The 71615-nt window shown below is 47.2% G+C and overlaps 3 protein-coding genes and 1 pseudogene across 8 annotated transcripts in view; 1 reads left to right on the top strand and 3 right to left on the bottom strand.

Annotated features, from left to right (window-relative positions):
• Positions 1–7354: 7354 nt before the first annotated feature.
• On the bottom strand, positions 7355–11229 carry LOC112891802 (LRR receptor-like serine/threonine-protein kinase FEI 2). Its single transcript, XM_025958763.1, has 4 exons — positions 10626–11229; positions 9725–9985; positions 8704–9612; positions 7355–8141 (listed from the first exon to the last, which is right to left on the bottom strand). The coding sequence occupies exons 1-4, from the start codon at positions 11050–11052 to the stop codon at positions 7681–7683; spliced, it is 2058 nt and encodes a 685-aa protein (XP_025814548.1). The 5' UTR covers positions 11053–11229; the 3' UTR covers positions 7355–7680.
• A 15080-nt stretch (positions 11230–26309) lies between these two features.
• Positions 26310–58328, bottom strand: LOC112892522 (annotated as a pseudogene).
• A 2582-nt stretch (positions 58329–60910) lies between these two features.
• On the bottom strand, positions 60911–64806 carry LOC112891646 (DNA repair protein RAD51 homolog 3). 3 transcript variants are annotated; one of them, XM_025958552.1, is made up of 9 exons: positions 64622–64806; positions 63959–64081; positions 63586–63619; positions 63448–63518; positions 63278–63367; positions 63141–63142; positions 62796–62927; positions 62628–62694; positions 60911–61337 (listed from the first exon to the last, which is right to left on the bottom strand). In XM_025958552.1, exons 1-9 carry the CDS (start codon positions 64710–64712, stop codon positions 61159–61161), a joined length of 789 nt encoding a protein of 262 aa, XP_025814337.1. In that variant the 5' UTR covers positions 64713–64806; the 3' UTR covers positions 60911–61158. The 3 variants fall into 3 exon arrangements, with proteins under 3 accessions (XP_025814337.1, XP_025814336.1, XP_025814338.1); XM_025958551.1 differs by having other exon boundaries at positions 63141–63367; XM_025958553.1 differs by lacking the exon at positions 63141–63142 and having other exon boundaries at positions 62796–62881.
• A 6625-nt stretch (positions 64807–71431) lies between these two features.
• Positions 71432–71615, top strand: part of LOC112894676 (chromatin modification-related protein EAF1 B-like) — a 14699-nt gene continuing 14515 nt past the window's right edge. For all 4 annotated transcript variants that reach the window (XM_025962453.1, XM_025962455.1, XM_025962454.1 and 1 more), the window contains exon 1: positions 71432–71615. This exon is cut by the window's right edge. The gene's annotated coding sequence lies outside the window, so the exon portion shown is untranslated.

Genomic DNA, 71615 nt, shown 5'->3' with positions numbered 1-71615 from the left:
ATGGGGTGAGTACAAACGTACTCAGCAAGTCCAATCACACCCACGGAGGGGTATAACAGAAATTAATGCACAGGACAATCCAAGGATAAGGTTACGGTTCTTTTGCGGGAAACTCTGTTGTATGCAAGGGTTTGTTTTAAAGGCATTTTTAAAACGAGTTTCCTTGTACCAAGGAGCACACGGTGTTGATCCACACAGGATCCAAGTTTTAAGCTGCTACCGGACTCCCCGTCCGTCGTAGCACACGGCACAACTGCCGGACACTTTCCAAATAACTCACACCAGCCCAACCATTCCCAGAGATAAACACTAATTATGTGACCACACCGTAACTTGCCCAGTACCGTGGGCACGGCTATTCGAATAGATTTTAACTCTGCAGAGGTGTGCAACTTTACCCACAGGTGGGGTACCACAACACGAACACCTTAGTGCCGGTGCAGATCCCAACAAAGCCATTACCCACCTTAGCTAGGCCTGACTAGCCATCTCGGGATCCATCAAGGGGTCATTCGACCTATCTCCGAGGTTTAACCGGGGCATAAGTCACACAGATCTTATCCCTTCTCCTTGATCACCCGTTGCTCTCAGCTCACCTGATGGCTATCAGACTAACTAGTGGGATTTATGCTAAGCCGTTGCCCATACAACGGTCAAGTGGTTCGCACGGCAAGAAGCTAGGTGAGATGTCACATCAACTCGGTCCTTAGGGGTGACAGGATGGATATCTCCCTTCCTCGCTCTACCACACAGGTACGAGCACACCAACGGCAATTCACACAGAAATGCCATCCATCCCGTCCGACTCGTCTTTCAAACCACATTTTACCCCTTTCCCACACACACGCATTCTCTTTATAAAACCGGGTGGTCAAGGTATGGTCATCACAAACAAGGGTGGCTATCCTACCATGTTTTCATCAAGCAAAACCATGCAATTTTATAAAACAGGCCACTGGGTTGTGTTTATAAAAACTAGGACAGAAACATGCATCAAAGGGCGGAATTGAACTTGCCATCGTCAAGTCCTTGCGGGAAGTCCTGGTCGAAGCACTGTCCCTCGGGTTCGGGGTCGCGGAACTGGTCCTCGTTCACTTGGTCACAGTCGGGACCTTCCTCGTTCACTCCGTGTCCCATGACGCAAACAAACAAACACACAATCAAGCACAAAAACTAAAAGCTTTTATCGCTGAGCTTGAATCGGAAATAATTCAGTTACGGAGGTAGGGGTAATATTTTTGGGTGATTTCTTAATGGCACGGTTAAAACTATACTAGAAAGGGCGTGGTAAAGTTTCGGGTCGATCGGAGGTTGTTTTGCACATAAAATGACGAGTTAAAGGTGGTTTCAGGGGGTTAAACGGGGTCCAGGGGCTTGTTTGTAAATATCTAAAGGGGCAGGGGCTTATTTATAAATCCTAGAAATACCCTAAGCATGCTAAAAGGTGTCAAATATATCTAGGTTTATGTACCGAGGGGTTTGATTTGAATTAACGGAAAGAGTAGGGCTACTTTTGCAAAAGGGGATAGATAAAGGGGTTTCTTTGGAGAGAAACAGAGAAGGGGAGGGGGCTTTGGGTAAAATCGCCCCTTTTCTTCCTCCTCTTGCCAGTAGGGAACAGAGGAGGGAAGGGGGGTACGGCGCCGGCCAATCCTCGGCGGCCGAGGCCCGGGCGGCTCGGGGTGGAGGGGGAGAAGGGAGAGGGGAATGAGGGGGGCCCATTCCCGGCCTCACCTCGGGCGGGGGCGGTGTGAGGTGGCCGGCCGACGGGAGGGGGGCGGCGGCGGCTCGGAAGCACGGCGGGGCGGTGAGGGAAGCTTGGGAAGGGAGCTGGGAGGTGATGGCGCGGTTGTGGAGGTGCCGAGGTGCGGGGGAGGGCTATTTATAGGCCGGGGGAAGGGCGGTGGAGGGGGTCTCGGCCGGCGGCTCCGCGGGCGCCATTAATGGCGATTTGTCCGTTCGCCCGTGTCGCGACACGGGGTGCAGTGCGTGTCCAGGACGGCGGCGGTGTGCGGCAGCAACGGGCGGCGCGTCGGGGCGGGCGTGGCAGCGGCAGGCGGCGCGGCACGCGCAGGAACAGGGCGCGCTCGTGCGCGCGGGGCGCGGTGGGGAGCAGCGGCGGGCGGCACGGCCGCGTTCCGGGGGCGGGGACGCGCGTGCGCGAGCGGCGCGGTACGGTGCGGGCCAGGGCGAGGGCGCGGGCGACGGGCGGCGCGGCGCGGCGCACGGCCACGCGCCGCGCGCGCGCGACGTGACACGGCCGGCAGGGGCTTGCGCGCGGCGCGGCAGGGGTGCGCGGCGCGGACGGGGCTGGCGCACGGGCACACGCGCAGGGGGAAGGGGCTGGCGCGTGCGTGCGCGAGGGGGAAGGAGAGGCGGCGTGGCTGGTGCGGCGAGGTGCAGCCAGGGCCGGCGGTGCTCAGGAGCAGGAGGAGGGGAGGAGAGAAGGGGGAAGGAAGGAGGAGAAGGAAAGAAGAAACAGGAAAAAAAAGGGAAAAGCAAGGAAAGAAAGAAAGGGAAAAGAGATTGGGGAAAGGAAAAGAAAAGAGAAGAAAAGAGAGGAAATGGGAGAGAGAAAAAAGGAGAAAGAGAGAGGGGGGGGGGCGTGTCGGCGCCGGTCGCGGCGACGTCCGTGGCCGGTCGGCCACGCGCGCGCGGGATTCGCGCGCTGCGCGAGAAAAGGATTGCGCCGGCGCTAATCGCGGCGGATGAACGCGCGCAGGCGGCAGGCCTCCGAGCGGCGCGGGATAGGACAGCGATAGGGTTTTAGTGTCGGTTAGAAGGGGTTAGGGCTAGGATTTCGACAACGAGTGGTTTTTAATTGAAACACTCTAGCGCGTGGTTTACTTGGGTAAATTTTCAGGGCGTTACAGAAACACCGCTTTTCATTTTTCCTTTTGAGGGATAATTTTTTTATAATACGGTTTGCTGCATCACTCTTAGCCCCTGCACACATGCTCGATAACATGATTAGATATATATATATATGCTTTGTCATCTACCACCAAAACCCACTAAGGGGCCTAGATATCTTTCACCCGTACTAACACGTTTCCTCTTTATTTTCGTAATTACCAAACCCACTATACTGTTTTGATCATATCTCATTCATCCTAACTCCGATTGACCCGATTCTTCTTCCTAAATTCATGTAAAATCAAAATCTATCAAATGAAACCAATGTTTGTATGATGTGCTGATGTTTGTTTGTATGTTTGAATGATTGTTGTCTGCACATTGCGAATCGAAAATAGAACCCGTGCATGAAGGAAACCCGGAGGAACCGAACAACCCGGAGTTCAACGCAGAGGACTCCTACGCCAGAGAAGGTAAGTTTCATTGACCCCTGCTTGATCATATTGCACCTATTATAATGAACTACCCGTTACGGCCTTTAGTATAGGTTATTTTATATGATACCGATATTGTGCCGAGTGAATGAGATGAACCTTGTCACTACCTTGATAGCATATTGTTATGATGTCTTGCATAATGATATAGTGTATATGATAGCACATTGGAAGCACGGGTTTTACCCTAAGTTACCGTGGGGTTGAATAACCAGCGGCTGGATACAGGTTTACTGTTTTGAAGTTGAAGAGTCGTCACAGGGAATATTCGAAAGATGAGGGGTCATTTGGTGGATTTTTAGATAAATTACTTGATTAACTATTTTTTCAGGGTTAATTATCCCGAAAAAAGGGTTTTTCGACTAATTTATCTAACTTCTATCTTCTGTACCATCACACCAATTATTTCCCAAGGGGATATTTTTTCACTACATGCCACGACCATTCGATCCTTTTTTCCAAACTTGAGAGATTTGGATTCAAGACTCGGGGGCTGCGGGATACGTGGCATCGACTACTTATTTTTCGAATATATTTGAAGAGTAAGCAAGGAAGATTCAAGACTAATGTGACCCTCACCCTTATTCTTCGATTCAACCTAAGGCTCGGGGGCTACTCCATATGGAGTGATTTTCCATCGCACCCCATACCAAAGAAGTAATTCGTAGCATGAGCACCTCATAGCTTCGATGAAGCCAAGGAAGAACTCGAAGAAGAACTTCAAGATGGAGTTTCAAAAGAAGCCAAAGACTACTTCGGAAGTACTCGAGGAGCCTGCAGTACTCAGCTACGAAGAGCTCGGGAGCTTGTCAGACCCGGGACTACGGGACTGTGTACATAACATAGTTCATACAGGAATAGGGGATAGGAGATGTCTTATACCTTATCTGTGTTGTACTCTACTCGCATGCGAAGTAGAACTAGTCGATACAGAAGGAAGCTACTCGAGTTGTACTCGAGTACGATTCCTAAGCTGGTGTCGGATTAGGATTCATGTAACCCTATCCTCCCAGATATATAAGGGCGGGTAGGGACCCCCTCAAAATACATCAACATCTAAGGCAATACAAACCATCAAACAGGACGTAGGGTATTACGCACATCGCGGGCCGAACCTATCTAAACCTTGTGTTGCTTGCACCTTCGAGTTTCTGATCTTGGTGACACCCTACCTAAAACTCACCACTTCGGGTATATCCCTCGGTGGGCAGGCGGTAAAACAAGTGTTTACCTTGTAGACCGTGCCAAGAGGAAGAACTACTCCAGGAATGACGGTGAACTGCCGATCCTAGAGTGAGTACCAATGTACCACCTAGCAAGTCCTAGGAGGAGGATTTGTGAACCACCCACACCTCCAACGTCTCCCCATGAAGCTAGATCTGACGAAGGTGAAGACCCCGCGAAGCAGGTGTTAGGAAAGGATAGTCAGGCTGATGTCCTAGCCAACCCGTAGAAGTCACGCGGAGGAGTTATGCACGTTGTATCTTGTGTTTGCTTGCTTGAATGAATGAATGCATGTGTTGTGTTGTTTGATGCTTGCTTGTTGTGCTTTGAGTGTGGTCTATAATAATAATAATAATAATAATAATAATAATAATAATAATAATAATAATAATAATAATAATAATAATAATAATAATAATAATAATAATAATAATAATAATAATAATAATAATAATCGACCCTTAGAAGCCACCTAAAACCCGCTTGTGTTTGACCACAGATGTCCTGCCGATCGAGCAGCGTCCGGAGAGACAAGCTCTTAGGGATGAGGACGAGGTCAACCAAGCCGCGAGAGCAAGAGCCATGGTAGATGGCAACCAGGACCATGTGGAAGAAAATGAACCTGTGCTACCACCACCTCCAGTAGCCCCTGATCTAACTGCCATTCTGGATCATCAGACTCGACTTCTCGAGCTGCCATTCTGGATCGTCAGACTCGACTTCTCGAGATACTGGCAAGTGCCCTTTTTTAGATATCGTGCTTCACCATATATTTTGCTTTCTCAACTTCAGCACCTGCACACATGCTAGATAAACGCGATTAAACGTACATATATTTTGTCATCTAAAACCAAAACCCACTTAGAGGTCTGGATATCTGTGATCTGTCTCTACAAATCGATTTCCAGGGACGAGTCATGCTATGACCCGTTCCTAAAAATCAATTTTCAAAAAATAAAAAAATAAAAAAAATTGAAAACATCAAAATAAAAAAAATCCCAGCCAGCGCCACAAGCCCCTCTACGTACAATTTTTTTTATAAAATACGCACACTTTTATTAACCGGGGTTTGAACCGCTTACCTTAAGCCTCGCGCGTACCCTTTTCTCCACAACATCACTTCTGACTCTATTGGGTATGCTATTCTTTTGTATTAACTCTGAAATCAATTTGTAGGAGCAGGTGACGGCATCACCCGACCCTAGAAATTCATTTCGAGGGTGCCGGTGACGCCATCAACCGCCCCTAAAAATATTTTTCTATTTGATTCTAAAAATTAGTTTAAATTTTAAAATATAGAAAAACAAATAAAAAAGATGAAACTCTGCACTATGGTTATTGTGAACTATAGATATAGAAAAAAAAAATCCAAATATATTTCAGTGTAAGTATGATTTGAATTGCATGAGATACTATACAGTTATAGCCATGTGTAGGGCACAACTATTAAATGATCTTATGACGCTAAAGGTCGTAAATGAATAATGTATAAATTTATAAAATTTTAAAAGTTTAGATCTTACCGGTAAAACTTTGATATGGAGGCTACTCTACATCCGAGATTGTTTGAAAAAAAATTAAAACTCATAGATTTTCAAATTAGAGAACTTATAATAATTTTTTGAAAATTAAATGATCTTAAATGAAAATGTTATCAACTACAAGTTTTAGGTCTCGTCAACCTCTATAATTTTGATTTTGATATAAAGTTTGACCTCATCCTAAATTTTTTGTTGCGATCATTTTTAGGGGCGGGTCGCCATCATCCACCCCTAAATTTGCATTTTTAGAGGTGGGTGACGCCATCACCCGCCTCTAGAAATGGCCACCTTTTACAGGGATAGATGGAGGCATCATCCGCCCCTAGAAATGCTATTTTTAGGGGTGTGTGATGGCGTCACCCACCACTGGAAATGGTGGTCATTTCCATGAGTGGATCGGTTGTTACATGCTCCTTTGTAGAAACCGATTACCTTTTGAGCCGCCTCAAAAAATGGAGTGTTACTATAAATCTTTTTTTAGCAATTAGGTAACTGATATATGACAGTTTGAGTGAGTTTGATACTTTGATCTATTGTAAATGCTTAACTAATAGTAGTATTTAAATCTAGAGTGAAAAGGGTGTCATATACTCATATATCCATTGGTGAGTTTCTGCTCCATTAACCGGGCTCATACACCGCTACAATCTAGGCTTTTTTGTATAGACCTGCGGCTAACATATGACCCTTTCCTAAGTGCTAAATACTCCACTCCAAAAAACCTAACCCACTATCATACAAAAATAAGCACACACAGTCACAGTAATTCAGCCTCACCTTGGGTTTTGCTCTTTTGGATCAGCTGCGCTCTTCTTCTTATTCAGCTGTACTATAATTTTATATTGCTTGGTAGAGTCTATTTTGTCCGGCCCCTCAGCCTCTAGCGCATGCAACAAGCCCAGGACCACCTCCTGCGCCTTTTTCACGGCATGTGAGATTTCACCAGCCAGTTGACAGCCCTGTGTGTGCGCGATCACAAGCCAGGACCAAACACGAGCAAAGAACAAGACAACACAACAATCTATAGCTCACATGCCTTCCAGGACCCTTGGCTCCTGCTGCCGGAATGGCGCCAGCCACCTCTCCCCCGGAGATCCAGCCAAACCGGCGCACAGGGACAGGTTGCTGGTACACTAGGAGTCACAAGGGCTCAGCAAAAGGTGCTGCAGGGAATGGCTGCATTCACATTGATTCACCAGCCAGTCTACCAGACTACTGACTACCACCATGTCATGTAAAGAAAGATAGGAGCACATCCAAGTCACCAGCGTGCAGCGAATGCACGCTTTCCGGGGCGGCGGTAATACAATGAGACATCATTAGCGTACAAGATCGACCTCATGATCCTAGGCATGTGCTTCCTAAGATCAGCGATTACTGATTAGTGCCTGCTAGTAGCTAGCTCAGACGCTTTTCTAAGATCAGTGATTACTGACTAGTGATCCTAGACAAGTAGTAGTAGCTAGGTTACACACGGGCGCCCATACACGGCTCACTGTCAGGCATGTGACTCTTGCATGAACACTTGTTACAGCGGATGAATGTGTACGCATCCATCAGATTCATCAGACGGTGCCCAGTTCTTGGAGCAGCTCGGCCATCGTCGGCCGCTGGTCCGGGTCCTCCCCGGTGCAGGCCACGGCGATCTCCGCCAGCTTGGCGGCCTCGGCCGCCGAGTAGCTCCCCTGCAGGTTGCCGTCGACGAGCTCCCCGACGTCGCCGGGCGGCTGCGCCGCCACCGCCACCTTCCGCTTGCCCGCGAGCACCTGGAGCACGATGACCCCGAACGCGTAGACGTCGCTCTTCTCGGAGAACCGGCCCACGGTGGTGTACTCCGGCGCGAGGTACCCCATGGCGGCGCTGGCCTTGAGCGTCGAGAAGACGAGGTCGTCGACGAGGAGCTTGTGCAGGCCGCACCCGGAGATGAGCGGCCGGTAGGTGTAGTCCAGCAGGACCTTGTCCGCCGAGATGTTCTGGTGGACGAGCGCCGGCTTGCTTGGCCCCGCGCTGTGCAGGTACTCAATCCCTGCGATACAAAAAGTTTGGCAAAATTTCAGTTGATTTGCGAGTGCCAAAATTCACCTGTTGTCTTTTTCACACTGCTGGTAACAGCAAGTATAGTGAGACGATTGCTAAAGACCTACAAAAGCTTGGACATGTCACGCGGAGCAGAGCTTTTTCAGAACGGACAAAGGCCCTGGATGTGACTATTGGTGCGTCCCGGCCGGTTCACAGGTTTCTGCGCAACATGTGAGCAACCAGCACAGCACCGATGGATGGATCCATGTACTATCTTCCATCCGGTGATGGCAAGAATCAACGTGCCCATGCATGACACGCGATCTTGGCAAATTTTCAAAGTCGTTGCCAAATGTCGCATGCATGCCATGTGTTGTTCAGGCAGATCAAGATGACAACTAGCCACCACCAGGAGACGGTTTCTGGATTGCTGTTGCTGCTGTATGTTTTGTGCGTGTGAACTAGTATGAAAGGGTGTGAATGCAGAGAAGATTTGGTCATCAGCAGGCCACTAGTGGAAGATCAGTGATGACACCAACTGACGGCTAGAGAGTGACGGTCCACTATACCTCTGGCGATGCCCTTGATGATGGAGATCCTCGTGGACCACTCGAGGACACGGTGGCCGCCGCCGGCGGTGCTGTCGGCGTCGACGTCGAGGAACTGCGACAGGCTGCCATTGGGCACGAAGTCGTAGACGAGGAAGCACTCCCCGCGCGCCCTGGAGCAGCAGAACCCCCGCAGCGCGACCACGTTGTCGTGCCGGAGCTCGGCGAGCAGCTTGAGCCCCTGGAGGAACTCGGCCTCCTCCTGCCGGCAGCACGTCTTGCCCAGCCGCTTCACGGCGACGGGGGTGCCGTCGCGCAGCGTGCCCCTGTACGTGGCCGCCAGCCCGCCGGCCTTCTTCCCGCGCCGCCCGAGGAGGTTGAGCTCCGAGAAGTAGCGCGTCGCGGACTCCACCTCCTCCGTGCTGATCCGTAGGCTCTGGGCCAGCACGTCCTGTGAGGAGAACCCGAGCCCCGCGGCGCCGCCCCGCGCGTCGGCGAGCGGGTCCCAGGCGTTCGAGTACTCGAGGCTCGCCAGCGCCGACGACGCGCTCTTGCGGGCCGACGACCCCTTCGCCGTGGCTGCCTCGGTGCTGCAGCGGCCGCCGGCGACCGTGGGCGGCGAGCCCCCCGCGACCCTCTGCATGCGCCACCGGCGCCACGAGAGCGCGAGCAGGCCGGCCGCCGTGGCCGCGAGGAGGGCCACGGCGACGACGACCACGGCCGCGAGCGCCTTGGTCGACGGCGCGCGCCCGTGGCCGCCGCCGCCGTCGGGGGCCGTGACCTGCGGCGCGATGCCGGCGCTGAACGGCTGCGGCCGGTCGGGGTCGATGAGGTCCGCCGGGGTGCACGGGCGGAGCGCGGGCAGCCCGGCGCCGCACAGGTCGGTGTTGTTCCCATACTGGAAGCCGGCCTGCAACCTAGCCGCCAGTTCTTGGGACGACGAACAACCAGAAAACCAATCAGCATTATCTCAATCATCAAGAACAATAGCTAAGGTCGCGCGGATGAACGAATTGATGTGAGGAAGAAAAGGAGGATTTACCGGCGGGGACGCTGCCGGTGAGGGAGTTGTTCCTGACGTCGAGCGCTACGAGGCGGGGCAGCTGCGCGAGCCTGACGGGGATGGAGCCGAAGAGGTTGTTGAAGCTGAGGTCGAGGCGCGCGAGCAGCGGGAGGCCGCCGAGGCTGGCCGGGATGGCGCCGGAGAGGCGGTTGGACTGCAGGGCCAGGACGGTGAGCCTGGTGAGGTTGCCGAGCTGCGTGGGGATGCTCCCGGTGAGCTGGTTGTAGCAGAGCTGCACCACTGCACGGGCAGGCACATCAATCAACATCATCATCATCAGCGGCGGCGGCGGCAGAGAAGCATTGAATCAGAAATTCAGAATCAGCCCGGAGATGCGAGGACCAGTGCAAGCTACTCCGTAGAAGCATTTGGTAGGAGTACCATGGACATGTTAGAACAGAGCAGCATCTTAATAGCCCATCCGACTGGGAGTACTAATTTGGCATGAGCAGAGGCAGGGCAGAGCATGGGAGTACCAAACTGGGAAACGACCCAAGGAGGAACCAAGTAAATCTGGAACGAAAGGTTGGGTGGTATTATCAGCCAAGGAGTGTTGCAATCTGCCCAACAAGAGCTGCTTGATTGAGACTTCTGACGACAAAATCCAACGGATATACAGGTAGCGGTAGGTAAAGCAGCACCCATTTTTGATTTGGTGTCAAGAAACGCCAAGCAAGTCGACGACCGGAACAAATAAAAAACACATGAGGCGAATCAATCATCGATCCGAGCCATGCCAATTGCCAATGCAGCAGCTCGCCCCAGAGTCCACGGCGCCGCCACATGCATGCGATGCGAGCGCGGGTCAGCGAGCGCGAGCAGGGCGGGGGAGGTTCCGAGAGATCTCGAACGCATCTGAGAGTGAGAGAGCTAGCCGTACCTTGCAGGGACGCCATGGCGCCGAGCTCCGGCGGTATGGGCCCGGAGAGGTTGTTGACGTTGAGGTAGAGGTCGGTGAGGCCCTGGAGCGCCGCGAGCTCCCGCGGGACGCCGCCCCGGAGCGCGTTATAGTGGAGGTAGAGCCCCGTGAGCGCGCGGAGGCCCGCGACGGCGGGCGGGAGCGTGCCGGCGAGCCCCTTCCCCTGCAGCGAGACGTTGGCGACGGCGCCGCGCGCGTCGCAGGCGACGCCCTCGAACCCGCCCCCGCAGGGGTCCCGGCCGGGCGCCCACGACGGGAGCAGGCGGCCCGTCGGGTCCAGCGCGGCGCCCAGCGCCAGCAGCGCGCGCGCCTCGCCCTCGTCCGCCGCGCGCGCCGCGCCCAGGGCGAGGAGGAGGAAGGCGAGCGCGGCGAGGCGGGCGGAGGCCATTGCCCCCCGCTGCGCGCGCGCGCGCGCGCCGGTGCTGGGAGCCTGGGAGTGGGAGCTCGGGAGTCGGGAGAGGCCGGCGGGCGACGCGGCTCCCGGTGCTGGTGCGCGAGGAGAGGGGGAAGGAGACTGGACTGGGGCGTGGGCGCGTGCAGGGGTGAGGGGTTCGAGGATGGAATAGGCGCGGGCGAGCCGAGTGGCCGGCCGGGTGGTAGTGGTAATAACGTGGAGGCTCCCGAGAGCAGCGGCCGGGTCGGGTCAGGCGCTCGGCTCTGACGAGCAGGCCCGAGCTGTCAGTGGCCGCGAGGCCACTTGGCGTCCGATCCGTAGGGCACGAACAAGTTGCGTACGTGACGAGGAGCAGCACGCACACCGTAGTAGAGACGTGGGCCCTGCGTCTGACCGGTGTACGTAACAACGAGGCGCCGTGGCCGGTCAACTGCATGCGTCGATCGGGTCCGGTCCGTGTACGAACTGCTGCAGCCCGGGTCGACAGGTGCGTCGTGGTGCACGACGAATGGAAACCGGAACGCGACCGTGTGATTTCGAAGAAAGATGATGCTGCGATCGCCGCCGCGCCAAACTTTTGTTTCGTTGCCTGCCCTTGCGTTCGTTGTCTGGAGTCTGGACCGTTCGGCGAAGGGGTATTGATGAGGAGCCGGGCGTCACGCTGCTCTGAGACTGCTGGTGGGGCCGGCCGACAGTGTGAAGGCCGCCGCAGGGGGAATCTAATCATCGTCCGCGGGAGTACATCAGCACTGCTCAGTGTACTGTGCTCCCGTTGACGATTGCAGCACTATTCATGCACCAGTAGAGATCATACGTGCATACTATACGAGCTCCAATTTTTTTTTATCTGTCACTTTGGTCAGCTATGGCACGGTTAACCCATACACGTCTTTGACCATTAATATTTTTCCGAAAAAATAATACTTTGCTGTTATTGAAAATAAAAGGCTGTTAAAAGCTTTTTCATGGAAAAAATATTTATGTGGCGTAGCATGCACGCCTTTCAAAATCCACAAAGTTCATACAAACGCTGCAGGCCAGGCGAGGCCAGCCTGGAGCTTTTGACGCTGCAACTCACCCCAGCAGCTTCCGTTGCAAAGGGGACGTTCGTTCCCTGTTCTGCCAGCCGTGGAACCAGATGCCATATGCAAAGGAGACGTCCTTGATCAAACAAATCAATGGTAAATCATTTGAAAATTGATGGACTAAGCTCTAGTTTTAGCAATTTTATATTTGCTTATGGCCTCAGACCGGATCCACACTTGGTTCCGGCTCCGGCTGCTCCCCGTTCGCTTGCTGCCGCTGCTTCTTGTCCAATTTTTGAATTCTTTCTTCTTCGACTTTCGAATCCTGATTAGATGTACATTACAAGTATTTTAAACATTAAAGCACAGACATGATCGCGTGGAGGGAAAGAGAGAGGATTAAGATTTGCATTGAGTCTCGCGGTTATGTCACAGCGAGATTTAACTACTGCTCGACGGACATCGGTGATGAGAGTAGTATTAAGCTAATAAGCCTTCTTTTGGGTAGTGTTCTTCCGTTTGGACGACAAATAAAGCATGCAGCAAAAGGTACATACTTAGGGCAGCAGTGTGTCGTGCTTCCTCGATCGCCATGGCAGTCTCTACTCCTAGTAAACTTACCTTGCTTTGGCATCTTGTCGGTGTGAGAGGTGATTATGTTTTACCGTACGGCAGATCATCAAGATTTAAGAGTCGTACTGCACCTCTATATGCATAATTATGTAAGGCGTGCACGCGCGTCGGATGGTTCAGGTATGAGTAATGTGGCGTAGGTTCGGGCAGCAAGCGAGATCTGTGCAATGTGATGTGCAACGGCCTGGAATCCTGAGTAGTTAGTGTTGGGAACTTGGGCCAGAGGGAGCGAGGTGGCAATTCACCAACTAATTCCTTATCTTGTGTTGAAAATTCAGGAGAACTATATCAGCAGAAAAGTAGCAAAATGATAAATATCAAATGCACAAAAAGACAACGATTTACAAGAAAAATCTACTCAATGTGAGAGGTAAGAATCCAAGGGGACCAACCCAGACTTCCACTATAATCAACAACCGGCTAAAAAAGCGTTCTCTGCTACCTCTAGACTATTACAACAACATTAACTGTTTATCTGATGCCTAATCCAGTCAAGCACGTTTGAGCCTAGACAGATCACTAACTTGAGGGCAATAGAGCCACCAAACCTAGACAGATTTGCTTTCCTTTCTTCTTCCTCTCTTCTCACGTGTTGTGGTATTCGCATTGTGTTCTCCTCCACCTCTCTACTCTACACACACACAAACAGAGCAGAAGTCAAAGAGGCTAGAGTTTTTTGTGCTTGTCACTCCCCTCCATCTCATGGAGAGTGATCTCAACCATGGATTTAAGCACCATATCTACAGTTCACAAGCACTTGATTTGTGGGTTGGTTTGTTGCACTTTGCTGATCTCCAAATCATTCTTGGTATGCAGTGATAGCTCAACACGGTTAGTGTGTACAATAACGAAGGACTCCCTCCATTTCAATTTGTAGGTCGTTTTGGTCAATCTAGATTGATAGATTTTGCTATGCATCTAGATATGCATTGTGTCTACATACATAGAAAATTTTATGTATCTTGATTTGCCAAAATGACCTACAATTTGAAATGGAAGGAGTATTAAAATATAAAATATTAACTTATAGACCACATAAATATCATAATCAAATGGTTATGATTTATATGCATGCAGATTTTTTCATAAAAATAAAAAATTGTTGATTTTTAGCCTTCCTCGTGTGGATTAATATATGCGGAGACTCAGCGAGGCATTGGCTAGCTAGACCTCTCTCTCGCAAGTCGTAATGACAAACAACACTCGCGCAATAGGTTCTCACTGCTACAAAATGATTTGTACAGATGCTTCATTTTTTCCAAGGGCGGCCTAAAAGATAACCCGCTTTTACAAATGGAGGGGGGCAGTATAACAATTCATCCATCCGTGGAAGTACATTTTTAGGGAGGGGTGATGGCGTCACCTGTCCCTGAAAATGACAACCACTTTTAGAGGCAGGTGATGTTTTCAAGGGCGGGTGATGGCGTCACCCCGCCCCTAAAAATGCATTTCTAGGGGCGGATGATGGTGTCACTCGCTCCTAAAATAGTCCCACGCAAAAAAAATTCATAACCTTTTCATATGATCTTGAATGAAGTCAAACTTTATACCAAAATTGTAGAGATTGACGAGATCTACAATTTTGTAGTTAATAACTTTTTTATTTAAGGTCATTTAATAGTCCAAAAAGTTATTCTAATTTATCCAATATCTATGACTATATAGTATTTCATACAACTCAAGTTATATTTTGAGGTTTCCATAATCTTAACCTTTATATACACTAGAATATTTTTTTCTTTTTTATTTTGTTGTTTTTATTTTTTTATTTTTTATTTTTTAAAAATTGATTTGTAGAGGCGGGTCATGCTCTAAATATAGCATTTCTAACTGCAAGTAGTAAGGGCGCATAAAAACATATTTTTAGATACTCGTCCCTAAAAACTGTTTCTGTAGTAATATCTGGTGATCAATGTACAAATCATAATATAATGTGATCACGGGCGTCAACGGAGGCTGTCTATCCTCCGTGGAAAATTGGAAACTCAGTGTCACGCATACGGGACAACACGGACCTACTAATAACTTTGTTTGTGAACAGCATTAACTAGATTAGGCGGCATTAGCACGTGAAATGGTGCGGATTTTCAAGCCTCCGACGACCTTTTTCTGCCAAGACTTTCTTGCAGTCCGACAGAGATATATAAATAAAATCCTTGCTGGACACGTCCTCCCACCCCAAGAGAGTCAATGCCAAACCTGCCAAACTTCTTGCTAGCTTAATCTAGCACAGTTGACGCTCGAATTGAACTCGCTTTGTGTATCGGACGAGCTTATATAGTTTATTAATTAATTCACTGATGCTCGTAGCTTTTTGCTTAAATTGAGAGCCCCGATAACCGGCTTCTAATAATTCCGTGCCGACTGAGAGTAAAATGCTCAGGGCCTGTTGGTACGGTGTAGTTTTTACAGGTTTATTTACCGAGCCACCCGTGGGACACCACAAGTCCACAACTCATGGTGATCACTCGTATTCACCATGGTGAACCACGCACCGGCTGCAGTCTCTGTGTGTGTGATGAGGCGCCAAGCCTCGCCGTCAGAGAGCACCGATCATATGCATCACTTTGAGCCAGCGGTTGCATCGGCTTCTTGGCGGGCGCTCAGCTCGTCCATTCTCTTGTTCGAGGTCCCGGACCCACGGACGGCGGTGGGTCGACTAGCTTCACTCGTGTCCTCCATCCTCGGACCAACATGCATGGCAACATCTATAGATACCCACGACCAAATGCTAAGTGTTAGTTTGATTTCAACCCGGATCGGTCCAACGACCGATCCGGATTTGGTTACGCGCCCCGATCGGGGGCGCACCGCCAACCCAATGGCGGGTGGGCCCCCGTCGCGCAGCGCCACAATAAAAGAAGGGTGGGGGCCGGGGGCATGGACGACGAAGTTCGCCGTGTGCCCACGAACTCACCTAAAACCCTAACTGATCCGATCGCAAAGGGTGGGCGCTGAAGCGACGGGAAGTGCCATCGCTGCCGCCTCTGCACCCACGCCGGCGCCTCTGCATCCTCACCGTCGGCACCGCTCGACCTCGCCGCTCCTCGTTCGCCCTCGTCCACGACTCCGGCACGACTTCCTCAACCCCATGGCCAACACCAGCGAAGCCGGTTCGTCCACGGGGGGTACGGCTCTCTGTCTCTCTCTCTCGATTCCTATCTAGATTAGTCAAGCATTGTTGTCTAGTTAGTAATTACCGAGCTAATACATGATTAGAAGATCCTAATTAATATAACAATGGTATCAGTTTAGCCTATCTAATCTTGGTTAGTCTCGGGTAAGAAGAAGGAAAGCAATTAGAAGGAGGGGATTACCAATTAATCCGAAAGAAATTGCAAGGGAAGGAGCAAAAGCAAGACTCAAACCCCTCGGGTGAAAGCCACCTTGCAGCCCGATTCAAACCCCAGCTGCTAACCCTAACCCTAAGCCTAGATCCATCCCCAATCAAGCAAGAAAGAAGAGGGAGGACGATTCCTACCTGATCATAGTCACCGGGAGCTCCCACTCCACGGGCAAGAGTCGCCGCCTCCACTGCAGCTCCGGGATTCAACCCGAGCCGCATCATCCCGAGCCTCTCGAGCCCCTGTCCTTCACCGTGCCTAGAGCACGGGCGAGCTGACCACCGAGGGCCCACTCGACGGCGGCGCGCTCACACACAGGCGAGCGCGCTCGCCGGCGAGGAGGCCCGCGGCGGCGCCGTCGCCATCGGTCGCCGTCGCGAGGAAGAGGAAAGGGGAGTGGCCGGGAGGCGCGGGCGAAGGGGAGGAGAAATGGCTAGGGTTTTCGGGGGAGGACGCCGCGCGGGGTTTTGTTCGGGCCGCAACGCGCGGACAGCCGTCCGATGCGATCCGACGGCTGCAGGTCGATCCGAGGGGCGCGGGCCTCTTTAGGCCCAGGCGGGAAGCAGCTTTCCCGGCCCAGGCCCAGGTTGCGGCCTGGAGCGCGGGGAAGCGCCCGCGAGCGCGCGTTGACCGTGCTGGGCCGGGGCGCGTTGGGCCGTTTTGGGCCCAATTTTGGCGTATTGGGTCAGTTGCACAGTAAGGCTTTTTGTTATTTTCTCAGAAACGCTTTTAATCACTTAATGCATGATTTAATCTCTATTTTAATTTCACCAACGTGATAATTTCTATAGAGAGAAAGAAGTAAGAATATTTCTGAAAGTTAGAACTATTTATTTCCGCTGCCAATTTAATTAAGTTATATCCTTTAATTATTTTAGACCCAACGAGATATTATAATTAAAGGAGTCAGTTTTTTTTTCAGTTTTTTTCTTCAGTTATAATATTGTTATTTTCTGACCAACGTTGATAATAGCAATATTACAATTTCGAGTCAGTTTTCAGTTTTCTATAGTTATAATATTGTTATTTTCTGACCAACGTTGATAATAGCAGTATTATAATCTTTTAAGTAAGTTTTCCATGCATTTGCTCTAATTCTGCCCAACGGTGTTTTAGAATTAATGCAGCTAGTTAATTGTATATCTTAATATTGACCAACGTTAAATTGAGATATGCAATTATTATTTTATAAAAAGCAGTTCTCACCCTTCTTGATTTAAAATTTCAGGATCTAATGCCATGACCTTCATTAATGCTATACCGCCGTTGGATGGTTCCAACTACGGGATGTGGGCACAGAAGCTAGAAGTGGCTCTCGCATTGTCAGATATCGATTTCGCCATCACCTCACCGTTTCCCGTTTGTCCTGCGGAACTGGTGAGGGACCCGGAAGAGACGACTGCCGCTTGGCAGGCCCGTCAGAGAGAACATGCAAGTGTTCAAATGAAATTTGATCTTGAGAAAGCAAAATGGATCTCTTCCAACAGAAAGTGTTTGATGGTTATCAAAAGTTCCATCATAGACAGTATCAGGGGAGCAATCCCAGATTGCCCCACCGCAGTTGAGTACTTAAAGAAAGTGGAGAGTCAATTTGTTGGCTCTTCAAAAGCTTATGCTCAGACTCTGATTCAGAGGTTAGTTAATGATAAGTACACTGGCGGTGGTGTGAGAGAGCACATACTGAAAATGAGCAATATGGCATCTAAGCTAAAACCTATGGACATGGAGCTTCCTCACGCTTTTGTTGTCCATTTGGTTTTGGCTTCTCTGCCGAAAGAGTTTGAGACGTTTGTTGTTAACTACAACATCAGCCCAGAGACATGGGACTTAGAGAAGCTCATTGCGATGTGTGTGCAAGAAGAGGAAAGGCTCAAAGCCTCGCATGGTGACACGCTCAACTATGTTAGGCACAACAAAAGAAACAACTCTTCAGATAAAAACACGAGGCCACAAGGGAAACCTCAGTTCAAACGAGGTTTCACTTCTTCTTCTTCTTCTTCTTCCACTCACCCGGGCAAGGGTGCGAAGAAAGATCAACCACATATTGAAAAGGATCAATGCATGTGGTGTCACAAGACAGGACACTACAAGAAAGATTGCCCAGATTTTCTACGGCATTTAATTAAGAAAGGTGAGGATGTTATCACATTTATCGATGAGACCCTGTACGTAAGTTATTCTAAATCTACTTGGTGGATTGACTCAGGTGCAACTGTTCATGTTGCTAATTCTTTGCAGGGTACAAGTACAAAGACGATGCTACAAAGAGGGGATAGATGGCTGAAAGTCGCCAATGGAGTTAGAGCCGACGTTGAAGCAGTTTGTCAACTCACGTTAGAATTAGAGAACGGCTTTAAACTCCAGTTACATAATGTTCTTTATGTACCCTCTTTGTCTAGGAATTTAATTTCAGTATCATGTTTGGCAGATGATGGTTATAAGTGCCATTTTGGCAAGGAACAATGTGAGATTTTATTTGAAAGTCAGTGTATTGGTCTTGCCATCCGACAAGACAAACTTTATATGTTGCCTATGCATGAGACTGTGAATTCTGTTAGCAATACCACGAATATTGAACGCACGTCTAACGACGCAAGTCATAAGCGCAAACGATGCGACAATGAAAATTCAGCGAAATTATGGCACTGCCGTTTAGGCCATATTTCGAGGGGGAGAATTGAGAGATTAATTAAAGAAAATATCCTCCATCCGTTAGATTTTTCAAATGAAGAATATTGCATCGATTGCATAAAAGGAAAGTACGTTAAGAAAATAAAGAAAGTAGCTAAACGCAGTTCAGGGGTTTTGGAGATAGTGCACACAGATATCTGTGGTCCATTTCCCATAAAGTCCGTGGATGGTTATGATTCGTTCATAACGTTTACGGATGACTATTCACGTTATGGATATATTTATCCAATTAAAGAAAGATCGGAAGCGTTAGATAAATTTAAGATTTTTAAGGCTGAAGTAGAGAATCAGCAAAATCTTAAAATAAAAAATAGTAAGATCTGATCGTGGAGGTGAGTACTACGGTCGTCACACCCCGTATGGCCAAGTTCCTGGACCTTTTGCAAGGTTTCTACAGAAAAATGGAATAGTAGCCCAGTACTCTACACCGGGCGAGCCTCAGCAAAATGGAGTCGCTGAAAGACGTAACCGTACCTTAATGGATATGGTGAGAAGTATGCTTAGCTACTCCACGTTACCGATTAATTTGTGGATGGAGGCGTTAAAAAACCGCCATTCATATTCTTAATCGCGTACCGAGTAAGTCGGTGCCCAAAACACCGTACGAGTTATGGACAGGGAGAAAACCCACACTAAACTATTTACATGTGTGGGGCTGTCCAGCTGAGGCGAAAGTATTTAATCCAAACATCGGAAAGTTAGACCCTAAGACAGTAAGTTGCCATTTCATTGGCTATCCGGAAAAGTCGAAGGGTTACCGTTTCTACTGTCCTAACGGATATACAAAGTTCGTAGAAACGAGACACGCTGTCTTTTTGGAGGATCAGATGATGAGGGGGAGCACGGTGGCTCGGAAGATTGATCTTGAAGAGAAGCGGGTCTTCGTACCTACTCCGATGATCCAAGATCCTTTTTTCGTGTTGCCTGTTGCTGCTTCACCTACGGTGTCAGCACCTGATGCTAGTTTTTCACCAGTTGCTGCGTCACCTACGGTGCCAGCACCTGCTGTTAGTTCTCCAGCTGCGGCGACGAGTCAGAACGAGGAACCTGTCCTTCAGGATCCGATAGAACCGATAGCCGCGCATCAGGGGGAGCAACAGCAGCCCCAAGAGGAAGAAGTGCCGATAGCTGAGGCACCGAGAAGATCTCAAAGAATAAGAAAGCCCGCTATTTCGAGTGATTATCAAATCTATAATAGCGAGGAAATTCAGATGGAGGGTGACCCCACTTCGTTTGAAGAAGCCATGAGAAGCGTTCATTCGTCTGAGTGGTTGGAAGCCATGAAAGACGAAATGAAATCGATGAGCACCAACGAGGTTTGGGATTTAGAAGAAATTCCTAAAGGAGCCAAAACAGTGGGCTGCAAATGGGTCTACAAGACTAAATGTGACTCCAAAGGGAATATAGAAAGATATAAAGCACGACTTGTGGCGAAAGGTTTCACGCAAAGAGAAGGGATAGATTATAATGAAACATTTTCTCCTGTTTCATGCAAGGATTCCTTCAGAATTATAATGGCGTTAGTGGCACATTATAATTTAGAATTACATCAGATGGATGTAAAGACGGCGTTCCTCAATGGGGATCTTTATGAGAGCGTTTACATGGCACAGCCGAAAGGTTTTGTCGTGGAAGGAAAAGAAAGGATGGGATGTCGTCTAAAGAAATCCATTTATGGGTTAAAGCAAGCCTCCAGACAGTGGTATTTAAAATTCGATGAAACCGTAAGAAAATTTGGTTTCAAAGAAAATGAGGAGGACAACTGCATTTATGCGAAATTTAAGAATGGAAAATTTGTTTTCCTTATCTTATATGTGGATGATATCCTGCTTGCTAGCAGTGATATTGATCTGCTATTAGAGACAAAGAAATTCTTGTCCTCGAAGTTTGATATGAAAGATTTAGGTGAAGCCTCATTCGTTTTAGGAATTGAGATTCACCGAGACAGAAACAAGGGGGTTTTAGGATTATCGCAGAAAGCATACCTAGAAAAGGTACTAAAGAAGTACGGTATGCATGCGAGTAAGCCAACACCTGCTCCTATAGTCAAGGGCGATAGTTATGGGAAATTTCAGTGTCCCAGAAATCAGTACGAAATTGATCAGATGAAAGCGGTACCATATGCTTCAGCTGTCGGAAGCCTACAGTATGCTCAAGTATGTACACGCCCTGACTTAGCTTTTGTCACCGGGATACTTGGCAGATTCCAAAGCAATCCAGGGATAGAACACTGGAAAATGGTTAAGAAAGCCTTGCGTTATGTGCAAGGAACAAAAGACCTCATGCTAACGTACAGGAGATCTGAATCTCTAATGATAGAGGGTTATTCAGACTCAGACTTTGCGGGAGATAAGGATGATAGAAAATCCACGTCAGGTTATGTGTTTACTCTCGCAGGTGGAGCTATATCGTGGAAAAGCTCCAAACAGACAGTAACTGCATCATCTACGATGTATGCAGAATTTATAGCTTGCTATGAGGCATCGGGGCAGGTTAAATGGCTAAAGAAATTTATACCCGGATTAAAAGTGGTTGACAGCATAGAGAAACCACTTAAGATGTACTGCGATAATGAGCCTGCAGTATTTTATGCTCACAACAACAAGTCGAGTGGAGCTGCCAAACACATCGACATAAAGTTTTATGTTGTTAAAGAGCAAATCCAGGATCATATAATCAGTCTTGAGTATTTGAGCACAAAGAAAATGTTAGCGGATCCGCTCACAAAAGGCTTACCGCCCAATGTGTTCAGAGAACACTTAGCCGGCATGGGTTTACGGGAAAGCCTATGATTCCTGGACAGTAAGGGCCCAAAAGTACGGTTTTGATTCAAACGGAAAAGTGTGTTGTGGCTGTTAATCCAATAGTAATAACTGTTGCGACGAGGCATGCTCAATATATTAATCTGAATGAAATCGAACGTAAGAAGTAAGTAAGTAAGTAAGTTGAAATCAAAGGGGAGAATGTTAGTTTGATTTCAACCCGGATCGGTCCAACGACCGATCCGGATTTGGTTACGCGCCCTGATCGGGGGCGCACCGCCAACCCAATGGCGGGTGGGCCCCCGTCGCGCAGCGCCACAATAAAAGAAGGGTGGGGGCCGGGGGCACGGACGACGAAGTTCGCCGTGTGCCCACGAACTCACCTAAAACCCTAACTGATCCGATCGCAAAGGGTGGGCGCTGAAGCGACGGGAAGTGCCATCGCTGCCGCCTCTGCACCCACGCCGGCGCCTCTGCATCCTCACCGTCGGCACCGCTCGACCTCGCCGCTCCTCGTTCGCCCTCGTCCACGACTCCGGCACGACTTCCTCAACCCCATGGCCAACACCAGCGAAGCCGGTTCGTCCACGGGGGGTACGGCTCTCTGTCTCTCTCTCTCGATTCCTATCTAGATTAGTCAAGCATTGTTGTCTAGTTAGTAATTACCGAGCTAATACATGATTAGAAGATCCTAATTAATATAACACTAAGTACCAGTAGAATATACAATGTGAAAAGGGATGTGCATGCTGGGAAAAGAAGGATGTGTGTGATTCCTAGACAGCAGCAGATCGATCACTTTTTTGCGTCGATGTAGTCGTCATGTGACGTGGCAGGATCGGTGCCGAGGTTTTGAGCCAGATGCGCTGCATGCAAATGTAGCTGCTCCTGCGTGCTCCCCGGCCTGGGCCGATCCATCATCCATGGTCGACGGCAGCCACCACCGGGCACGCACACGCAGCCATAGCAGTAGCACAAAGGAAAGGAGAGGAGGGATTCCTTAATTTGTGTGGTGGATGCAGCGACGATCGGACCTACTGCAGTGCTAGCTAGTAGCTACCTGAGCTGGACCATCATCGTATCTCGATCGATTCCCGGTTCCCGAGGCAGGCGACGGGAGTGAATGGGTCGGGCGACGGGAAAGCGACGGTGGGGGCGCCAACCATACGCTGCTGCACGAGCTAGCTAGCTACCCCTTTCCGGAAGGCAAAAAATGGCTTTGCAGCAGATGGATCGATCGGAGCATAATATGCATCGCCACCGGCGGCTGCTACATTCCCAATCGACCAGCGCCTTTGCCTTTGCCTTTGCCCTTGCCCGCCTCCGTTTGTGCTTTGCTCGGTCGCTCGCTTAAAAGTTGAGTGCGTACGCCCATCGGTGGTCGGCGCCTTCGAGGAGTCAGCAGCATAGCAGCATCTGCACTGCACTGCAAATGCGTCACTTTGGCCCCGCCGGCCGCCTTGAAAGGTGCTTACTTACAGCGCATGCAGCAGCCAGCAGCATGGCAGACAGTTTGGCGTCAGTGAGAACGACGGACGGACGAGCCAAACAAACAAGAAGCAACGAACGCCAAGGCCGTTCAGTTTGGCAATAATTCTAGCGACAAAATTCACGCACAGTTATGCGCGGCGGTTAATAAGTTAGTGCTCTCTACAACTCTGCATGCCAACCAACGAGTTCCAGCCAAACATAATAAGATGATATCGGTTCAAAATCATTATTCTCTGTTTTTTCACCCTGCAGCTCCGCAGACTTGGGCATTCCGAGGTAGTTGACGACCAGGCCAAACGCAGGCGGATTTCAGCGAAGCTGCAACGACATCTCTGCCACTGCCAGGCGGACGATGATTGCATTGCATGGACAGATTATTCTCACTGATCGCGCACTACGAATTGGAATTCAATATGTGCTGTGCTGTGTCTGCTGTGATCGTCCCTCCCCTCCCACTCGATCAGCTGGCACAGCTAGCCTAGCTACTTTAATTTTGCGCAGAATGAAGCGCAAGCCCTGGAAAGCACAGCCAGGTTGGAAAAGCAAGAAGAATTTACTGGGAGGCTTGCAACTGGGATATTGGTTAGTTCTTCTTTCTCGGTGTGGTACCATACTTTAGTTCACATATTTGTTTAGTTCCACGTTTTCTGTTTGAGTGTGTTAATTTCTTTCAGAGGCTGTGCTGAAGGACCCAAGGAAGAGAGGTGTTGCTGCCAAAAAGTCATTACAGACTGCTGCTGAAGGTTTTTTTTTCCTACAAACTTAATCAAAACTGAAGGAGGTTGACTTACATTAGGATGAATCTAGGACATCTTTTTTTTCACGAATGTGCCTGAGCACGTATTTTATTAAGATGAAAGTATACGACCGTTACAAATCTTAATAGCTAGAGGCTATTAAGACGATTATAGAGCACCACCAAGCAAGTGGCAAGCGACTCCAACACAGAACAAGAACAGCAAGAACAACAGGGAGGGAATACACACAAACCCATGAACCTAGACACGGCCAAACCTCTATGCCCGCTAAAAGATACAACATAGTCAAGAATGCAAGAAGTCTATAACTCAACAAAGATGGCAAAGCATCCACCCGACCAGTACAACCAAGGTGGCCAAGCATCCGCCTAAAGCAATCACCAACCAACGCGACGGCGGCGGCAAAGCATCCGCCAGAGCAAGCAAGGAACCGGCGGCAAAGCATCCGCCAGACGATGACCTATGCAAACGGACAATGGTGGACGAAACAAAGCGAAGGTAGGTGTAGAAGTGAAGAGCAGATGACCACCGCCAGGCCAAGCGAGAGAGGCCACAAGCAACGGCATTGACAACTAGCAGAGCTTCCAAAACCACGACTCAAGGGAGGGGGCGACGTCACAGGCGCCGTCATCGTCCGACCAACATGGTCAAGACTTTCACCCGGAAAGCATAGGAGGGAACAAGGGGAAGAATGATGCCTTCAAGAAGGTAAACATCACCCTATGGCGTCGCCGTCATTGGCCCGCAAGTGAGTCCAAGGCTTTCGCTGTCACCCCGTTCCCTCCCATTAGCCGAAGAAACCGCCGTGGGACCGAAAATCATCAGCACAGCGCGGTCCGGGACAGCCCGCCGGCTGGTACTGTCAGACCCGGGGCCACTGGGCTGGGCATGTTACGAAGTTTAAGAGATTAAGCCCGTCTTATCTCTTATTCATTTTGTTTATCTCTTGTTTATCCCGTTTAAATAGAAGATAGAGCTAACCAACACGGAGAGGATCTACTCGAGATTAGTTCTGGTGTGATCCCTCGGAGGGGGTTGGTTAGCATCTTGGTAACTCTGACCTCTCGGATATATAAGGGAGGTCAGGGACCCCTCTCAAAACAGAAGATCATTAGATCATTCTACATCAAAGGCAATACAAACCATACAGGACGTAGGGTGTTACGCTCCGTGCGGCCCGAACCTGTCTAAGTCTTATGTTCCTTGCACCTTCGAGTTCCTGATCTCGGCGTCTCCTCACCCAAAACTTACCACCTTGGGCATATCCCTCGGTGGGCAGCCGGTTAAACACCGACAGGTACCCCGCCGCAAAGGGCTAGTGGAGGTAGCAGCAGACCGCCCAAGCGCGCTGAAGGCCGGCCACCAAGGCCAATCCGGCCCTAGACCCCAACGTGCCACTGCAGGACCGGTGGCGCCCGGCGACCCGAGGCAAAGCAGCCTCCAGACCCACCGCGGGGCAAGAGCAACGGCAAACGGCGCGGCCACACACCCACGGGCCCACAACTGGGCAAGCGCGGCAGCACGACCGCATTCCCGAGGCCACCTGCGGGGCGAGCGCCAGCATGGCCCCGCCCCACGCCACGGCAGATCGGCGGCCCCAGTGACCCGAGGCGAAGCAGCCTCCCGCCCCCACCATGGGGCGAGAGCAATGGCGAACGGCGCAGGCCCGCACCCACGGGCCCACCACAGGACAAGGGCAACAACAAGGCCGCGGGACATGGCCACTCGTGGGGCGAGCGCCAGCATGGCCACGCCCCCCACGACCTCCCGCGCCACCAGAGCCCACCCCCGCGACGAGAAGCAGGGCCAACCGGAGAGGGGGGGGGGGGTAGGGCGGCAACACCGGTCGGGGACAGCCAGATCCGGCCAAGCGGACCCTGGATCTGGCGAGGAGGAGGCCGGATCCGGCCCCGACGGCCGGTGGTGGAGCTTTTGCGACTAGATAAGAAGGTCGGGGGAGTGAAGGAGTAGGGAGAGAGAAGGGAGGGGAGAAGAGGCGGACAGAGCCGGCTTTGGCTCAGCTGCAGGCCGCCGCTGCCGCCAGGATGGTCGCCGGCGGCGGCGGCTGCCACCGGAGGTGGAGGTGGCCTAGCGGGGGGCGGGAGGCGGCACAACGGACGCCGCCAAGAGAACGACGCGCGTGCGGGGGGGGGGGGGGTGAATCTAGGACATCTTAGACTTTGGAATAGAGAGACTAGAGTTTTACGTGCAGCACAAGTTTAATTACACAGGACCGGCAATAAGTAATTAACGTCTAGTGCGTTGCATTGATACGGCGTTTGTAATGGTAGGTTCTGTAGTAGTGTGCATAACAGTTACAAAGCAAGCTAGCATTTGACCCTACTGGTTCAGCTTTATTATTATGATGATGATGCTCGAAGAAACACAAACATTAAACTGCCGAGCACTCTAGCTTCACATGACATAACCAACTACACGACATCTACTTCACGAATAGTTTTGAAGAAAACACCCATCAATTAAGAATTCTACTTGAACAGCTAAGACAACAAACTCAACCAGATCACCCTGCAGCAAGAAGAGCAATCACTCGTACCTCACTTTGATTGTCAACTGATTGGAACCGTTGCGCCTCACATTCTCTTCCTTTAGCTTCTCCAGTTCATATTCCATTTTGCATCTCTTACCAGTGAACTGCACCTCTTTAAGGTTGGCCAAGTTCTCGATTCCAATGATGCTGCTCTGCCCCTGCTCAGAAAATTTCAGCGCAAGAGCCTCGAGCTTTGGCATGGATTCTTTCTCAAATCTGTAAACTGCTGGAATTCCAGGATTATTAAAAATTCCCAGTTCGGTAAGCACCGGAAAAGATTGGGTAGTTTTTGCAACTATCTCTCTATCAGCGTAGAAGTTTGTCTCAAGGGTCAGTGTCTTCAGGTTGGGCAACTTACACAGGACGTTGAATAGGGTGTCACCACTTAAGTATGCCCAAGCTATCACAAACTCAACAAGATTAGTCATTAACCCAACCCAGTCCGTCAATGTACGTTCACCAAGGGTACCACACATCCTTAGGTATCTGAGGAACCTTGGTGGTGACGTGAGGTGATGTAGAAAGTTCTTCTCCTTTCTATTATTAAAAATTTGAATGTTGAGGAATCGAAGGGAGTATAACCTGCTCAGGGAGTGATTAAGCTCTTCTACAACTTCCTGACGAATGAGACCAGGAACAAAGATAGTTAACTCTTGCAACTGTTCTAGCTCACCAATCTCCCTAGCAACCTCAATGTTGGATGGTGTGACAGACACATTATTCACCTTGCGTAGTGCCTTCATTTTACTTAGGCCCTTGGGCGCTTCCCAGTGGAAGCTGCTAGTACAATATGGCTCTACACAAGCGGTAGCCTTTTTCCATCACAAGCGGCTAGGTTGGAAAACCGCTTGAGATGTGCCAGGCCATTCAAACCGCTTGTGATGTTTAAGTATCACAAGCGGTCCGAAATTAAAAAGCGCATGTGATATCCGCGTCAACATCACAGGCGGTTTATAAGACAACCCGCTTGTGAGTTTATCACCATTACAGGCGGTTTTTAACCTGACCGGCTGTGATATAATTTTGAAATCACAAACGGTCAGTAATACGAAACGCTTGTAATGCGGGACATGTGTCACAAGCGGTTTTAGAATCTTAACCGCTTGTGATGGATTCATATCTCAAGCGGTCTGTAACAGGGAACGCTTGTGATGCTGGATACGTATCACAAGCGGTCAAGCTAAATAGAACCGCTTGTATATGAATACCAAACCGAGTAAAATTTTATAGACAGAGGCCCTTCGTCCAGAATCACAGAATGAAATATACTCAAGTCCAATATAGATCAATACAGAATCACAGAATCGATATTCTTTCAAGTCCAATATAGATAAATACAGAATCACAGAAGGAAAATTTCTATAATCTACAAGTAACAAATTAATATGTAACACTATAATGAGCTCCAACAAATGAAGTTTCTAGCTGAGACCTCTCCTGGGCATTGCTGCACATATAGGCAAAACAAATCAGTTAACCGTGACCTTTAGCATCAACATGAGCATTTATATTGTTAGTAGAAAACCACCATATATATATGTGAATGAATTTAAATAGCACACCTAGAGAACTTGAGAGATTTTAAATTCATTGGTAACCACAATACATAGTCGATCGGACACATGACAAATACAATTTGATTCATACAATTTTTCATGAACTACCATTTTTCCGCATGTATGGCTTCAAGTTCTTATCAATTTTCTTTTCCACAGGCTTGATTCTCTCAGGACCATTAAAGACGGATATCTCTTCATACTTATTGTATTCCTCATCTCCGTCTCCCACATTCTCAACTCCAACAATTTTTTGCTTTCCAGAAATAACTACATGGCACTTCTCATTTGATGGATCGAGTACATAGAACACTTGTGCAACACATTCGGCGAGAACCCACGGGTCATCTTTATATCCTACTTTCTTTAAGTCTACCAGTGTGAGTCCGTAGTTGTCCACTGTCACCCCCCCCGGGATGTTGTACCCATTGGCACCTAAATAAGGGTATTTTCAAGCTCGGACCATAATCAAGTTCCCATATTTCCTCTATGAATCCAAAATATGTGGTCTTCTGTCCCTGTAGGTCAAAAGCATCAATACGAACACCGCTATTTTGCACAACACTTTTCATGTCTTTTGATTTAGTGTGGAATGTGTACCTATTGATGTCATATGCTTGCCATGATGTCACTAAACACGATGGTCCAGAAGCCAAATTCCTCATTGTTTTCTCTTCCAAAGAGTCTCCGGATGGGATGTTTTTGTCCATTAACCATTCGCTAAAATGATGTTTGTGCTCCCTCATGATCCAGTCCTCTGTGCGGTTCTGATTTTCTTTACGAAGCTCATCTAGGTGTTCCTCAATGTAAGGCTCGGCTATCGCGAGATGTTGTAGTACACTACCATGAGCACAAATGTACTATCTTGTAATCCTCGACGCGGAAAGTTTTCCTGCCCATTCTCCCTCTCCCACATAGTTTACCCTCATGTTTAGGTACAGGCACACCTATCATTGTTCCATCTCTGATGTAATCTATACAGCTCTCAATCACTTCTTCTGTAGTGTATCCCTCCATGATTGAACCCTCTGGGTGAGCGCGATTTCGCACATAACCTTTTAACACTGCCAAGTACCGCTCCAACTGAAACATATGATGTAAATATAGTGGCCCTAATATTTTTATCTGATCCACGAGATGTATGATAAGTTGTACTTGCATATCAAAAAATGATGGAGGAAAACACATTTCAAGCTTGCACATAGTCTCGATGATGTATGCCTTCAGATAGTCCAAGTCTTCTAAAGCTATTACTTTTTGTGACACTGCATTGAAAAAGTAACACAAACGTGTGATGACAACTTTGATATGCTCTGTTTCGAGGGCTCTTACCGCAATTGGGAGGAACACCGTCATTATCATATGGCAGTCATGAGAGTTGTCACCAAATAGAGACAAGTCCTTCATCCTAACTAGTTTGCTGATATTGGATGAGAAACCTGTGGGCACTTTGATCCCACGCAAACATTTGCAAATTTTTGTTTTCTCCTCAATTGTCAAGTTGTAGCTAGCTGGGGGAAGGTAAGGCTTCCCTTTGCCACTATCCACTGGATGAAGTTCCGATCTGATTTGAAGATCTACTAGGTCCTGGCGTGACTTAAGTCCATCCTTTGTCTTACTCGGCATGCCCAGTAAGGTTCCAATGATGCTATCAAAAACATTCTTTGTTACATGCATCAAATCAATGCTGTGGAAAATTTCCATATCCTTCCAGTATGGGAGGTACTTGAAAAAAATCGATTGCTTCTTGAAAGTTGTGTCAGTTGAAGGGTCAGTTCTCTTTCTCTTTTCTCCTTTGTTTTTTTTCCCCTTTCCGAATACAACCTGAATGTTTTTTACAATTTCAAAAACGAGTTTCCCGCTATAAGGCTTTGGTGCACCTTCACTTTCCAGTTCATTGTTAAATTCCTCTTTCATCTTTTGGTACTTATGCTGCTTCATCAAGAACCGTCTGTGTCCCATGAACACCAACTTCTTGGATGATTTAAGGTATAAGGAAGCAGTTCCATCCACGCACACTACACAACCATTCTTTCCTTTGGTCTTTTGCCCTGAAAGTGTGGCGCCCCCGGGAGAATCATGGATGGTAACAAATATAATTGCTCTTAGGTTGAAATACTCCTGGCGATACTCATCCCATATTCGAACTCCTTCATTCCAGAGCTTCGCCATATCTTCCATAAGAGGTTTCAGGAACACATCAATATCAACACCAGCTGCTTTCGGACCTTGAATAAGAATAGTCAACATAATGTACTTGCTTTTGTGACACAACCATGACGGAAGGTTGTACATCGTCAGAGTCACGGGCCAGGTGCTATGTATAATTCTTTTTTCACCAAATGGATTCATTCCGTTTGTACCCAAAGCAAATCTTATATTTCTGATTTCTTTGGCAAACTCAGGATACATATGATCAAAAGTTTTCCACTGTGATGCATCAGCAGGGTGTCGAATCTGTTTGTTATTCTGCTTGCGACTTTCAACATGCCAGCGCATAAGCTCAGCCTCCCTAGGGTTTGAGAACAAACGCTTCAAGCGATCAATTACTGGAAGATACCACATCACCAAAGCTGGGATCTTTGACCTCCTTTTGCCATCCATGTCATCAAAAGTGTCATCATCAATTTCAGGTCCGATAGCGGCTTTCTTGTTTCTATTTATCTTCGCGATTTTGTTCACACACTCTTGATTGTAGCTCTTCTTGTATCGACTGACATTACAAACTGGGCATCTTGTTGCGTTCTCAAACTCGCCACGATACAGAATACAATGGTTCGGACATGCATGAATTTTTTGCACACCCAGAGCTACGGGAGATATAAGCTTCTTCCCTTTATAAGTGCTGGTTGGTAGTTTGTTGGGTTTTGGTAGGAGTTGGGACAGAAAATTTAAAAGATCTGTGAAGCTAGTATCAGACCATCCGGCGCTAGCCTTCAACTTAAGAAGTTCAAGAACTGTACGCAGTGTAGTAAACTCTTTGTCACAGCCCTTTGATTCATCATATAAAGGTTCTTTTGAGGCACTTTCCAGACCCTCCAATTTAGGTAGATCTTTCTTCTGTGATCCCATAGAACTCAACATTTCTGGATCCATATGGCGCAACATGTGTTCGCAATCAAATTCTACAAAATCTTGATTGGCATCCACAGAATCCACTTTACCATCCTTTTTAGCTAACATTCCCACAGCACTTTCGTCATTACCAAGCACTTCACACGGATCCAGCTCACCATGTTCTGTCCATATCGTGTAATTGTTTTTGAACCCTCTTTTGAGCAGATGTGATTGGATTGCTCCTGTATCTCTCCAAGCTACCTTATTATCACAATCGATGCATGGGCACAATATCTCCTTACTTTTTCGCATATTCGCGTGCTTGTTGGCCGCTTCAATAAAGCTTCTGACATTTCGAATGTACGACGGATGTGGTCTTGGCACATTGTACATCCAACCTCGGTCCATTGCCTATCCCTATATTGATTAACGTAAATTGAATTCAAGACCATATGACGATAGGTACATGACAGTGAAACAAGATCATATCGATAGGTACATGACAGAAGTTTGAATCTTCAAAATTCTATGCCACGAACTACAAAAACCCCTAATTAATTGAATTCGATCACTAAATCATGAACGAATGTGCATAAACAAAAGCAACAGACAAATTTGATGAGGATACCTTGCGGCTTGGGGTCGGTTCAACAGCTCGTGGACGCGCGGCGCTCTGCTCGGGGACAGCAGCTCGTACACGGCGCGACGCTCGGGGACGGCGGCAGCTCCTGGACGGCGCGACGCTCTGGGACGGCGGCAGCTCGTGGACGTACGGCGTGGCGCTCTGGGCCGGCGGCGGCAGCTCGTGGACGCGAATCGGCGCTCGGGGCCCACGGCGCCAGCCCATGGACGGCACGGCGCTCGTGGACGGCGGCGGCAGCTCGTCCCACGTCGCGGCGCTCGGGGCAGGGACGGCGGGAGCTCGCCAACGGCAGCCTTGGCGGCGCTGTTAGGCAACGGTAGAAACTCGAAAGGGTTCCTCTGCAACTCGATTCCAACCAGTTTATAATGTACACACACCACAAGCGGATATAAACCAAAATCCGCTTGAGATACACGGAAACCGCTTGTGATGTAGAACTTCACAAGCACTTTCTCCTTGACGACCGCCTGTGATGTAGAACATCACAAGCGCTTCTTCCTTCACGACCGCTTGTGACGTGGAACATCACAAGCGCTTTTCCCTTCCCGACCGCTTGTGAAACTGCTTGCGATACACTTTTCCTTCCCAATTGCTTTTTCCTTCCAGTCCGCTTGGGATAACTTTTTTCAATTTTTGGTCTTATGAAATTTCGTTTCAGAATAATCTGTGTGTGAACGTTGGATAAATCTTTTGGTACAATTTCTACATATCATATAGTGCATGAGTGTCGCTGCATAGAATTTTCATGAATTTTTGAGTTCGGTAACTATTTAATTGTATTTAAATGAATTTCTACATGCTTCTTGAGAGTAATTCGAACTTGAACTAAGACTACAAACAATATATCTCAAAAAAATTCCTAAAAAATATATATTGTTTGATGTGTTATATTATTGACTAATTTCCAGAAAATGATCCAAAATTTAATTGTTTATTTACTAAAAAAGGTACCTTTGCTCTGTGTGATGGCAACAAATAAATCTAATAATATGGATTTTTTGTCCAAAAAATCTATAACTTGACATGGCATCATACTTTAGGTTACTGAACTCCTAGAAAAAAAATCACTTTATTTAGACAAACTTGGAAACACAGTTGTTCATAGGATCACAAGTAAGAGTCATATGGTTAGTATAAAGTCAACTAAATCAATGATCCTATGAACAAGTGTGTTTCCAAAGTTGTCGAAATCAAGTGATTTTTTTCTAGGAGTTCAGTAACCTAAAGTATGATGCCATGTCAAGTTATAGATTTTTTGGACAAAAAATCCATATTATTAGATTTATTTGTTGCCATCACACAGAGCAAAGGTACCTTTTTTAGTAAATAAACAATTAAATTTTGGATCATTTTCTGGAAATTAGTCAATAATATAACACATCAAACAATATATATTTTTCAGGAATTTTTTGAGATATATTGTTTGTAGTCTTAGTTCAAGTTCGAATTACTCTCAAGAAGCATGTAGAAATTCATTTAAATACAATTAAATAGTTACCGAACTCAAAAATTCATGAAAATTCTATGCAGCGACACTCATGCACTATATGATATGTAGAAATTGTACCAAAAGATTTATCCAACGTTCACACACAGATTATTCTGAAACGAAATTTTATAAGACCAAAATTTGAAAAAAGTTATCCCAAGCGGACTGGAAGGAAAAAGCGGTTGGGAAGGAAAAGCGTATCGCAAGCGGTTTCACAAGCGGTCGGGAAGGAAAAAGCGCTTGTGATGTTCCACGTCACAAGCGGTCGTGAAGGAAGAAGCGCTTGTGATGTTCTACATCACAGGCGGTCGTCAAGGAAAAAGCGCTTGTGAACAGATGGATGCCTATGTGTCCCACGCAGGCGTGCCCCAAACAAAATTTTCATCTCCCTCCCGGAGGCGCGCCGCCAGACAAAATTTTCATCGACCGCCTACCGCGCCAGCCGTGTCCATCCCCGCCGCCATCCCCTTGCCGGCCGGAGGGCCGCGCCATCCTCGAGCCGAGCGGAGCGCCGCCGTCCCCGAGCGGAGTGCCGCTGTGCCCGAGCGGAGCGGCGCCGTCCCCGAGCGGAGCGGCGCCGTCCCCGAGCGGAGTGCCGCCGTGCCCGAGCGGAGCGGCGCCGTCCCCGAGCGGAGTGCCGCCGTCCCCGAGCGGAGGGGCACCGTCCCCGAGCGGAGTGCCGCCGTCCCCGAGCGGAGCACCGCCGTCCCCGAGCCCAGTGCAGCCACGGTCCTTCTCGTAGTTGATTCTCTGCCTCACAGTTTACATATACGTACATCAATTGTTCTTCCAAGATGCTGCTCTAGTGCACTGCCCTTTATAGAATACAGTTGTTCTTCCTAGATGATAACAATACATGAACTGCCTCTTATGTTAACCTCTATTTGTTAGCATGAACTGCCTCTTATGTTCTAAGATAGCATGTATTCTTGATCTGAATTGCATTGATTCATCATTTTCAGTTACATAGAATTAGCTTAAATTTTTCTACTGATGTGCAGTGCTTATATTTGTTACTAGGATGGATGATATGGACTTGACCGGTGTCTGTAACAAATCTAATGAAGACGCGACCAGACTCCAATGGCAGACATCAAGCAGTTCCAGTGAAGGCAGCGGGGAGGAGGATAGTTCTAGTGATGACAATCCTTCAACACCCATACCTCCGAGACAGAGAAAAACTTCAGATGAGCTTGATGCTGACTATATTCCCAACGAAGAGGAGGTAAATAGAAATCAGCCTGATAACTTAAATTATGTAGCATCTAAAATATGTCCATATATTAAAGGCCATCAATTGTTTGAATATATAGGTCTCAAATGAAGAGAAGAAAGAGGAGGCATGCTCTACAGGAAACACAGAGGAAGCTCCAGTGGCTGAATCATCTGTTTCACAGAAGCGGAAACGAGGGCCACGAGGTCCCAATCAGTTGAAGGCCGGTGCAGCCATGTACATAACAAAGCTCAATGCAGAGGGGTTTCCTGAAGAACCACTTGATGTGGTTACAAAGTTCCGAAATGCCTGTGGGGCTACTTTCAGAGATATAGTGCCAATCACACTTCAGAAGTGGAAGGTTTTGGATGAGGACACCCGCAATAGGCTATGGGCAAAGTTGTCAGAGTCATTCAAGGTCCCGAAAGGCACGGAGGATGCAGTAAGGAAGTCGATGCTCTCTGCTATGGTCAGGAGGTTTCGTGGGTGGAAGGTTGAGATGAATAGGGATTTTGTTAAGAAGAACAGGGTTCCTCCGCTGAAGAAAATGGGGAAAATCACACAAGCTCAGTGGGAGGAATTTGTTCGTCAGAAGACCAAACCGAAGGCCAAAGAGCTGAGCGAAACTAATTCTCAGAGAGCAAAGAAGAACAAACACCCCCATCGCCTCGGGTCAACCGGATATCTCTCTAAAGCAATGGAGTGGAACAGGATAATTGAGGAAGCTATGGCCAATGGCACTTTGGACCCATTATTAAAAGATATCGATGAGCGAGCTCTTTGTTGGATCTTAGCTCGTGCAGGTTTGACTAATGAGGGCAAACTGTTGCATCCAGAATTGGTTGGTGAAGTTGCAGAAAAAGTTCAAGAATATGCAGAAAAGAGAAAGAAGGGCGAGTTTAAGCCTCGGAGGGAGAATGACATACTAACTGCAGCACTTGGCACTCCTGAACACACTGGACGGGCTCGGGGAATCTCTTCTAAGATTTCCTGGAGAGAGGCATTTCCAGAGTATGCAGCGTCATACAGGAAACATGAGAAGGCGAAAAGGACTCTTGAAGAGGCTATTGATGAAAGGGTACAGAAGGCAATTAATGAAGCAATGAAGAGAATGAAGGAAACAGGATGTGTACCGAGTGAACAGCATCCAGGCCCCATGAGTCCACCTCTAGTCCCTAGCAGTGTAGGATCTATGCAAAGCTTGGGATCGGGCACCAAGTTCTCTGTAGACTTCATTGTTGAGGACACGCCTTGCCGTCTTCATATTCCAATCAATCGATCTGGGACAAAAACAAAACAGGCTGCTATTGGTGTGCTAAAACCAGGACTGCTTTGCTGCAATGATAGTCCTGTTCCGCCATTCTATGCTGTGGTCCAAGTTCTAGAGATCACAGATAGTGGTTGTGAAGATTGGGAGATAGACTATCCAGTTGAGGAGATCATGACTTTGCAGCAAGCAGTGAATAAGTTGGTCCTTTGGCATCGACGCGACATTAAGTTGGGTGATGAGCCAATCTCAAGCCCCCTATCGTGTCATAAGTCACCAGCACCAACTTCAACACCCATGCAACAGAAAGATAGTTCAATCCCCATGGTGCAGGAAAGTATAGCACCGGCCTCCCACAAAACTAGTGAAACAGTCATATCACCTCTGAAGAAGGCAGTTGAGGAGGGGGATGTGGACAGAATTGTTCCTCAGAATGTTGATGCTGATATTAGAAAGGAAGCAAAGGTTGACACCAATGTTGCAGGGCCAAGTACTTCAAAGAAAATTCATCAACAAATAGCCACTGACAATGTCAAGAAACCGGCAGAAGTTGTGACACGCTACTTGGAAAGGTTGAAGAGAGTTATGACAGATCAGTCAAAAGCAGAATCAACATCTTGTGGAGTACGCACACGGTCCCAATTAAAAGACAAGCTCGAGGTATGGGAAGAAGATGGAATGATTCATACTCGAGATTCATTACGTCTTAAAGTCGATATCCCGATATACAAGAAGGAGGATGTTCCTCCTAAATTTGTGAATGGGAGGCCGTTCTTGACAACGGTGCAACTTTCTAAGTTGTCGGCTGCAGAGATTACAATGCATGAGTGGTACATGGTGGCTAGCAACAAACACAAACTCGAGGGCTTCTCATATGTTGTGCCAGATGATGCATTTTGAAGCAAAGATAATGTAAATGCTGTGCGGCATTTATTCTTTGACGATCTGTGGTCGTTGTACCATCGAAAAAGGATGGAAACCAACTACTTAACCCTCTTTTGCTTGTAAGTACCTCTAAACTTTAATGTCTGTTAGTTTTGTACAGCACAGATTCTAACAATATTGCTTCTTACATGTAGGATGCAGTACATAGATGGTAAGAAGAAACAACTTCAGACAGGGTTTCTTGATCCATTGATGATATCCCAAGCTCGCTACAAAGAAGTTGTTCGGAGACATGGAGAAGAATACAAAGACCTTGATGATGATGAATTTGAGAGAGCAGTCAAAAAGAATCAAAGAAAAAAAAATGAGGCTAATGGCAGCATACATCGGGCGAGCCATGTACAATCATGTACAACATGGCAAGGAGTTAATAATAGCTCCGCACCACTTTAAGTAAGTTCTCCACATGGTTTTGAACTACAAATTATGGCAATCGTGATCTTAACATGTGTTTTCGTATATGTATATGTAGTGACCACTACATTTGTATCAAGATCTTTCCAAAGAGTGGTACAGCCATGGTCTTCGACTCGCTGAGAATGGAAAAGGATGCATATAATGACTTCTTGAGGATTTTAGAGAAGTATGACTATTTTACACTTGTACTTACAACTTAGCAAATGTATTCTCTTAATCTCACAATAGTATTCTTATATGCAGCGCATACCGTTTTTATTGCAAAGATCTTGGCGGCGAGCATCCAGAGGACAAGTCTAATTTGTCAATATCATTATGTTCAACCAGTCAGAAACAACCTCCTGGTACTGTCCTGTGCGGTTATTATGTATGTGAATGGAGTCGTGTCAACCGTGAGGATGTAAGTTCCCTATCATTGTCTATGTTTCAATTTTTTTTTATTGCAGCCCATGACATTACTATTACAAAGCACCTTTTGCTTTCATTCCAGGTTTCTAAATCCAACATCAAGGATGAATCGCAAGGAAGAGATATGGCTACTGTCGGCGTGGCTAAGGTTGTAAGAGACTTGCTTTCCTTTTTGCACCGTGAAGTTCTTCCCCCAAATGGACTACTCTTCAATGAAAAGGGAAAGTTGTCTGATCTCCCAGAATTGTACAATCTAGCTCACAGTGTTTAGACCTTGAATTTGTTTAGCTTATGTCATGTGTGGGCTGTTCTTCAATATTGATGTATGGACTTGAACTTGAGCTGCTGTAAATTATGGTTTTGTGCTAATACTATTGTTGTCGTTCTGTGAATGTGATCTGTGATTTGTATGAATCTGTATATCTATTTGCTGTATGAATCTGGATATGATTTATGAATGCAAATTGAATTTGGATATGAATCTGGACATATTAAACCGCTTGTGATGTGTTAGATCACAAGCGTCTGGGCTTGCAACCCGCTTGTGATATGTATTTATCACAAGCGGCTGGGCTTAAAACCGCTTGTGATATGTTCCTATCACAAGCGGATTGGCTTACAAACAGCCTGTGATATGAATTTATCACAAGCGGCTCAGCTTAAAACCGCTTGTGATATGTTCCTATCACAAGCGGATTGGCTTATAAACAGCCTGTGATATGTTCGTACCACAAGCGGCTTTTCTTTCAACCCGCCTGTGATGTCTCTGAAACACAAGCGCAGTGTTTGTTTCTCACAAGCGGTCCGTTTAGACCAAACCGCCTGTGATGTTTGTCTATGACAAGCAGTGCGTTTGGACCAAACCGGCTGTGATGTTGGTCTATCACAAGCGGTTTGTTTGGACAAAACCGCCTGTGATGTGTGTCTATCTCAAGCGGTTTTTGATGGACCGTCTGAGATGTAGTCTTTTTTGTTGGAGTACTGTAAGCACTCAAGATTCTCTAGCGCCGTCACAGTTTCTGGTAGACCCTCAAGGAACGTCAGGCGTACATCGAGCGCCTGCAAGTGCTCTAGGTCTCCAAGTTCACGAGGCAACACAGTAATAGTTGTACCCCTCAAGTTCAAGAACCTTAGAAGGTACATCCGGCAGACATGAGCCATATGTTTTTTCCCTATGACCTTGCAGTCTTCCAGGTCAAGTACCCTCAGCAGGGTGAACTCACCTAGCTGATTAAGCAGCTTGTGCCCTTCAAGCTCAAACACACTCAGTGATCGGACATGCTCAACATTCATCGCATTGATGTTTTTCCTCCTACCACGCCCTGCTGCTGTTTTCTTGAATGATGATTGCTTGGATGCCTCTACTCCGCCATGGATGGAGAGGCGGCGAACCCTATCATATGGCATCACTTCATACTGCCCACCTATCAGGCTTATAAAGTTAGCTTCTAGGGATTTGGCTACCATGACCTCAAGCATCATGTCATGCACCCGGCACGTCTCCTCCCTTCCATCATAGTAGTTGACTATATCGGCAGCCCGATCAATCATGCTTCTACTCACGAGCTCATTGAAGTAGGCTTCTGCAACCTCCATCGAAGTCAACCCCCGCTTCTCAGCAACCAATCCTTCGGCGATCCATCTCATCAACAATCTTTCCTTGACGATCACATAATCCTCTGGGAAAATGCTAAGATACATCATGCAAGCCTTGAGGTGATGAGGCAGGTGGTCGTAGCTAATTATAACTATCTGTCTCATCCCCTCGAGGGTAGGATGACTCTCCATCTCTGAACCAATTGATTTGAAAACTCTTTCCCACATATGTTTGCTTTCAGGAGAGTTATAGCTTGCCAAAAGGCTGCCAATGCTTACAATGGCCAATGGCAGCCCACCACATTTTTTAAGAACCTTTTTCATGGCATCTTCAAGCTCCATAGGGCAAGAGCCATTTGTGGAGCCAAATGCTCTGCTGAGGAATAGCTTCGTTGAGTCTTCAGGACCGAGGGCCTTGATACGATAGATGCAATCATTAAATAACCGCTGCATGCTCTGGCTACAGTATCTATCCGAGTGGTCACAATGATTCTACTACCACAATTGTTATCTGATAAGAATAACTTGGATTGGATTGCATTCCAGGCTGCTGTGGTCCAAACATCATCGATCAGAATGAGGTACCTAGAGATGTAAAGAATCGTAGGTGAAGACGTGTAACTTTTACCCAGAATGTTTAATCAAACTTATTTTTGAACTTTGAACACCACTAAGTTACAATATTATGAGCTCAAGAATGTCAAAATAACAATAAGGAACTTCATAAAACTAACTGTCATAGTATCAGTGTAGCATCGCACACGTTCATGGAATGTCAATGTGTGAAAATTTAGGGGTTTTAAAATTTTCTTGTTTGAATTGGTCGAGCCATTAAAATCATTTGTAATCTAAGGAATATTTCTTCTCGTACTAAAAATTTCTAGTAAAAAATTATGCGCAAAAATATTTGTTCCTACTATACATGTTTGATTTGGATTTATTTGAGTTTTATTTGGATGATTGTGTGGATTTTAAATTTTATTTCATATTAAATTCAAAATAGTTGACACCTAAACTAACTACCTAGGTACTCGGGCTCTAAGCCTACTAACAACCAAACCCACCTAATTGACCTGGCTTGCTAAATCCCAACCCACCTAAGATACCGAGGCTGACCCGATAACCCTTTTCATCGGCCCAACCAAGCCCAGCGGCCAATAGCGGCGTCTTCTCGACCCCCTCCACTCATGTGTGCCATGCGTGCTGCTGCTGCTGCTGCTGCGCTCTCTCTCTCTCTCTCTCATTCCTGCTTACCTTTTTCCACACGGCGCAACCAGGACGCTACCGCTCACCTGCCCACGCATTGCCTCCACGTGAGCCGCACTGGCTAGCGCGGATGCGTGCCATGCCAACCCCCGTGGCACTACCGTTGAGGATCATCGTCCGCACCCTGCTGCCCCATCATGAGCCCTAGCCTAGGGCTATGAAGCCATAGGCACGAGCTGCTCCAAATCCTAGAGCCACTGGGGTTTACCCCTAAGCTGCCACCACCTTACTCATGAGAGAAGAGAAGGGGAAGGAAAGAAAAAAAATTAAGGTGGAGGACCGTAGTTGTGCAAGAGCGAGGGCAGAGCAGCCGTTACAACGGCCATCGCTCGCCTCTACTACGCCAAGCTCGATGCCCCGATTGACGATATCAATGTTGCAATCCTTCTAGCACAGCATTGACTCGACACCATGTCACTTCGCCACCGCACTGCCACCTGATTGCTTACGAGCCCTAGGATAGATAGTAAGCTGGCATTGCCTCACCCTCTCCCTTGCCTTGCTATCAGGAGATGTGGCTGTGCTCGCACGCCGATGAACCTCCATGTGCGTTGGCCTTCCCCGTGGTCTTGTGTAGGCACCACCACCATCGCCCCGCTCTCATATATTACTGGCAGTCGTGCATGCCATGATTTCGGTCATCTGACGCCTCATCTACTCATCGGAGCCATATCCGCAAGCGTGGCCATGCCGCCGCCCCGCGCATGCACACTGAGCCCAACCCAAGCTATTGTCACGTGTTGCATTGCTGTCTCCCCTTCCACCACAGACGAGGAGAACCTTGACCCTGCATGGGTGCCCTCGTAGCCATAGCCATAGCCTGCATAGCCTTGCCGCCATTGTTGCCTTGCCTGCGGACGAGGAGAGCCTCGACCCGTGCAGCCAAGGTAACACCTTGATGCCTAACCGCCTTGCATTGTTGCCCTTGCTCCGCCACAGTCGTACCGCTGTTGGCTGCCCTATCGCCGGAGACCAGGAACGCCTCAAACCCGAGAGCTTGTGGCCGCCCAGCCCGAGCTAAGTTCGTCTCGTGCTTCGCCATGCCCTACCGAGGAATCTTAGATGCAAGCAACCTCCGCCTTGCCACAAAGTCGCGCAGAGCATGCGGCACAAGCTCATGCGGCATTTGTTCCAAAACCCTACAAGCGAATGCGCGCCCCACGCACGATGCTAGGCCCATGCCACACAAGGGAGCACATCGCATGTAGCCACATCAAAACCCAAGAAGATTAGGCACTACTGTCACACCCGATTTATAAGAACGTAAATCGAGCAATCGTATATGCGCCAGGATCAAGTCACGCATATATACAACAGAATCATCAACATATCATAACGCGTATCTCGAAATAAAAGTATATAAATCGTAAATGAATATCTTTAATACAACTGAATCAAGAATCAGTTCAAGTAATGCGGAAGCGTAAAATAAATACATGAAGAACAGGGCGCCACAGGGACATCGGCTGGGAGACAACGCCTAGAAATCGTCGAGTCCGCTGATGTAGTCCTCCATGTCGCCTGGTACTGAGTAGCAGTCGAGGATATCCCAGAGAGAACAGAAGAGTAGAGAAGGCAAGTGTGAGTACACAACTTGTACTCAGCAAATATAACACAAACTATGAGGCTCTAGGCTGGCTGACTCAACTGCATTAGCTTTTGATATTGGCAAATTTTATTGAAGCTAATTACTACAAGTGAATGAAGTACCATAACCCAAGTTACATAATAATTAATCAAAATTAACCATGAGTCTACTGAAATCCAAACCAAACCAACAAAACTAAACCCCACTAATCAGACGGAGGATCTGGGCCACTCATGACCGTGAGCACGGCTAGTATACCGGTTTTACACTCTCGAGAGCTTGCACAACTTTACCCACAAGTCGTGAGCTACGCTAGTTGCTCATCACACTTTCTTAGGTGAGATGACTAGCAAGCACACTACGAGACCGTCAGAAAGGATCACGTTAGTAAGGTGTAACCGCTAAGGTTGCTAGCTAGCAAACAGATCGGGATATGTCTTCCTCAGCTCATCTTCTCGCTCCCAGGTAGCCTCATCCTCCGTGTGATGACTCCACTGAACACGGCACATTCTGATCTTCTTGTTCCTGGTAACTCTCTCAGACATCTCCAGAATCTTCACCGGATGCTCGGTGTAGGTTAGATCCTCTTGCACTTCCAACCCTTCCAATGGTGCTTGTTCTTCTGGCACTCTCAAGCACTTCTTCAGCTGAGATACATGGAAGACATCGTGCACTCCTGAAAGACTGGGAGGTAACTCCAAACGGTATGCTACCTCACCTTTCCGTTCCAACACCTTGAACGGACCGATGTATCGAGGGGCTAGCTTCCCTTTCACGTTAAACCTGCGGAGTCCTCTCATCTGCGAGATCGTCAGATACACATGATCATCCACTGCAAAGGTCAGATCTCGACGATGAACATCCGCGTAGCTCTTCTGACGAGTCTGTGCGACCCTCAGGTTCTCTCGCACCTGCTGCACCAACTGTTCTGCCTCTTCAACGATATCCGGACCAAACACCTGCCTCTCGCCAATCTGATCCCAATACAGCGGAGTTCTGCACTTCCGACCATACAGGACCTCGAAAGGAGATTTCTTCAGACTGGCCTGATAGCTGTTGTTGTATGAAAACTCTGCATATGGCAGGCATTTATCCTAGCTGGTACCATACTGAATAGCACAGGCTCGAAGCATATCCTCCAACACTTGGTTGGTTCTCTCTGTCTGCCCATCTGTCTGAGGATGATAGGCGGTACTGAAGCGTAGCTTCATATCCAACGAATCATGCAACTGCTCCCAGAACCGTGAAGTGAACTGAGATCCTCGGTCAGATATGATCTTCTTCGGAACACCATGCAGACAGACGATCCTGGAGATTCACTATCATCCGGGCAAGGCCAATGTTGTAGCAGATGCTCTGAGCAGAAAGAGCTATGTCAACATGGCCGTGGTTTCTCAGATCCCACAAGTGCTGATCCAGAAATCTTAGCGGCTACACCTTACTAACGTGATCCTTTGTAACGGTCTTATAGTGTGCTTGCTAGTCATCTCACCTAAGGAAGTGTGATGAGCAACTAGCGTAGCTCACGACTTGTGGGTAAAGTTGTGCAAGCTCTCGAGAGTGTAAAACCGGTATACTAGCCGTGCTCACGGTCATGAGTGGCCCAGATCCTCCGTCTGATTAGTGGGGTTTAGTTTTGTTGGTTTGGTTTGGATTTCAGTAGACTCATGGTTAATTTTGATTAATTATTATGTAACTTGGGTTATGGTACTTCATTCACTTGTAGTAATTAGCTTCAATAAAATTTGCCAATATCAAAAGCTAATGCAGTTGAGTCAGCCAGCCTAGAGCCTCATAGTTTGTGTTATATTTGCTGAGTACAAGTTGTGTACTCACACTTGCCTTCTCTACTCTTCTGTTCTCTCTGGGATATCCTCGACTGCTGCTCAGTACCAGGCGACATGGAGGACTACATCAGCGGACTCGACGATTTCTAGGCGTTGTCTCCCAGCCGACGTCCCTGTGGCGCCCTGTTCTTCATGTATTTATTTTACGCTTCCGCATTACTTGAACTGATTCTTGATTCAGTTGTATTAAAGATATTCATTTACGATTTATACGCTTTTATTTCGAGATACGCGTTGTGATATCTTAATGATTCTGTTGTATATATGGGTGACTTGATCCTGGCGCATATATGATTGCTCGATTTATATTCTTATAAATCGGGTGTGACACCTACCCCGCACGTTCAAATCTGCTATTGAGGAACTGCCACATGGCATGCTGCATCACTACTGAGTTAGCAACTATGTCGGCACCACAAAATGTCGAAACCCACGGGGTTCTACACGTAGGCCCACTGACTGACAACCCGGGCCAACCAAACTCATGGGCCCACATGTCGGTGTTTTACCGGCTGCCCACCGAGGGGTATACCTAAGGTGGTAAGTTTAGGTGAGGAGACGCCGAGATCAGGAACTCGAAGGTGCAAGGAACACAAAACTTAGACAGGTTCGGGCCGCAAGATGCGTAATACCTTACGTCCTGTATAGTGATTTGTATTGCATTTGGTGTAGAATGATCTAGAGATCCTATTTTGAGAGGGTATCTGTCCTCCCTTATATATCCGAGAGGCCAGGGTTACAAGGATACTAACCAACACCAGCTAAGGAATCGTACCAGAACATATCTCGAGTAGATTCTTTCTGTATCAGTTAGCTTTATCTCCTATTTAAACGGGATAAATAAGAGATAAACAAGATGAATAAGAGATAATACGGACTTAATCTCTTAAACCTCTTTAAAATACATTATGTACACAGTCCCGTGGCCCCGGGTCTGACAAGCCCCCGAGCTCTTCGTAACTGAGTACTGCAGGCTTATCGAATACTTTCAAAGTAGTCTTCGGCTTCTTATAAAGCTCCGTCTTGAAGTCCTTCTTCGAGTACTTACCTGGCTGCATCGAAGCTATGAGGTGCTCATGTCCCGAATTATATTTTTAATATGGTGTGCGATTGATAAATCGCACTCCATATGGAGTAGCCCCCGAGCCTTAGGTTGAATCGGAGAATCAGACTGAGGGTCACTTTAGTCTTGAATCTTCCTTACTCACTTTTTCAAACAAATTTGAAAAAATAAGTAGTCGATGTCACGTACCCGCAGCCCCCGAGCCTTGAATCCAAATCCCTCAAAATTGGAAATAAGGATCCAAAAAACCGTGGCATGCAGGTTAAAAATGTCCACATGGTAAATTACCAATGTGATGGTACAATGATGGAAGTTAGATCATGAATTCGAAAAACCCCTTTTTTCGGGCCAATTAATCCTGAAAAAAATGATTAATCGAATATTTAATCCAAACAGTCCGCCAAATGACCCATCATCTTCGGAATATTCCCAAAAACGACTCTTCAACTTCGAAACAGTAAACTTTTCCCCAACCGCTGGTTATTTAACCCCACGGCGACAGTGAGAAAAGATTTGTGCTTCCAATCTGCAATTTGTCAAAAGCTACCAAAATCCCCAAACAGAGCCGCGCCCCGCCGTCATCCTCCTAGAGAAATCCCAAACCCCCCCCCCCCGATCTCCCCGCCCCTCTCCCCGCAACCCCCGAGCAACTCGTGGCGAGCAGATCCAGAGATGGCACCCAAGAAATCAGAGAAGGAAGGGAAGAAAAAGGAGGCGTAGCCGGCGACCGGGGAGTGGACACATAGTAAGTGTTCCCTCAATGATCTTAATAAACTTGTCTCTGAGGGGTTGCATTTTGCCGAACGGGGTTTGGCCCTCCCCTCTTGTTCTTTTTTCCGTGGCCTCCTTTACTACTACGGACTTGAGCTCCATCATCTCAACCCGAACTCCATTTGCCATATCTCAATTTTTATCCATTTCTGTGAAGCCTTCCTTGGAATCGAACCCCACTGGGATCTTTTCCGGTTCCTCTTCCGCGTCAAACCACAACCCACCACGAAGAATCCTTCCGTTGTAGGGGGCGCCGGTATCCAACTGCGACAGCAGGCCGGCGACAAATACCTATCATACAAATCCCCTCCAACATTCCCGGGTGGAAAAATCACTGGTTTTATGTCGAAAACCATGCCCCCCAACTACCAGAAAAGACGAACAATCCACCTGTCGTGAGGCCGGAGTGGAACATCGAGCTATCCAGGGGGGACATGGACCAAGTCGAGGAGTTGCTAGAAACCATAGAAGCTCATAAACTGATGGGGGTGACCGGCGCATCCGTCATATTTTCCTTTTTCAAGCGTTGAGTCCAGTCCATCCAACAACGCCACAAGCTTGGATTCAAGTACGTGGGGACTGAAGATCCTTCTCGCATGTGCGCAGAGGAACTGTCTGACGAAGCCGCGCTCCTCCGAGTCCAGCGGGTGCAGTTGGACGTGAACGCCGTCCCCTACGTCCCAGGATTATTTTCCGCACGAAGTCCACCCAAACCGGTGAGTATTCGACTACTCTTTATTGGGAACAACCTCTGTTATGCCACTACTAACTGAGAACCTTCTGCAGGGACACACGGAATTGTACCGCAGCTACCCGCCGCAACCCGACATCCCTCGGCCGGACCACCTTCTCCCCAGCGCCGCTGCCAAGGCAAAGAAGGCTCGAGTAGCTGCAACTCTACGCAGCAGCGAGTCCACGGAGGACGAGAGCCCCCAGGCGGAGAAGGAAGCCAAAGGAGAGGCGAGGAGGGGCAACTCCCCCAGACCAGCCGTGGAGTTGACTGAAGCTCTGCCCTCGATCCCGTAGGGTCGTCGGGTGGTGTGTAAGCGAAAAGCGCAAGTAGTCGAGTCTTCCAGGTATGGTTTTGCTACCTTGTTGAATCGCCAAACATCAATATTGTTGCATACTGACAGTATCCATTTGTAGTCCTTCCGCTTCTCCACCCAGGACCGAGGCCGAAGAGGTGGGATCAGCTCCATCTGCCACCGCAGCTGTTACCGTTGCAGTGGCGGGGACCGCGCCACAGGGTGGTGAAACCCCGCCACCAACAACGAGTACTCCACGCCAGGCCTTGCGGGTGAAGAAGGCCATCATGAAGAAATCCGTGCTGTAAGTTTGCATCTCGTAGCATAGTGAACATTCTGCTTTGTTCGACTTGTATGAGGATATAACTGAATCGGCTTTGTTAGGTCTGCAAGCGCCGCTCCACCCAAGTCGAAACCAGCCTCGACTATTCCAGCTCCCGAGCCATCAACCCGAGCAGAGTCTACAAGCACGGGGCCAGCCACGGCTGCTCCAGCCCCCAAGCCATCAGCCCCCGGAGGGTCAACGCTCGCGGAGCCAGCCCCCGAGGCAGACGTGACGATGCCTGACTTGCCGCCTCCCGAGCTCCAACAAGGCGAAACCAGAGCTGGTGGCGAGGAACAAGTCGAGGCCCCTGATGCCGCTCCTACTGATGGCACAGGTAAGCGTCTGACCGCCCACGGCTGGCTGCCGAGACCCAGGCGCTATGTACTGATAACATTTGTACTTGCAGGCGCCCAGCAGCCACCGCCTAAAGAAGCCGTCGGGACATCAAGGAGTCCTGGTGAAATACTGAAGGCCGGGTCCAGGTACAAAAATGTCATCAACACCGACCTGGTGGATGTCCCCATGCTGACGGCCGACAACATAAAGACCTTCAAGAGAACTTACAAGGAACTGTACGATTTTACCATGGTAAGACCTTAGTATTGTTCTGCTTGTACGTATTGTCAAGCTGTTTTGACTCAATCTCCACCGTTACGCAGAATGTGATCACTCACTCCCAGAAGAAATCAGAGAAGCTGAGAGCGGCTGTGAATGATCACCAAGAACTGGCTGCCCTGGACAAGCACATATCCGAGGAGCAAACGAAGAATTGCTATCTGCAGAGGGAGCTCGACATGCTGAAACAAGAAAGGACTCGAGAGACTTGGCTGCTCAAGAACGACCTGTAAAACCTCGAGAAAGCAAACTCCGAGCTCCAAAAACAACTCAAGGAACAACAGGCGGCGCACCAGGAGCAGCTCAAAGAGCAAAAGAAAGCGCACCAAGGTAAGCCCTCGCTTCCCTCGGGTACTTTCCCTTAATGGGTTTCCCTGGACGCTGAAATATCTTCACCGCAGAGCTTAGAAAAATCGTAAAATACAAAGAAGAGCTACTTACTGACGTGAAGAATATGCTGTATCGCCGTACAGATGACGTTGAGAGGCTGCAGAAGGTAGTCGCCGATACTGAGGAACAGTTCACCGACTGCCTTCGGCGAATCAAGACACTGGGCGAGGAGAAGGAACTGGAAATTCTCAAGGAAGCCGCCCAGACGCTCATGGATATGGTGGATCCAGCAGAAGAGGACGAAGCAGGCAAGCAGCCCCTGCTGGATTGGCTTCGCGGGGCGCCCGAAAGAGTCATGAAGTTCCTTACGGAGGCCCCCGTCGCTTGCGTCAGTCATGCCCTAGCATTTGTGAAGTCCTTTTGGCCAGAGGCTTCGCTAGGAATGTTTGCGCAGGGAGTGGCTGCGGAGTGCACGGAAGAGCAATTTCACGAGTACCTCCAAGAAGCCCAACCTGTAGCAGAACACATAGTACAAAGTGTACTGCAGGATTAAGGTGTGAAAAACAAGTACTTACTTCCTTGTGTATATATTTTGTTTGATGTCTCTACTTGTGTATGCCTTGGCTGAATTGGCATCCAGACTTAGAGGCTAAGTAATAGACGCTACCCTGGGTGTAGCGACCCTGGAAGTAGCCATAGCTCCAAGTAGGAACTCATCTAATAAGTTTAGCCATAACCCGATCGGACAGGCCTAACCTATTAGGAAAGCACGTGAGCATCGTCGCGGGATTGCCGTGCTTAAGGCAGAGAAAAAATGAAGCTACCCAGAGTGCGTCGACTCTGGATGTAGTCGAGGTCGCTCCTCATGCGAGCGCGCTCCACAAGTTAGGTAGGAACCAGACGAACGGATCGAACTTGTTGGGAGCGAATGCGGGATTCGCCGCGGGTCTGCCGTGCTTTTGGCAAAAAACGAAACTACCCTGAGTACAACGACTCAGGATGTAGTCGAAGTAGCTCGTCATGCGAGCACATCCAACAAAGTGGGTATACACTAGTTGAACGGATCGATCTTGTTAGAATAAATGCGATTACTGTCACGAGCGACCATCCAAGGTCACGGCGGAAGTCGATTCGTAGAAGGTATGAACGGAGCTGAGGCTTCCGTCAAAACATGAAGTTGATAAGATATGAACATGGCCGTAGCCTCCATAAAATTCATGACAGGAAGTCGATGTATATGAATGATACACGTGGCCGTAGCCTCTGCGTGTTCAGAGAGATTTACAACCCGAATCTCGTGGCACATAGCCTCCAAATTGATTCGAGAAAAAGAGACCGCCTAAGCCCCCAGAGATTCAGCTATCTCCAAACATCTTCTCATGGGTAGAACTTGCGTAGGTTCTGAATGTTCCAAGAGTTCGGAACATCTTGACCCTCGGGATGTTCTAGTCGATATGACCCTGGTCTTGTAACCTGCTTGATGACGAACGGCCTTCCCACCTTGAGTTAAGCTTGTGTAGTCTGGACTCGTCTTGGATGCGACGTAGGACCAAATCGCCTATGCTGAATGACCGTTCCTTCACGTTACGATCGTGATATCGCTGAATCCCCTGCAGGTATCGAGCAGATTGAACAAGAGCGGTGCAGCGAGCCTCTTCAACAGAATCGAGCTCTAATTGCCTCACCTCATCTGCCTCGCCTTCGTTGTACATTTCAACCCTTGAGGATTTCCATATGATGTCGGCTGGCAAGATAGCTTCAGATCCGTACACGAGAAAGAACGGCGTTTGTCCTGTGGCTTTGGATGACTGAGTCCGAAGCCCCCAGACGACATGTGGCAGCTCATGTATCCATTTGCCTCCCTTCTTGCTATTTTCATCATAGAGTCTCTTCTTGAGGCCATCGATTATCATGCTGTTCACCCGTTCGACTTGTCCATTGGCCCTTGAGTGTGCAACGGAGACATATTTAACCTCGATGCATGCAGTCTCACAGAACTCCCAGAACTGATTGGCCGTAAAATTTCATCCCAAGTCCGTGATGATGGTATTCGGGAAGCCGAAGCGGTGCAAGATATCAGAGATGAAATCAACAGCCCGATCTGGTGTGAGCTTGGCTATCGGCTTGTACTCGATCCACTTGGTGAACTTGTCGATCGCTACCAACACATGGATAAAACCGCCTGGCGCCGTTGTGAAGCGCCCAATCATATCAAGGCTGCAGCAAGCAAAGGGCCAGGATGGCGGTATGGTGATGAGGCTGTGGGCTGGAACATGAGACTGCTTGCCGAAGAATTGACAGTTTTGGCATCTGCGCACCAGATCCTCCGCGTCAGATACTACGGTGGGCCACCAGAAACCGGCCATGTATGCTTTCCCCACCAGCGTCCTCGAAGCTGCGTGGTTGCCGCAGACACCTTCGTGTATCTCCCGGAGTATGTCATAGCCATCTTTCTTCATGACGCACTTCATGAGAATGCCTGACCGGGCACCGCGCCGGTAGAGCTTGCTGTCAACTAGGACGAAACCCTTACTTCTGCGCATGACACGTGCCGCCTCTGCGCTCCTTGCGTCAATTCCTACCGGTAGCCTTTGATCCCGGATGAAGTCGATAAAAGCCTCTCTCCAGTCCTCACTCAGCGTCATGACCTCCCGATCGGGTTGTTGAGGACCCGCATCGTTGGATATCTGTGGTGAAGACTTGATGGATGGCTGCTTGAGCTCCTAGACAAAGACTCCCGGTGGAACCTGAGCATGTGTTGACCCCAGCTTGGACAAGATATCTGCGCCAACATTGTGCTCTCGTAGCACATGATGAACCTCCAGGCCGGAAAATTTGTTTTACAACTTGCGCACTTCCAGTACATAGGCGTCCATCGTCTCCTTATTGCAGTCCCACTCTTTGTTAACTTGCTGAACGATAAGAAGACAGTCACCATACACAAGTAGTCGCTTGATCCCTAGTGATATCACCAAACGAAGCCCGTGAAGCAAGGATTCATACTCGGCTTCATTGTTGGATACCTCCCACAGGATCTGAAGGACATACTTCAATTGCTCGCCCCGCGGAGAAATAAGCAGAACTCCAGCGCCGCCGCCATCGAGCTTGAGGGACCCATCAAAGTATATGGTCCAGTGCTCTGGCTTGTCGACTGGAGTTGGAACTTGATTCTCCCTCCATTCGGCCATAAAATCGACTAAGGCTTGAGATTTGATTGCAGTGCGTGGCTTGAAGTCGATTGACAAAGCCCCCAGTTCCACTGCCCACTTTGATATACACCCCGTGGTATCTTGATTATGAAGAATATCCACCAACGGGAAATCCGTAATCACAGTGATCTTGTATTCGTCGAAATAATGGCGCAGCTTTCTTGATGCGATTAGAATTGCGTATAAAAGCTTCTGAACGGCCGGGAACCGTACCTTGGATTCAGAGAGTACCTCACTGACGAAGTAGACAAGCCTCTGCACTCCAAATGCATGGCCTTCCTCGCCTCTCTTGACTACAATAGCACTGCTGACAACATGAGTTGTTGCCGCAATGTAAAGTAGTAGATCTTCCCCCGGCAATGGTGCTGTAAGGATCGGAGGAGACTGAAGGTGATGTTTCAGATCTTGTAGAGCTCGCTCGGCCTCCTCCGTCCATTGGAACTTATCTTGGCGCTTCAGGAGCTTGAAGAAGGGTAGTCCTCTCTCCCCAAGTCGGGAGATGAACCTATTCAGGGCTGCCATACAATCTGTTAACTTTTGCACATCCTTGATTGTAGCCGGAGCCCCCATATCAGTAATGGCGGAAATCTTTACAGGGTTGGCTTCAATGCCCCGGTTGCTGACGATGAACCCAAGCAATTTTCTTGAAGCTACTCCAAAAACGCACTTGGTTGGGTTGAGCTTCCACCGAAATCTACGCAAACTGCTGAATGTTTCTTCCAAATCTACGATCAAGTCGTCGGAATCCCTGGTCTTGATGACCACATCATCCACATAGGCCTCAACGTTCCGATGCAGCTGATCCGCGAAGCACATCTGGATCGCACGCTGATAGGTTGCTCCTGCGTTTTTCAACCCGAAGGATATAGTTTTGTAGGCATATGTCCCGTACGGGGTGATGAACGCTGTCTTGATTTGGTCCTCCTCCTTGAGCGCAATCTGATGATAACCTGAGTAACAATCAAGGAAACAAAGCAAAACGTAGCCTGCCGTCGAGTCGACGACTTGATCAATACGCGGCAGCCCGAAGTGATCCTTCGGGCAATGCTTGTTGAGATCGGTGTAATCAACACACATCCTCCATTCATTATTATTTTTTTTGTACAAGGACAGGATTACCTACCCACTCTGGACGGATTACTTCTTTAATGAATCCAGCCGCGAGGAGTTTAGCTACCTCCCGTTTGATGGCCTCACGCTTATCGTGGGCAAACCTTTGCAGGCGTTACTTTTTAGGCACGGCCTGTGGGTGTACATTCAAGCTATGCTCGATCAGCTCCTTGGGCACCCCTGGCATGTCCGCTGGTTTCCACGCGAATATGTCTCGGTTAGCCCGAAGGAAGCTAACGAGCGCGAGTTCCTATTTTTCTCCTAAGCCCGCGCCGATGACGGCGGTCTTAGATGAGTCACCCTCCTGGAGCTGGATCATCTTGAGGGCCACATCGTCAGTCGACTGGATGCTCGACTTGCTGGCCTTTCTCAAAGGGATCTCCAGCCCGGACTGAGAGAGCTGCTGCGCGGCCGCGAGTACTTCGCCGGAAGCATCTAGCACACGAGTAGTCGAAGCGTACTGGATCGCCTCCTGATTGCAATCATACGACTTCTTCAAGTCGCCTCGGAGAGTAAGTACTTCACTTAGTCCTGGCATCTTGAGAAGCAGATAAACGTAATGTGGCACTACCATAAACTTGGTGAGTGCCGGACGACCCAATATTGCATGATAAGAAGACTCGAAGTTGGCCACTTCGAATTTGATGAACTCAGTGCGGTAGTTCCCCCTCGTGCAGAAGGTGACTGGGAGAACTACCGTACCAAGTGCATGCGCCGCGTTACCTGGGACGATGCCGTAGAAAGGGGATTTGCTCAGAACCAGCATGTCCTTGAAGTCCAGGCCCATCTTCCTCAGAGTGCTGGCGAAGATGAGGTTGAGGTCGCTCCCACCATCGATGAGGACCTTAGTGAGCCTGACCTCTGCCACAACAAGATCCTGAACCAGGGGGAACTTGCCGGGCTCCGAGAAGCTCATCCACTGATCGTCACGGGAGAACAAGATGGGGACCTCCGACCAACGGAGTGGTCGAGGCACCGCCGGCTCGACGGACATGATCTCCCGAAGAAGAAGCTTTTGGTCCCGCCTGGAGCCGAAATCCCCATCTCCCCCGAAGATGATGTTGACGATCTTCGAAGCGTCTTGGAACTTCGGGTTGCGCCCTTGGTCTTCTTAGTCGTCATCCTCGGGTTCCTTGTCCGCAGGCTTCTTGTTCTTCTTACCACCACCAGAGTTGCTGAACGTCCTCCGGAGGTGGTAGCAGTCGATGGCCGCGTGGTTGGCACCTGGATGCCATGGGCACTTCTTCTGCAGGAGCTTCTCGAACTCCTCCAGCATCGTCGACTTCTTGCCACGCGAGGGACGATCCACAGTCGCGATGAGATCATCTGGCTTGCGCTTTCGGGGTGTACCCGAATAGTCCCGCTGGCCTTTGTCGTTGCGGTTGTCATTTGGGCGCCTCAGATTGCTATCTTGGCGCTGCGGGAACCACTCCCGCATCTTCTCCTCCTGTTCGGACCAATCGTGCATCATATCACGAAGGCCCGCAACAGTCTTTGGCCCGTTCCGCCCAAAATCCCTGTAGATGCCTGGGTCGGTGATGCCATTGTAGAAGCAGTCGATGATGTCATCCTCCGAGATGTTCGCGATGGTGGCGCGGACGTCGAAGAAGCGACGTGTGCAGGACCGCAGGAGCTCGTTACGTTCCTATTTACACTGAGCAAGATCGTGATGAGTACCTGCGCGAGCGATCGCTCCTTGGAAGTTGTCGATGAAGACCTTCTTGAGTCGCTCCTAGGAGTTGATGGAGTTGTTGCTGAGGCTCTCCAGCCACGTAAGCGGCGCAGGGTCCAAAGCCATCGGGAAGTAGACGACCTTGGTGATGTTGGAGCCCCCTGCAACCTCAATGGCCGTGGAGTACCAACGTAACCACTGCTGAGGAGCCTGCTTGCCGTCGTACTTGGTGATGCCGATCGGCTTGAAGCCCTCAGGGTACTTATAGCTGCTGAACCATGCAGAGAAAGCTGGGAAGCGGTCGCTGCAGTCAGTTCCTTCAGTTTCGACCTCTTAGTGTACCTTGCGCCTGGAGTCGATCACGGACCGTGCATCGCGGCCTTCATTGATGTGCTGGCGCAGGTCTTCTGGAGGAGGTCGATGATTGGCCTGTCGCGGGTTACCCCCTGGCGGTGGCTGCTGCCTCCTGCCAGGGGCCTGGCTCCCGCGAGCATTGTCGTCGTTGTGGCTGGGCTGATGTCGAGGACGACCGCCAGCCATTCGGCTGTGAGCCTGGCTCCGACTCTCACCCACGCGCTCCTCTCTGATAGCAGACGCCGGGTTTTGCTGATCCAGCTGGATCCAGACCCTCTGCGCGTAAAGAAATGCTTGACGCACATTTGGATTATTACTGCGCTCGAGTATGGCCGTAACCCTGGCAATGTCGGCCACCGAGGTCCTGAAACCCCGTTCACTTACGGCGGCGAATTCAGGGTCAAGCTCGCGATGCATAGATCGCCTGCGCTCGTTGACCCTCCTCCGCCGGATTGTGCGGGCCCTGTTCCTGGCCCTCCGCGCCTCGCGATCGGTGTCGTTCTCGTCGCCGGCGTTGGCTGTGGCCTCATCTTCAGAGACCGCATCAAAGTCGACGATGGGAAAACCACCATCATCCTCGCCTTCTTCCGCCATTAGCACCTGGCGGGAGACGAGCTCATTAGAGCTCGCGTCGACTAGTTCAGTCGACTCCCCCGCCACGGTGGCCAGCGGCCTGCCCTCCTGGAAAGGCAAAGGTTCGAGGTGGGCCACAAGTCGACCCTCAGCCTCGAGTAGATCGGAGAGCTCCATGCCCCTCCAATGTACAAAGCACCCCTCCGGTATGAAGGTGATCATCATATCACTGGCGCCAAAACAACCCGAAGCCCCCCGCCATGCAGTGGCTTCAGGCCCTCCAAACTGGAGTGGAGAGTCCAGGTCCCTCTCTAATGCAGAGAAGGACCTGGAGAGGTCAGCCTCCTGAAGATCAGTGGCCGGATTGCGTGAACCGAGTCGGGATCGGCTACGCGATCCCCTAGATTGGAATGATTCCAACCCAAGGGAAGTTGCCGCAGCGCCGGATGAAGTCGACCCAGGGGCTAACTCCATCTTGATCTTTGCAACGGATGCATGGATCGACAAGTCGTCAAGATCATAACGAACTTGTCGAGGTCGCTGCGAAGATCCGCCATGGGAGTCTTTGGCTTCATATCGACGAGGAATTGCCGGAAATCGCCCACACCATCTGCGATGCAGACCCACAAGCCAAAAACAAATGTCATGCCCTGGGAGGGAACTGACCTGGTGAATCGGAAAGATGCCATCGAGCTCGTCGGTGGATCTTCGACGCGCTCCCCTACCTGGCGCGCCAGCTAACGGTGTTTTACCGGCTGCCCACCGAGGGTATACCCAAGGTGGTAAGTTTAGGTGAGGAGACGTCGAGATCAGGAACTCGAAGGTGCAAGAAACACAAAACTTAGACAGGTTCGGGCCGCAAGATGCGTAATACCCTACATCCTGTATGGTGATTTGTATTGCGTTTGGTGTAGAATGATCTAGAGATCCTGTTTTGAGAGGGTCCCTGTCCTCCCTTGTATATCCGAGAGGCCAGGGTTACAAGGATACTAACCAACACCAGCTAAGGAATCGTATCAGAACATATCTCGAGTAGATTCCTTCTGTATCAGTTAGCTTTATCTCCTATTTAAACGGGATAAATAAGAGATAAACAAGATGAATAAGAGATAAGATGGATTTAATCTCTTAAACCTCTTTAAACTACATTATATACACAGTCCCGTGGCTCCGGGTCTGACACCACATGCTAACATGTCGGATCAAGTTGACCCCATTGACTACTAACTTTCACCGGTCAATGCTGATATCAGCAAGACCCACTGTCGATGTCGGGGTCCTAGACCCACATGACGACTTTAGCGTGATGAATCTATGTGTGCCATGTGGCACCCTCCTCGTATTTTTATTTTCAATATTTATTTGAAAATCTAGAAAATATTATAAACTTCAAAAATTCATATCTAATTAAATTTAACTCAAAAACTATGAAGCCAGTTTTATTATTATCTTTGTAAAATCATGCTCTACCCAATAGAATAGAAATTGGAATTATCTAGTGCTCCTTTGGTTCTCTTGTAATGTAAATTTTCAATTATATACTTCATAATTTATAAATTACATCTCTAGAACTCATTGAAGAATTAGTGTGCACACCGCTTACATGAGTTGAATGGATTCCAGCCAGCCTATCAAGTATGGTACATGGACTGTAGAGTCGAGCGGATTATTATATAAAGGACTGGTAATGGCCTTTGCTCCCTGATGGACAACAGACCCATGATTGATGTGGTGGAGAGGTTGTCACAATCGCTATGGAATTGCCTAGGGTGTGAGGGTCCCCAAGCCTGGGGAAGCATAAGGGTAACATTACTCGTGCTACGGAATGTGTCTTAGTTGGCTAGCTTCCACCTTCATCCCGAGTGGGTCCTGATATACAAACTCTGCAGAGTCTTTATCCCGAGTGGGTCCTGGTATACAAACTCTGCAGAGTCTAAACTATACATGTAGCTGTGTCCTCGATCATGGACACCTGCTATGGATTCTTCTTTCTATCATTGTTTCGAAATATTTCTACCTTTCCCATTTAAAACTAAGGGTATATAAGGATCCAGCGTTGGCTGTTGTGATGGGAAGGGCGGGAGCCTTTCCATCAATTAGTGATTGCTAAGTTAAAGTTAGAATGGCGTGGGGACTGGAGTGCTGGGGATAGCATTAGTTATGGTGAGATAGGAATGTTGGGTTGGAGAGAACTACTGTTATTTATATTTTAGCTCTGGCATAGAAAACCCTAGTCTATGCTCCTTGTTTTTGATATACTAGTTTGAGCCACTTACAGATTGCCCATACGGATGGTGATGTGATTGGGGCAGCTCCTGAGTTTGCAGGTTTCGGCTCAGGCCACAAGTACAACGACGACGGGTGGTAATTCGCTCAAGTCATTCCTATGGTGGAGTTTCGTCGAGATGAAGATAAAGGCCTAGAGCCTAGCTACCACAACGTTTGATCTCCGCTTGTCGTTCAGCTCAAGGGGCATGTATCAGACTCGTATTTCCATTATCTCTTGATCGTAATAAATTAAATATTGTGATGTTTATCGATGTATTCTGAGACTATCACTATGGTGATATTCTGGTTTGAGCCACTTAAATATGTGATATTCGGCTAAGATGGTTTCTGGGAGTATGTATCACTATGGTATGCTAGGGAGCTGGATTCTCGTTTACAAGAATCCGGTTCGTTTTAATCAGTTGTATGTGATTATATGTGTGTGGTCATATTCAGTTTATGAGTGACTGGGGTACCTCTTGTTCTTGAGAGCCCCTTCAAGCTTGCTGGCCAGCGCGTCCTCGTCCATGCTGTCCATGTTCCCCAAGCTGTTCTCTTCCCTGATGCCGTGGCCACCATGTACTGTAGGGTTCACGATCTGCTGCAGCACTCGCCTCAGAAGTCCCTTGAGGTCCTTGGTGCCATCGAACGCTTGGGACACGGACACTTGCGCTTGGTGCTGGAACTCCGCCTCCAGCTGCCGGCACACCTCCATGGCCAGCGTCGTCTTTCCGAGCCCTCCGAACCCCACAATGGCGAACACCTTTAGTCTCATGTCAGCCACTCCATCTTTCTCGCTCACCGCCTTCACCATCTCTGCCAGGGTGTCGACCTGGCCCTCTATGCCGACGAGCTGATTGTTGGGGTCATCATTTGCAGGGCGAAGGAGCCCATGCGACGCCGCCGCCGCCACAGGCACCTGGGCTAGACGAGGGCGCCTCAGCGGCTCGAGGCTGACGCCGTAACGAGCATGCTGCTCGTCGATGGCGGCAGCACGGGCGCGGAGGGCCCTGATAGATATCGTCCGCGAGGCGACGGCGAGGCAGAAGCGTTGCAAGGAAGCTTGGACCAGACGAGGAAGCCGCCGCCAGGACGGCACCTGATGCGGAGGAAGTAGAGGTCGATGCAGTCCTCGGCGTCGTAGGCGAGCTCTCGCAGCTGCTTCATCCACTCCCGTAGGAAGTGGTCCACAGCACCCTGCTCTGCTTCAGACTGCATGCGGAGGAGGGCGTTCATGGTGGCCAGCTCGTCCCTGAGGTGAGCAACCTCGCCGCCCACGCCGCGGAGCTTCTGGAACTCCTCACCGACCAGGAGCCCAAATTTGGTCACCAGGGTCCGCGCCGCGCCCTCCATGCTGAATTCTCTCTTGGTTCTCGGCAGTCCTCACGACCTCTTCTTTCTCTTATAGACGGAGCAAGGATGCACGCTCAAGGAATATGTATTCTCTTTTTCTGGGGTGAAGCAAAGCATGTATTCTCACTAATGCTGGCAGGTTGACTCTAGCTAGCACCACACGCTAGAGGAAATTCGACATGACGAAGCTGATCGCCCTAATAAAGTTATATACTTTCATCAGTTGGAAATAAGATCCAAGGGTCATGCTCAAGTTTCAATGCATCGGCAATCTCTGGAAAGCACAAGCGGAGGACAAGCACGAGTTCTTCGCGTGACAAACCTATGTTTGATTCCTTGGGCAGCCACCTAGCCTGGTTTGCGAAGTGCAAAAAAAAACGCTTGTCTGGTACCATCAAACTAGTCGGTGTTATCGGCAAATCGCCTCAAAGAATGACCGACTCGTTAGGTCATGTCCACGAAAGTCACCACCGAATCAGTCGGTGATGCTGGAAGAAAGAAGAACGGTTCTGGAATGACCGACTCATTCGGCCATGTCTATTGAAGCCATCACTAAATTAGTCGGTAACGCATAGGAAGCCGTAAGCCAGCGGACTAACGGATAGTCGACACGGCAATCACCGATATTCGGTGATAACACCTCACCACCTCTGCACCACCGAATCAGTCAGTGATGTGCAGAATTGCAGCCATAAGTTCCAACGGCTAATTTCTTAGTTGTAACTATACATACATCGTATGACCGGCCATTCAAAGGGTGTTAAAATCTGAAGAAGCTATAGGCTTGGCTCCCACACATATTTAAGTGCTCTATCCACTAAAGTACACAAGAGAAGATTAAGGTAATTAGAAAAAATCTTAGGGCTTGATTAGTGCTAGTTTAGGCTGCTTAGCAAATTGCTTTGGGTGTTAGCCAAGAGTTAGATGAAGTTTGCCACCTCTTCGTTGTTGGTGCTTGCACACACTAAGAGTTGTAACTCTGGAGCTCATAAGTCCTACAAGAGCGTCCAACTGAATTTATGGAGCGACCGCGGGTGCTTGTGAGAGTGAGGAGAGACCCTTAGTGTTCTGCCAAAGCTCTATAGAGTGAAGACGACGAGTAGCATCCGGAAGAGGTAAGGCAGAGATCCCCTTGCGCATGGGAAGATCCATCGACTATCACGAAATTACTTTACTACTTTACTAGGAGCTTAGCCCTTTCACGGGCATTCTCTCGTGAGGGACTCCAACGAAAACTAGGGGAAGCAAGAGTTTTTCGATATTTTGGTAAAAAGTAGTCGTGCCAAGTGATTGCATTCTCTACTCCTTTTACTTTACACATTATTATTGCACTTTACATTCCGCGTTTACCATTTCTATAATTGTCATGTGTAGTTTATAGAATTAGAACTCAGAATACAAAACTTTTATACGTAGATATAACAATATATAGAAAAATCTAATACATATCTAGATGAATTTAAAATAGTTTTTTATACTTGGAGCTTTAATTTTTAAAACACCTAATCCACCGCCTCCCCTCCCAGGGTGTCATGGTCCAATCCCATATGCAACCCTCGGAAAGTTTCCGTGAAGCCATGACGTCACCTGTATGACTAATATCGAGATTCTCACATGCCAAGCGCTGTGAGCAAGCAGCGTGCTAAAACTAAGATCGGAGCATCTTCAAGAGTGGCTAAAATAAAATCTTAAAAACCGGTTTGAAACGAGAAATAACCAGCTCCAACAGTAAATCTAATACATATCTAGATAAATTTAAAATAGTTTTTTATACTTGGAGCTTTAATTTTTAAAACACCTAATCCACCGCCTCCCCTCCCAGGGTGTCATGGTCCAATCCCATATGCAATCCTCGGAAAGTTTCCGTGAAGCCATGACGTCACCTGTATGACTAATATCGAGATTCTCACATGCCAAGCGCTGTGAGCAAGCAGCGTGCTAAAACTAAGATCGGAGCATCTTCAAGAGTGACTAGCCCAATTTAATCGCACGCCCAAAACTAGCGGCAAACGGAGCTAGATTCCCCTCCCTCGCTAGCGCTCCCTATCCCGCGGCTCGCGCGCTCCTCGGCCGCTTCGTGGCGGTTCGCAGGCTCTCAGCTGGGCGCCGACCCTGCCCGCGTGACCACGGCTGCGTCTTTTTCCCCCTTGGCATGAATCCCGATTAGCTTCGTCAAGGATAGCAGGAGCGCGTCGTTTGGTAGATCCTGTACAAAAATTCATGAGCTGGAAATGGTGACTTATGACGTGGAAGAAATGAAATCTATTTTGGGAATCAATTTTTGGGAACCGTTGGTGGAGCACTTTTTTTATTTTATTTTTTTCGAAAGACGTGGAGCACTTTTTCTTAGCTCCCAATAACTTTTGGTAAGGTCTCAAAACTAGTTTTTTTGGACTTTTCTTTTAGCCGCTCTTGGAGATGCAGGTGGCCAGCCTACTTTTGCCTAAATTTTCAGGATGGCGCTGATTTCCCAGACGAAAACATGAGGATTTCCAGTCTCAATTATTCTAGGGCATTGTCCAAATTTTGCATCGATGGAAATTTTGTTGCAACTGAGTCTAATTTGAGCTGACAGCAAAAGAAGATGCTGGGACAAAATGGGTTACTATATATACAGAAATGAACAAGATAGGTCCGAGCCCCCTGAATGAGCTGGTAGTCCGTTTCAGACACGAGAGTTGATAATGTATTCGAGTTAACGATGGGTCAACCAATTTCTGGTTTACATCAAAAAGCAATCGAGAATTTGCAAAATGGTAGGATTCTCTACCAATATCCACCAATCACCTAATTTGTCCAAAAGATCCACGGTGAAGGAACGCGGTTAATTTAGCAGCAAGTGCATTGTGGAGAACTGGAGATACAGGAGTTGGGCACCAAGTTTGCTACGTTACTCGGACTCTCTTGTGATTCGAACTCACAGCATCCCTCACCCCTTTGCCTGTCACTGCATATGGAGCTGAAGCTACTGGAAGTGAAGGAGATTTGTCCAGGTATGCATACCGATCATTCCCATTCCAGTACAGAATCAGTCGATTTGTGCACGAGTGGGACCAGCTGTCACCTGCATAGCAAAGATAGTTATCCCCATATCTTGGAAAACACAGTTCAGGTGTCCAATCCAAGAAATATTCAAAAGAGAAACATGCTGCGACAAAAAAAAAAGAAATAAACCACAAAATTAACCATCTACTTGAAAACTAATTTTGCCAAATATCCATCCAAGCACACGGGAAAAATTTCTAGTTATTGTCATCACTTGGACCATCAGAACTATAATTAGTTTACGATTATATCAGTACTCGGCATGGAAAGCTGTTTCTAACTAATCCGAAGGAACAGGTTTATGTAACTTGAAGCTATGTGCATTATATGCAGACTTGTCTGATTGTATATATCTTGTTTCCAATTCAGATAAAGAGGACCATTCTGCTTTTACAAAAAGTAATAATGATGACATGAACATGGATACAAATATGAATAACCGATGAAGTTACTGGACCGTGTTCTCTATGAGGCCTCTATAAATGCCCACATTAACTAATAAAAAAAAGAAGGAAATGACAACAGAAGTTATCTTTTTTTTTTGAGATTGACAACAGAAGTTATCTGATTAATTGAGATCAGAAACGAAGAATCCACAGGTTCTGATCCTTAGATGAGGAGGTTAAACACCACCAGGATGGTAAGCCGTAGCAGAGTCTGCTTGTGATGAGAGGACACTATATGATGGAATGACGAACATGGGGGCAGGGATTATACTAATTCATCCTCATTGCTTGCCTCAAATAGATACCAGACCTCCCACATACAAGAGCAGGTCTAAATAAATCCAATCAATCAAAAGTTTTTTTTATTTTACGATAACAACTAAATTATTTAGAAATTAACCAAAGCTAAATTTGAGGATTGCTGCCACTGTGCTATCAACGCACATAATATCACACTGCTTGATTCCATGGAGCCATAAAATATGGTGTGCATTAATTAACAATAGACGTACACATGCTATGATTGTGTGAAAACCACAACTCCAGTTTCAATTTTTAGCATGTAACTTGGCCAGTTATTTATATACTGTTAATTTCATCTGCACCACCTTATCGCAACACTTGTAGAGAGCTACATGATTGGAATGGATCAAAGTTTTGCTTGTAGTTAGGTAAAAACTCCAAGCTCATAAGCATTTCAGCGGGCATTGGAAATGCACGAGTATAGAAAGGTGTAATCTTGGTAATAAAATCACGTGATTATGATTTTTTTTTAACAGTAGTTGTTCTGTGAACTACCATAAGTATCCAAAAATGATTTAAAGATAAAAAACGGGGTTATGATTGTGTGAATAATAACTGACCTAGAGCAAGAGTCAATTGAAATGATCCTTCTGTAAATTTAGTAGTGACTTGGTTCAACAAGACAACCTGCTCAACAAAACAAGACGATAAGACGATAAGAAATAATACATGACGGTAGTTGCAGCATCACAAGTGTGCGCCCTTCATAAACATGATCAGAATATTACCGCCAAGTTGAATGCCTTTGCAATCTTCATTAGCTTCAATGACAATCCACTGAGCACTCTGGTCCGCAGAGCCAGATCATCAAAATCTTGTCGAAAGTGGAAAGTGACACTATCAATAATAACTATACGCACCTGTAAAGTAGATAAACAAATACTTATTTTTGAAATGCTACGTTAACTGTTGCGTATTGCCCTATTGCAAAAGATGATGGGAGAAAAAAAACTGCATATTACGGTTGCCCTATTGCAAAAGAACTTCATCAATTTGATGAAAAATGTTGACAAAACAATGGAAAATTCAGGTATTCAAGTTAAACTAGAGAAGTCAACTGTTCAGAAACTCACATCTTTATGCTCCCCGAGGAATTTTTCCAGGTAGTTTATAGCAGCAATCTGTTCAGTATAGCTGCATATTCGGAAGTAATAGATGTCTGCAAGGAAATGCTCAGGCTGCAGTTGTTTTTGGCCAGAAGAAGACTTACCATGGCTGTGCGGAAAGTGCTCCAGTATGTCACTGATACAACCTTCAGCAATTTGATAGACACGTTCAACCATGAAACTGCCCTCCGTGTCTGTTATGAAAAAGAAAATTGCTATTGGGCTTTCTCAATAAGACACAAGATGATAGGTGTCCTTCTGTGAAGTCATTTACCAATATAAACTGCTTTCCCACCAAGGCCACCATATTCCACTGGGATTTGGACATTGATTGCTAGTTGAATCCTGAAGAAAAGTTTGTATTTAGTAGAGAGATCTATGGCATTTGCATTCAGTAGTAGGCACAACATACCCTAGTTGAGTTTTACCAACCCCTGGGACACCACCTGAATAAATTTTGTGCCATGCATTAGGTCAGTCACTTCAGATACATCAACTAAGAAAATTAATCTATAAAACTACTTAATAGTACAAGATACACTTAATAGCCTATTTCTTATATGAGGAGATGAGCAGGACAGAACAAGAGACACAGTAAGCTCCTACAATTTATCAGTATTGTACAAAAGTTGGACAGAACATCACTAGGAAGACGTTAGGAAAATAAACAAGCACAAGTTATACACACACATAGCTAATGGATAAAGAATTGTCCATATATTCTATATTTGACCAAAGCTCCTACTTGATCCTTCACAAGGAACAACATTGGTAAGTAATCTCACCTATCTCTGTGACTTCTTTGCAGTGAATCCCACCACCAAGTATGTTGTTGAGGTCACCAGAACCAGTAGTGATGTGTTTCTGTGACTGCTCATCAGAGAGCATATCCCACGCATTCTGGGCTCCTGCAATGCATCCATATCAGTAATACCAAATTTGGCCATTTCTATTATGGTTGATCGAACCTTCCAAGCATCAGGCAAACCAGCACAAGTCAGCTGTGCTGCTTTATGGGAAATGGAATGCAAGGTAACAAGACAAAAGGGTCCTAACAGAAAATGATTCACCTCCCTTGCTTCCACAAACAAAGGATACAAGAAGTTAATTCACTGCCCCCGCAATCACATATCAGGGAAACTCATGTTGGGACTTATGTGGGTGTGCTTATGTGTCCAGAATATGATTGCCGTACCCCTTTCAGATTTTCAATTAGTTGAAGTAAACACGAATTTGAGGCAAATCGGGATAATGCATTTCATCTAAAGGAAGTGGATAAAACTGCAAGCCTCTCACACTGGGGATGCCCGATTCCCGCAAACGAAGGGCCCTTCTTACCTAAACCGCACATACACTACACTACAATGGATTCAAATTCATTGCTCGCAGCAAACAAAGAAAAGACCCCAGGGGGCAAACTGGAGCAGTTGGAGCGAGCTAGGGCTTACCAGCCAGTATAGGTGGATGTGGATCCCCACTCGACTCCATCCCCTTCCAGTAGAGGGACGAGGAGGCAGGGGCGGACCCAGTATAGGACATGTGGGGGGCGGCGCCACTCCCCTGTCGTCGCCCGCTTGGAAAGAAGGCAGCCGAGCGAGCGAGAGAGAGAGAGAGAGAGAGAGAGAGAGCCCATCCAATATGGCGCCCACAGGCCACGGGCCATGATTCCTTCTGCGCACAGAAAAAGCATCACAGCAAGCGGGAGCAGCAGAAGGCCCAATTCGGTCAGCTGGCTAGAGTAGTTTTTTTTTCTTTCCATTTTTTTCCTTTCTATTCTATATTTCTTTTATATGGCTTTCTTCAAATACTTCCATTAATTTATAAATGTTAATATGGACCTTCCAACAACCGTCAATGGTTAATTTAGAATTTTGTAAAATCCATGGCAACACTTTGCAGCACATGTTCAATATTTCACGTTCAAATGTTAAAGTTGTAAACTCGAAATGCTGAAGCTGTAAACATGAAATGTTGAATTGATAGATTCAAAATGCTGATTGACTTTTTCACCATCAACATTTTGAAACACTTGGCTCAACATTTTATTGAAGCTGGGTCAACATTTTGAAATATTGTTTCAATATTTTCTAAAAACTGTTGAATAAGTGCTTTGATATAATTGGTTTAAAAATGCATATTGGATCTTATTTTTCTTGAGTTTATTATAAGCAGCACAATGCTTCAAATGGTTCTAAAAGCGCATGTATGAATTGAGAGAAAAATGTATTTAAGTTCTCGAATTCAATAAAAATACTCCCCAACTGTGCTGCCCCAGTCACGATCTACCACGTGTCCCTGCTTTCTTGTCCACCTACATGCGTGGATGCGTTTGGGAGGGATTCACTTTCTCACAAACCCACCCCCCCCCCCCCCCGTACACGTGTTGCTTTTCTATACGTAGCCTCTCCCCCGTTGTGGAAGCAGCACTTCAATCGGAGGATCCACAGACGATGCACGCATCTCCTCAGATATTGGAAGGTTTTTCCGGAAGATGGATAGGATTACTTGGACCTCCGCACGATAGGAGCGCCGCACGTCGAGAGGCCTAGGAGAAGCTCACAAACACATTGGGAGGCAGTTGTGCTTTGCTTCTTTTTTTTGTTTTGCTCATTACTTTTGCTAAAGACTTGTGACTAGCATATTTGAAATATTAAATTAATGCAGTCAACCTTCTAAAATATAATATTGAGCATCTATTCAAACTTGATGTAAAATTTTGGATAAAGTAGTTCAACAATTTATGTAAATGTTCAAGCATTATATCAAAAGTGTTGAATATGTATACTCAAATTATTGAAATTGTACTACGAATACTGATTTTTTTCCATAAATAAGAACGTAAAATGTAAACATGTTGGATCATATTTTGTTATATTTATTCTCAACAAGACAGTGGTTAACCATGGAACCGAAAACACATACACTATTTGAAATAAAAGTATATTTTAAGATCAAAAAATCAATCTAAAGCACCTACTGCGTAGCCAATCTCATCGCGATACTTGTCATTGTAATGTTGAAGCATTTCGCCTCCTTTCCCATCCTATGAACTCATGCACTCATTTTGACCTAGCATGAATCTCAAAGTGGAAGTTTCACAATAAACTATCTTCGGAACATGTAAGACCTCCCCTTCCTATAAATATAAAGGGCTACAATCGATTAAGAGTATCCAATTGATCAAATACATATTAACATATTAATCTATTACTTTACATTACTTTTTATCCTTTTCAAACCGTAGCTCTTCCTACATCGTACCTGTCGTTTTTCCTTCATCTCGACGGTACTTGAGGGCGTACTCCAACCCCAGAACAACCCAAGATGCGTTTACCCCCACGGATCCCCCCCCTCCCGAGCCAAGGCTTCCTGATGAAACCGGTCTTACCAGCTTACCAAACCGGTCTAGCCGCTTTGCGTAGCGGCACTGCAAGGCGCGTCCTTGCACGCTGCACATTAAGTGCTCGGTATTTGGCACAGCACGTGTTCGCTTCAACACACAACGATATATATACACAAAATATTAACTAGAAAACAAACAATCTGATCCACAACTCAAATGTAGCCAAGTTCAAGGACCCGATAGAAATAGTGTGCAAGCTGTAAGGACTAGGTGCTAAATATAATGTAGGCCCTTTGGCTATGGTTCGGGATTCTCACTCCGGTTTCTATTTCTTTTTTGTTAAGGAAAACTGTAGCAACCATTTAGATTGCGTGAATTTTATTGCAAATGACAACAATTGCACGTAAACAAGATTTGAGGCCTTGGAAAGGGATTTACAATGAGGGAGGGAGGAGCAAAAATCAGACAAGAATCATAAACATACTACTAGAGCTTGAGAGGGAAATTAAGAAACTACTCCAAGCTAACAACTTGTCTATGTCAGTAGAGACAACAGCTAAAAGACCATATCAAAGAACTAGATCATCGTGACATCATCTAGCAAGTTGCGAGTTCGTTTCATCTTTATGTCTGAATATTCTGGTGTTTCTTACTGTTCACCTAAATGGTCTATTAGCCCATTTACACACCGTTTAAACACTACACAATGGTACAATATTTCGATTATTACAACATTTCTATTTAATCGGTTGTTTTGACCGTTTAAACGGCCGTTTTGCCCGTTTAAACACTATTTTGCTCGAATAATAGGCTAAACGGCAGGTGACCGTCTGTTTACCGTTTAGCGTTTAGGATAAGAGTAGCGTTTCTACATTACCAAATGTTCCAAAGAATATAGATCAACACAATGCTCCTTATATTATTTTATTATTTGTTTCTTGGAGAGGGTTGATTTCCTGTCCCAGAGCGGCTCAATGTCGTCAAGTGATTCAAGTTAACGAAGGATTAGAAAGCTGAACTAATTGGACACCTAATGAAGACATGGGAGCAATCTTCATTTTGTAAGAAAAAGGTACTCCTCCTTTCTAAATTGTAGGTCATTTTGGCAAGTATAGATATATAGATTTTGCTATGTATCTAGACACACGTCCAGATACATAGAAAAATCTATGTATTTAGATTTGCTGAAACGATTTACAATTTGGAATGGAGTATTGTGGTAGGGTCCCATGCATATTGTACTAGTTGAGGCCAGGTATTTAGTTTTGCTGATATGCCAAATCATATTTGAGGTTGAAACATTGTCCTCATATGAGTTGAAGGCAAACCAGGTAATGCAATAAAACTTTGGACAAAATTTACACTTAACATTACTTAAGTACTCTTGAATTTGCAATACCAGGGTCTAAAGTTACACTTAAGATAAGTGATACAAGATAGCGAAGTCTTGAAGCTGCATGCATGGTTAACCATGACTGTAGAAAGGGCAGGAGTTCCAAACTTGAGAGTACCCAAGAAACAGAAGCATACGACCTTATACATTATCAAAAAAGGTTTTCAGGGACGGGTAAAAATGTACTTTTAGGAGCGGGTGCGGTATCCACCCCTACTTCTTCCCGCTAGAAATGCTATTTTTAGAGGCGGGTAGTGCGCCCACCTCTGAAAATGATTTCAAAGGGCAGATCGGCATGATCCTCCCCTAGAAATCAATTTCTAAAGGCGGATCATGCCATAACCCGCCCCTGTAAATCAATTTCCAGAAAATAAAAAAATTTAAAAAAATTGAAAACAGCCAACCAGCCACTATACTATCGAGGAACAATTTTTTGACAAAATATGCACACTTGCATCACTCGAGGTTTGAACCGCATACCTCAAGCCTCGCGCATACCTTCCTCACCACCACACTATACAGTCACTTGTGACTCTATGGGTATGCTATTCTTTTATATTAACTCTGAAATCGTTAAGTTAAACTTCATTTAATCTTTACATATAGCAAAATAAATAAAAAAAGTTAAACTTCTACACAATGGTTATTGTGAACTGTACATACAAAAAATATGCTAAGTATATTTCAGTATATATAAAGGTTAAGACTGTGGAAATATCAAATTATGACTTGAGTTGTATGAGATACTCTATAGTTATAGCTATTAGACAACTTATAATAATTTTTTAAACTATTAAATGATCTTAAATGAAAAGGTTATCAACTATAAGTCTCGTAAATCTATAATTTTAGTAAAAAGTTTGACTTCATCCGAGGTCATATGAAAAATTTATGAATTTTTTTGCGTAGAACTATTTGTAGGGATGGGTCACTCGCTCCAAGGAAATGCATTTTTAGGGGGCAGGTGATGCCTCACCCACTCCTAAAATGCATTTCTAGGAGCAGGTGATGGCGTCACCTGTCTCTAAAAATGGTGGTCATTTTCAGGGACGGGTGACGCCATCATCCGCCCCTAAAAATGTATTTCAGGGGTGGAAGAATTGCTACAGTAACCCCACTCCATTTGTAGTTACTCTCCATTTGTAGGAGCAGGTTATCTGGCCGCTTCTAGAAAAAAAATAGGGCGTCGTTGCAAAAATTTTGCAGTAGTGGTAATACTTGAGAAAAGTGCTTGAAAGGTTTCAGTGAGGGTACGTGACTACTCCAAAGATCAACCTAGAAGGCTATCATATTGCCAATTTGACATCACCTAGAATTATCTCCAATTCTGCTTTTCCCAGGAAATCAAGCTATCCATTTTGGAAAGGTTTGTCTATTTTCTCTTTAAAGAGAAACAAAATATAGGATCCTTATCAAATGTCCCTACTATAAAGAATAATTGAATGCTTCAAATGCAATTAAACTTCCGCCAAAAGTTACCAAAATATCATTTCATACATTAAATCGAGGTAATTGATAACTACAGGCCCAATATCAATCAAGGCAACCTGAAGCAGGTTTCGGTGTTTGAAAAATACCTTAGCAAAATGCCTTTAAATTGTAGATTATATTTCATCGTTCTCCCATAGAAAATAGCCACTAGAGCACTTTAGAAGAAAAAACCCGGAAATATCAATATAGCATATGTTATGTTCTAACTCCACTGCCTATCTTAATTAGCTCTTAATGAAATCCGAGCATGTGCCATTGTGAAACATTTCATCATGGTTTCAAAAATTAATGCATGCTTGAAATAGGATTAATTACATGATCATCAAATATGAAAACTGAAATAAATTGATGCTAGTGGGATGAGATATCTTTGTTTTTCTATTTTTAGAGAGAGCATCTTAGCAAATATCAACAATAGTCTCATGATGTAGATACGAGAAGAATTATATTTGCATATAGAAATTTGACCCCGGTATAGGGAAATGCACTTGCGTACAGGAGAGGAGGTCAACGTATTATGGTACTTTTGACATTCCAATAGCACTAGCGACTGTTTTAGTACTGTAATGTCATTTGCAACTTAGATAGGCATTACAATGGCGTTATCAAACTCAAGGTTTTCGTAACTGTATGTTCCCGTCCTAGCAGTGGCGGAGACAAGATTCACAAGTTGGGTATTTCCATATCAAAAGAAAAATTCCCAGTACAAAAATGCTAAGAGTTCGTGATGCTACAAAACCATTCAAATTAAAGATGTTCCAGGCAATAAAAAATACAGTTATTTATAATTTCTCATTTGTTCATATAATTCCCTTTTGACAAAAGTATTTACACCAGAACAATTAGTTTTATGCTTCAACAAATAGCAAACTAAATAGAATGCACCTAGCTCCACAAAGATTTCAAACCATCGTGTTTTACGGCTCCAAAATCCATGTTAAAAGAACATACACAGCTTAAAACTAAATATTAATAGTTATTATGCAAGAAAATTGAAAATTAGGATGTGAGGTCCCATCACCATTGGTGCTAGTGCTAGTGCTAGCCAGATGGGTGATGCTCGATTCAACTTTTCTTTGAAAATATGTGATGATTCAACTAGGCCCTGCTACTGGCCTGCTACCTCGTTCTGATGCTCCTGGTAGGAGTGTAGCATGTGCACCTGATGACGTTAGGTGTTGCCGGCCTAGGAGAGTGGTGGGAGTGCTGCCGAGTGGGACAGATATCAACCTCCTGGTCATCAGCTGTGGCCAGCGGGCTGGTCTGAAAGTTGGTAGGACTATGTATCAGCGTTGGGCTGAGTTATAAGTTAAAAACTAAAGGTTTTGACCTAATATAACATATACATTATTTGGATATCTAACACTCCCTTCCTTTTTAAATATATGCTATTTATTAGGAATGCTATAATTTTAAACTAATTTGCTTGTCCTAATGCATAGTACTTACTATTCCCTTTAATCAAGGCCTTAGAACCAGAATCGACATGATGAAATTGAATCTCCCACACGACCAAGTTGTGCAAGGTGACGAATTAATGACAACATCAGTATAGAACTTAAGGATCATTGTGTAGTTATAAATGCAATGGCAAGAACGAGCATCTCAACATCGATCAAAATCCCTGATGACGCTTTAGTGAACTCTGCCAATAGTCTTGCACTATCAATGTGTCAATGATAAATGCGTTTTAGATTCAAAAAAGGATCTCTCTTCTCTCATCACGCTGGTATACACAAACCATTTCGAGCAAAAAAAAACACACTACAAGGAGGGAGTTTCGAAAAGAAAAAATAACTATAAGAGGGAGAGGAAAAAAAAGGCCAATCTCAAGAGCCCCCCGTACGATTTCCGTCAAGAGAGGCGGAGAGGGTCCACCCGCTGCATGCTCCTGCCGACGCCCTGTCACGTAGACCACCCGTCGGCACGTCCGCCGTGCGACCTGAACCCAACCCCACGCCGAACGGGTCAGACCGCACCAGTTCGCACGCACCCGACCGGACCGGGCCGGCCCCGCCTCGCGCCGCGCACACCCCTCCCCTCCGCCCTCCCCTTCTTCCCCAGGGAAACACCTCGCCTGCATACGTACGACGCACCACCCCTCCCTGCCCCCGCGACCCGGCACCGCCGCGCCCCGATCTCCGGCGTCGACACCGCCGCCTCCGGCGACCCCCCTCCCGCGCTCCTGGGGCCTCCCCCGGAGCCCCTCAGGCCG

This window comes from Panicum hallii, chromosome 5, assembly GCF_002211085.1.
Source record: "Panicum hallii strain FIL2 chromosome 5, PHallii_v3.1, whole genome shotgun sequence".
NCBI classification, from domain to species: Eukaryota; Viridiplantae; Streptophyta; class Magnoliopsida; order Poales; family Poaceae; genus Panicum; species Panicum hallii.
The sequence above is the reverse complement of the archived record's forward strand: the minus strand, read 5'-3'. Positions and strand labels throughout refer to the sequence as shown.

Bases quoted from the DNA above. Each gene is read 5' to 3' on its own strand.
- LOC112891802 (XM_025958763.1), bottom strand. From the start codon at position 11,052: ATGGCCTCCGCCCGCCTCGCCGCGCTCGCCTTCCTCCTCCTCGCCCTG. The intron at 9,986-10,625 runs GTACGGCTAGCT...CTGCCCGTGCAG, and splicing joins CGCCATGGCGTCCCTGCAAG to TGGTGCAGCTCTGCTACAAC. The intron at 9,613-9,724 runs GTAAATCCTCCT...CGTCGTCCCAAG, and splicing joins CACCGGCAGCGTCCCCGCCG to AACTGGCGGCTAGGTTGCAG.
- LOC112891646 (XM_025958551.1), bottom strand. From the start codon at position 64,712: ATGTCCTATACTGGGTCCGCCCCTGCCTCCTCGTCCCTCTACTGGAAG. The intron at 63,368-63,447 runs GTAAATGACTTC...TTTTCATAACAG, and splicing joins TGGGAAAGCAGTTTATATTG to ACACGGAGGGCAGTTTCATG. The intron at 62,695-62,795 runs GTAATATTCTGA...TTTGTTGAGCAG, and splicing joins CAAAGGCATTCAACTTGGCG to GTTGTCTTGTTGAACCAAGT.